This window comes from Acipenser ruthenus, chromosome 23, assembly GCF_902713425.1.
Source record: "Acipenser ruthenus chromosome 23, fAciRut3.2 maternal haplotype, whole genome shotgun sequence".
Classification (NCBI taxonomy): Eukaryota; Metazoa; Chordata; class Actinopteri; order Acipenseriformes; family Acipenseridae; genus Acipenser; species Acipenser ruthenus.
In genome coordinates, this window is record NC_081211.1 from 3,009,468 (window position 1) to 3,081,214 (window position 71,747).

At 36.4% G+C, this 71,747-nt stretch overlaps 5 protein-coding genes across 9 annotated transcripts; all 5 read right to left on the minus strand.

Moving 5' to 3' along the window:
* Positions 1 to 2,503: 2,503 nt before the first annotated feature.
* lsm10 (LSM10, U7 small nuclear RNA associated) lies at positions 2,504 to 4,160 on the minus strand. 2 transcript variants are annotated; one of them, XM_058997473.1, is made up of 2 exons: positions 4,010 to 4,160; positions 2,504 to 3,050 (listed from the first exon to the last, which is right to left on the minus strand). In XM_058997473.1, exon 2 carries the CDS (start codon positions 3,012 to 3,014, stop codon positions 2,646 to 2,648), a length of 369 nt encoding a protein of 122 aa, XP_058853456.1. In that variant the 5' UTR covers positions 3,015 to 3,050; positions 4,010 to 4,160; the 3' UTR covers positions 2,504 to 2,645. The 2 variants fall into 2 exon arrangements, with proteins under 2 accessions (XP_058853456.1, XP_058853455.1); XM_058997472.1 differs by having other exon boundaries at positions 2,504 to 3,037; positions 4,010 to 4,157.
* A 172-nt stretch (positions 4,161 to 4,332) lies between these two features.
* On the minus strand, positions 4,333 to 12,407 carry LOC131696633 (protein OSCP1-like). 2 transcript variants are annotated; one of them, XM_058997474.1, is made up of 11 exons: positions 11,667 to 12,407; positions 11,118 to 11,147; positions 9,405 to 9,559; positions 8,631 to 8,798; positions 8,406 to 8,486; positions 8,004 to 8,107; positions 7,508 to 7,636; positions 7,251 to 7,320; positions 6,908 to 7,047; positions 6,697 to 6,760; positions 4,333 to 6,348 (listed from the first exon to the last, which is right to left on the minus strand). In XM_058997474.1, exons 1-11 carry the CDS (start codon positions 11,776 to 11,778, stop codon positions 6,229 to 6,231), a joined length of 1,173 nt encoding a protein of 390 aa, XP_058853457.1. In that variant the 5' UTR covers positions 11,779 to 12,407; the 3' UTR covers positions 4,333 to 6,228. The 2 variants fall into 2 exon arrangements, with proteins under 2 accessions (XP_058853457.1, XP_058853458.1); XM_058997475.1 differs by lacking the exon at positions 11,118 to 11,147.
* A 149-nt stretch (positions 12,408 to 12,556) lies between these two features.
* Positions 12,557 to 16,389, minus strand: LOC117412748 (cornifelin-like). The gene is made up of 4 exons (XM_034021307.3): positions 15,553 to 16,389; positions 14,258 to 14,382; positions 13,073 to 13,209; positions 12,557 to 12,781 (listed from the first exon to the last, which is right to left on the minus strand). Exons 2-4 carry the CDS (start codon positions 14,367 to 14,369, stop codon positions 12,680 to 12,682), a joined length of 351 nt encoding a protein of 116 aa, XP_033877198.1. The 5' UTR covers positions 14,370 to 14,382; positions 15,553 to 16,389; the 3' UTR covers positions 12,557 to 12,679.
* A 147-nt stretch (positions 16,390 to 16,536) lies between these two features.
* LOC117412747 (small ribosomal subunit protein uS15m-like) lies at positions 16,537 to 21,229 on the minus strand. Its single transcript, XM_034021306.3, has 8 exons — positions 20,877 to 21,229; positions 18,719 to 18,781; positions 18,478 to 18,553; positions 18,008 to 18,056; positions 17,788 to 17,872; positions 17,552 to 17,610; positions 16,911 to 17,102; positions 16,537 to 16,730 (listed from the first exon to the last, which is right to left on the minus strand). The coding sequence occupies exons 1-8, from the start codon at positions 21,052 to 21,054 to the stop codon at positions 16,626 to 16,628; spliced, it is 807 nt and encodes a 268-aa protein (XP_033877197.3). The 5' UTR covers positions 21,055 to 21,229; the 3' UTR covers positions 16,537 to 16,625.
* Positions 21,230 to 21,692: 463 nt separating this feature from the next.
* On the minus strand, positions 21,693 to 45,081 carry LOC117412732 (granulocyte colony-stimulating factor receptor-like). 3 transcript variants are annotated; one of them, XM_058997479.1, is made up of 18 exons: positions 44,890 to 45,081; positions 36,497 to 36,553; positions 35,146 to 35,201; positions 32,724 to 32,801; positions 32,035 to 32,334; positions 31,597 to 31,726; positions 31,042 to 31,220; positions 30,534 to 30,688; positions 30,230 to 30,377; positions 29,885 to 29,967; positions 29,356 to 29,563; positions 28,050 to 28,238; positions 27,417 to 27,518; positions 26,463 to 26,606; positions 25,907 to 26,050; positions 25,138 to 25,234; positions 24,525 to 24,606; positions 21,693 to 24,205 (listed from the first exon to the last, which is right to left on the minus strand). In XM_058997479.1, the coding sequence occupies exons 4-18, from the start codon at positions 32,779 to 32,781 to the stop codon at positions 23,687 to 23,689; spliced, it is 2,538 nt and encodes an 845-aa protein (XP_058853462.1). In that variant the 5' UTR covers positions 32,782 to 32,801; positions 35,146 to 35,201; positions 36,497 to 36,553; positions 44,890 to 45,081; the 3' UTR covers positions 21,693 to 23,686. The 3 variants fall into 3 exon arrangements, with proteins under 3 accessions (XP_058853462.1, XP_058853459.1, XP_058853461.1); XM_058997476.1 differs by lacking the exon at positions 36,497 to 36,553; XM_058997478.1 differs by lacking the exons at positions 36,497 to 36,553; positions 44,890 to 45,081 and adding an exon at positions 35,326 to 35,479.
* Positions 45,082 to 71,747: the final 26,666 nt, after the last annotated feature.

Below are 71,747 nucleotides of genomic sequence, written 5' to 3' on the forward strand. Positions count from 1 at the left end.
ATTTAAATATAACTGACTTCTTAATCAATATCAATCCTCCTTGTGTTTTCCCCAGGGGTGGTTTATCGATCCCCTTATGAACATAACTAAATACCGTGGAGAGAAGGCATGTTTTTTTTACATATTCTAACCCAGCATGCGAAAGTTAATTATTGTAAGACCTACCTAATGTAGGCACAATCATAATCAGAGATTTTTGAACAACAGATATGGCCACATAATAGCAATAATGCACAGCACATCAGAAATTATATTTTTGGAGAATAATTCCAAGCCGTTGACCAAAAACCAGTAACGTAATTTGTATTATTGATTAAACAATCAAGCAAGAACTCATTCTGAATACTCAACGATTGCCACGCAGAGAACCCTGCCCCTCCAGTCTTTGGTGAAGAGATCTGTGAAGATACGCCTCAGCAAACCCCGCTCCCCCGATCCCATTTTCACATGCATGTGTGATGTCTCAGCATGTTTTGAGTGTGTGCTATGCAATCTCTTCTGTGGTTTGGCGTGTACTCATGGAGTGACTCAGACTCAGAAGTCCTGGTTTCTCTTTTAGTAAACTGCAGGCTGCACTCAAATAACCCAGGTACCCGTCTGGAGTAGTCATGGAAACATAACATTAATTACAGGCATTTTACTGCTCTGAGTGGGTGGGAAAGCGCCCCAGCCTAACTTGGTTTGGCGTTGGTGAGCACCTAGGAACCTCATATTAATCTAGACTTTTCTGCTTTTTATAAGGTAGTAAACCCCTGGGTGGAATATCCTTTGTGCCAGTTTTAGAAGCCCTTTTGTGCTGTGTGTGTGTTTGGCTTTCCTTGCAGCTTTGCCTGTGGAAAGGCACTAAAGGATGTATTAAATACATTCCAAGGGGAACATTTTTCTGTGCTTATTCTTTTTAGCTATTTTCAAGTTTTATGTAAATCGTTTTTTTGTTTTTTTTTCAGGGCTTTCGCTTTTTATATACTGTATGAAATGATTGTTTTCAGTTACTTTCCAAAATTCTCGGGCTTTTTCTTCTGTCACAATATGTATGAACTCGGCAGTCCTTCAATTGTACCTTCTTTCCTTTGCTGTCTTCCACAATGAAATCCTTATGGTCACGGCCATATTCTTCTGGGGTTTCTGTGTGTTTAGGCATTTTTTGTCATATTTCAACACACATGTAATTCAGTTTTAAATTCCACGAGCGTGTAAATACTCCCTATGATGGAACAGTAATATATCTTTAAATCTCGCGAGCAAGAACAATCCTCTGCTTCTAGTAATTGTAATCTCGTTTAAAATCTTGCACATGTGTTACAATCCTCCAATAGAAACGTATGAATGTGCTCCACTCAACATTTTTTTTGTAGGTTACTGTATTTTATTTATTTTTTTTGTGGGGAAAAGGGTAAAGTCAACGAAGTGAGTAACCATTTCCTGTTTTTCTGGTGTTTATTGGGTATCCACCTCTTTCTTTTTTTGTACCAGGGGTGTTTTATTGGTTAAAACCAAAAATCAGAAGCCCTAAATATAAGTCTAGTCTTTTAATTTGTACTTTTAATATATACACCAGTGCCCAAAAGTATTGACACCCTCCTATCTTTTCAAAGCAAAATTATATCATGAGTACTAAGGGCATATGGACATCTGTGTACTATATGAAAATCTGTCTCACCGCTTATAGTTTTCAATGATTTACTATTGTGTAAAGCACCTGTATCTTACAGCCTTATTGTTTTTTTGAAGCATGGTTTTATAGCTCTTACCAATATTAGACAAGAAAGGAAAGAAGATAGCTTAGAACAATTTGTAGAAATATATAAATAAGTGTTAAGAAGAATTTCTATATAGTACATTGAGTACATAGCCACATGTCCTAAGTGGCAATTCTATACTATTTCTCATTGAGACACCACCATATCATTGATGTGATAAATTTATTTCTAATCACCCTGTATATTCAGAGTGGCACAGTATGCAATGTTTCTCTTGAGAGACAGACAGTGGATTTTTAATTTTTTTTTGGTAACTCTAGACACCTTAATGCCGACACGCTTCCAGTTTCTGGGAATTTAAAAGGCTTATATACATGCCTCTGAATATCCTATATGTTTGGGGCTGTAGGATTTACTGTAAATGTAAAAAAGATTAAAAAAAAAAAATCCAGTAGCTGTGGGTGTTCCACATACACCCACCTGCTCTCTGATACACTTCTGGGTTTTGGTTTTACTAAGCAAAATCCAAGTACTGATCTAAGCAGAGACAACCGACGCTTCAGTGAGTGGGTGAGGAGAAACAGCGTGGGAGTAGGACAGGACAACATGACAAAATACATTACCAGATCTTTAACAGCATGCAAGCTGGTTTCTCTAGTAAGAGTGTATCAAAGCAACAAATGCTTATTTCTGACAGCTTTCACAGTTTATTTGAAACCCAGCTTAACAGAAATAACCGGCACATCAGCGGGGCTTTCATCTGTTTCTCTGAAATCCAAACTTAGCGAACACACACACATAAGCTGTCTTACCTATTTATTAAGGTTTACACCAGGTGTCTGTTCTGTAGTAGCAACATAGCAGTGTTTTGTCATGACTTGGGAAGTCTTTATACAGCAACACACTGGAGGACGATCTTTCTTGTGGGCAGAGGCGTAATAAATGTCACTTTTTATACTTGAGGTATTCCTTTCTCCCTTGCCCTTCTCCTCCAAAGTTCCTCACTCTGTGGATCTTCTGCAGCTGGCTCTCAATGGTCTTGATGATGTTCACTTCATCAGGGATGTGAACATACCTTACATTCCTACCAGTGACAAAGAAGTCAGCCAAATGGGTGGCTCTACCATACCGGTCCGTGTACACAACCTCGGCCAGGCGGATGTTCATGAAGGCATCCACATTGACAATGCGACCCTTGGCCATGCTTTCATCCCGCAGGTCCACCGTGGTGACGTGGCCGTGAATGCCTTGGAGCAACACCACCAGGCTGTTTTCAGTGATGGTTCGCTCTCTGATTGAGTGAGTCACTTCCATGGTGGAGTCAACAGTTTCTGCAACTGGAAATGAAACCTTTAACATTAAGATCACTTTAAACATGTGAAAGAAAAGTTGCTCTGTACAGTTTTTTTTTTTTTTATAATAATGTAATACTGTGTGGACTGATTTAAAATATGCCAAAAACATAATACCAGAAAAGGAGACTAGCATAGCAGCCTTTCACCTTTGGAGGTCTGTTGCACTTTGAATCCAGCATCAGGAATGGAAATAAGACTCCTATTGTACAGCAGTTTGTACATCCATTCCTGGTTTTACTACAAGTTTAATAAGACAGAACTGAGCTTGTTACCAATAAACTGTGGCTAATCAAGCTCCTACTAAAACTTGGAATGGGGGAAACTGCTATGCAACAGGAGTCTTACTTCCATGCAGTACAGGCCACAAGTGAAATACGGTTTGTGGTCTCAACTTGGCCCTTGATAGCAATGTAGTAGCACCATTATTCATGGCTGGTTTAGAGAACTGTGATTTAACAGACTTTAAAAGGATTTTATGATCCAAGTAAACACATAACATATATTACTGAATGTAATTTTAACTCCTTGGGGCGATCAGGAAAATAAAAAAACCCTGTTGTTCTCACGTGTGACTGATTGTACTCTTATTTACGGCGCAATACGAAACATTGAACAAAAACATGCAAACTGCTCCCAGTCTTGCATATTTCATGATATAATAATATAACTAAACATATTCAAGAAAAATAAGTTAATTAAACAGCGAGATTATAGCTGTCTGACTACATCTGATGTATATAATTCTGAATTACAGGGTTTAAAAATGCAACGATTTGTTTTATGTACTGCAAATTACTGTTCAATCGTTTTGAAAGTTATGTGTACGTAACTATTCATATTAATTCGTGTGCTGGCACCAAAAACACAACCCCCCTGTAAATTGTCAGCTCAAATTTAAATGATTAAGTTCCGAAATGTGACACCATTGGTTTGAACACTTCTATTGGTGCCTACCTTACTGTCACTCTTGTATACGCTCTGCAGTCTTCTCAATTATAATCAAATTTTGTACTTTAAAGACGTTTCCTTAATTTATTTCTTGCCGCTTCGCAGACTGATGACGCCACAATACAAAGTCGCTAACTGAAAACGCACGTCACATAAAATATTCTTTTGAGCTGACAGCACCGCCTAGTGGCAATCATTTCTGCCAATTATTTTTATAATTGCTGCATCGACGTTTGAATATACAGTTGTTCAGTTGCATTTTGCCTTATTTCGCCAGTTTCTGTGTTTTCCATCTTGTTTGGAAAGGTTTTCATTTATCTAAATACATACAAATGTCATAGATTATTATGTTTTGTTTTATTATATTACATCAAGGGTGCTTTTGTATATGGATGTATATTCACAACAAATTGAAAGCATTTTATTTTATTAAAACATAGTTTCTTACAAAAGCAAATCTACATAATCACAAACTACTATACATTTTGTAAATTCATATATCCATTTTTCATTGTATCCATGTAGTATCAGCGGTGGTGGGATTCACGCCCCAAGTGTTAACATGTATGCCAGCGTTCAGGTGATCTTTGCTGTAGCATCACAATCAAATATACAATTATTATTGTCTTTTAGTGGGCTTGCTTCGTTCTTTCACCACTTGCAAATCACTGTATTTTAGTTTACAGCTCCAGCAACATCATGAAACAAGGAGGCAAAGGGAGTTTAAAATATTGCATTTACAGCTGTACATAACTTTATACAAACTAATATCCTGAGGATATTGCATGGCAGTCCGTGGTACCATTTGTTTTGTAGACCAGTGAGGTCCAAAGGCAGGCATTAGTGTGTGTTAAGAATAAATCATTTTTTTCCACTCTAGGAACAAGTGGCTATGCTACAAAGATCATCTGTGAATAAAGTGGTAGTACAGAGGTACAATCAAAAACATCTTTATTCCCCAAAACACTGTACAGATTGTTAACGGTTATCTGCTAACTACTGTTTCAAAATACTGTAAAACATAACGTATGTGTTTAAAACTGGCACCAAATAAAGTACCAGTTATACATACAAACTGGTTTACTTGGGTAAACCAGTTTGGGGTTATCCTGCACAAGTCTGTCTTTGTCTCTGCCACTGATTAAAGAATACAAATTAAAACAACTGTGCTCTCTCCCGTTAATCTGCAGTGCCCCATATCAGATTCAATTTTACACAAAAATAGAATCCCTTGATTTTTGTCTACATTATTCTTCAATAGTTGAACCTTTTGTTTGACAATAATAATAATAATAATAATAATAATAATAATAATAATAATAATAATAATAATAATGTAAAAAAAAAAAAAAAACAGTATTACTTGATAACCTAGCTTGTCTGTAGGGACAATTAGCTTCATACCCTTTTTACTAAACAGGCACCCAAATAGGGTGTTTTTACAGGATTCACATATAGAACAGTATGAGACTCTACACCATTAAAAGCCAGACATTCACATCACAAAACATTCAAACTGATAACATATAGGCGGTCCTCTCTCTTTTTGATAACCCACCCCTCCCCCAAAATAAAAAAACCTAGCAGCATGTCTGTGGCAGGCTGGCTCGCAGTGGTGAGGTGTGGTGATGTCACAGACCAGGAAGTAACTGAATCACAACAATGGATGGGCGGGTGAAGCTGAATGCTACAGCACTCAGCGTGTTTAATAAATAAATAAACTAAACAAAAGACTTAAACAAAACAACAAAACCAAAGGGCACGAGGGCCAAACGAATCAGACAGACAAACAAGTAAGTGTCATGCTGGCTAATCCAGCACGTTTTAGCAATTATTAAATTCTGTCTCCTCTCTATCTCCCCGTGCCTCCTCTCTGTACACCCAACCCCGCAGCACAGACAGCTGCAGGTTCTTATACTCTGGCCAAGGGGTTAACTAGTTGTTAATTATCTTATTACCCCTCGGCCACAGTTTGCACGCGTTTGGTAAGGATGCATGACTGTCAGCTAGTTAAATAATCAGTAGCTGATCAGTCATGCATCCTCACAGGGTTTTTAAATATAAATATAAATATAAAAAACAATAACAAAAGACGCGGCACTTTTATCCGCGCCGCAAACAAATACAAATAATAACAAATAGGGGCGGGACACTCCGCCACAATGTCATTTTGCAAAGTGAAGCAATAAAATGTGTATGGATGACAAGGTCTCTTGTTCACAACATTACAGTCCATCCATCATGGCAAGAAGATCATCTCCCTTGCTGCAGGGGCTCTGGCTGACCGAATCTTCTTCTTTAAACTCCCCCATGATTCGAGCGAGCTCTTCATTTGATTGTTGGTCCTGCCATTGAAATAATTTATGAGCACAAGGAATCTACAGTGCCTTTGGTGCATACATTTACTGGGAACAATTCAGACCCACAGTTAGGGGAAAAAAACCCTATATGAATAGGACAGTGCAGTGGGTTACATCAGACTATTTGTCTAACTGCTTATCAACTGCTTTACCATAATGTTATTTATTATGTTCTTAAAAAAACACATTCCACATTGAAGATAAGAGAAAAGCTCAGTTGAAGTGTTAAAGAAAATCGGAAATATATATATATTTTTTTCTTGTCCTCTAATTTTAGCAAACAGCAGAAATCTATGGGTGTGAGAAACGATGAGATTATTTATAAATGCTTACCTGTGTAGCCTGTATGTTGATGAACTGGTAAGAAAATTCTGAAGGTCTTAATATTGCAGCCTCCCTGGGAGAAAACAATTATAATTTTGCAGCTTATTAAATGCACACACGTAAACTATACTCCATCAAAACTTAAAACAAACAAACAAAAAGTAATGTTGTGTTTTTAAATACCCCACAGCTCACACTGCCCACACAGTTACAAACTTACTCTTCTTCCTCATCCGTTGAGAAAAGGTTTACCCGGAAACCTGACTCTGATCCAGTAGTCTTCTTCACTTCTAGACGCCCCATAAGTCTTGCCAACAGGTTCAATTCTTCTTTAGCAAGCGGGTTTGGGGCAGCATTCTCCTGATGTTTGGAAACAAGTTTGAAAGATTCATATGCAGCTTGAAAAACAATGCAGAATCATTATTATTATTATTATTATTATTATTATTATTATTATTATTATTATTAAATAGGGCACGAGAGTGCCGAAACAATGTTTAATTTTTGGACTAGAGGGCATCATTTATTTACATTCAGACAAAATTAATAGAAAAAATGTTAACCTTAGCGTGTGATGCAGAACTCTTGGATGTTCCCGACATGTGAGTCTCAACAGGACGGCTGACACTGTACCTACAAGAAATAATACAGCAAAACATGTATTTCAAGAAATGTTACCAAACACTTTGCTAGACGTTGTATTATTTGGGTTGTTTTGTCATGGTTTTCTCAAATAAGAGTCGAAAGCATCCCTGCTGAACCAGTGTTCTGCCCTTTTTAATTGTTTTAAATGTTTCATAGAAAAAACAGCGACACTTACATGTTTGTTCCAAGTTTTAGGACTCTGCCTCCATACAGATCAAACGATCCTTCCTGAAGAGGACTGGTGTAGTTTCCACCATTTGGGAACTCTGATTTTTTCACTTCATCACCATTGCAATTAAACATTCTATAAGGACAGGACACAAGCAAATTAGGAAGTCAAAAGCTGAAAGAAGAACATTTTAAACTATTGCATATCAAACATGGAAAAATAAATACTGTAGATGAATATAATGAATACACATTTGAAAGTGTGCAATAAGTCATAACTGTCTACATAGGCATAACTTGTACATGCATATAGATTGTATGGTTTAATTAATATTATTATGTTCAACAGCAAATTATTACACTTGTGTTGATCTTATTTGACCTCCAACAGTGAGAAGTCCGTCATCCAACCAGGTTGACAGTATAATCCTTTCCTAATTAAAGTCCAATGCTAAACAAGGTCTCTAAAGTCACATTTAAATGGAGGCTACATTCTCAGCTACCTGATAAGTCCTGGGATCTGAGTTCCATATGGAACGGGCCCTGAGGTTGGCAACACAAAGCGACCATTGGAATTCTGTACTTTATCTTTCAGAAAAATTGACACCTGCAAAGACATGAAACATGTGAAGAATACTTTAAAAAAATACCAACAATAATGTTTTGACAATCAATGCTATGCAATAAATCTAAATAGATAGGATGGCTTTTGTTTGTCCTAATAACAGGTTTCATATCTTGGTAGTTGTAATACAGTATATGCAAATCCTATAAACGCAGTCTTTGTTAGGCAGTTAGCTGTGATGCTAGGTAAAAATATGAGCAGTAAAAAAAAATTCATATTTTAATGACCAAAAGCAGAAAACAATAAAAGGCCAACAATTCAGAAATGTACATTGACTTACTCTGATGTGCATGTCCTGAAAGAAGATGAGCAGTGTCTGTCTGATGAGCTGAAACTCACCAGCGGGGAGACTGCCGTACATCTACATAACAGAAAAGGAGATTAGGAATTACAAAATAAGTTTGAAAGGTCTGAGAATTCAGGGTTCCCAGCAGCCAAGGCATTGGGCAACGCAGTAAACTAAACATTTCAGTCCCAGATATAAAAATGTTGACTCATACTGTACCTCTATGAGCTGACGAAAGATCTCATCCACCTGGTTAAAAATGCTAGGCGAGTCCCGGATAAAATCTTTGATTGCATCCATGTGATTGAATGAGACTAATAAAATGTCTTTAGGCCTTGGGCATAGCAGTACCTGGTATTTAAAAGCCATTGTCATGAGATCATAGAGCTGCAGACAAATAAGAATACAAATTAAATTTCATATTAGTAGGCTGATTCATACACAGATGCATACCCAGTACGTTATCTGTACATTAACACTCCCAAGCAATAATTGACCAAGGAATTAGATGTGCATAGTTAAGTGACAATGCAGGAGGAGAAACCAGCTACAACTCTCAAGACGTTGGGAAGCAAGGATAGCTCTGATTTGATTTAAGATTTGGGCTTGAAATCTAAAAGTCATCATTTCTGAAACTGTTCCTCAAACCCTAATAATCTGTACAGTTTTGGATATTGAATCACTTGCCAACCAAGCACCTTTGATCACTTCTCTATTAAATTTTGTCAGATCTACTATGTTTTTTTTTACTTTTTTTTTTATCATGACTGATAAGCGACAGAGGTATGCAGCTTTTATATTAGAAGCATGGGTTGCTGTTGACATAACTAAGCTGGCCCATTAAAACAAAAATGTGTTCTGTATTTGACAGGTGTTTCTAATTTTACAAACTTCTGTACTAAAGTTATGTGTGGAAGAGGCTATAAATCATACATACAGACATACACATTTGTGGACAAATATTCACTAGGTTTTTTGTTGTTATTTTTTTACCTTATCCATACTAGCCTGGTTTAGCCTCATAATAGAGGCATGGGCTAGTCGATCAAACACAGTCCTCAGTGCCTTCTTTGAGTAGAGCTCTTGAGGTTTGAACAGTTCTTCCATGAATGTCTTATTGAACATTGTAGTGATGATGTCATTCATAACTAGTAAAAAATAAAAAAAAATAAAGTTTTAGATTATTGGTAAACAGGAAACCCAGAATATATTGCTAAGTCTGTAAATATTGGTTACTTGGTACAATGCTATTCCATAAGAATTATGATTGTTTACATTTATTTATTTTTATTGCAAAAGTAGATTACCATCATGGTCAGTTTTTGCTTATTTCAATAATAGCATGTTTCTTTTTTTTAAATACAAGTTTAAAAAAATACCCAAGGTTTGTTTATAAAACCAAAATGTTAGTTCTGTGCCAAATTCAGAAAGTCTTTTGTAATATTTGTTTTCATTATTCTTGCTTGGAGCTGTGACCTGGGAGATAGCTTATCTTGGCATAAGATACTTGACTGATGCTGATAAGTCATTGCAAGCTTGCAACTAGCAACGGAAAAGGGTAATAACGGATGGCAAACACATTTTACTGCAAAGCAATGTGATGAAAGCTTCACAAAGAAATGGTAAGCTGAGCTGATTGAAAAGCAAGGAATGTGCATGTCATCTATTAGAACTGTGTCACTGTCATGATCTTTTATGGGACAAATATTTTATATGACATTCGTTGAGTGAAGATATCGGTATAGAAACTGTGCAAGGTACAATACAGATGAAAACACTGACATGTGGGCTGTTTATAATAATAACAACAACAACAATATCTGCACTCAATCATTCACCTGGAGAGGACGCTATTTAAAAAAACTTCAGGTTGAAAAGGCTGAATGATAAGTGTGTTAATAATTTACCATCTACATTAGCTCATTGCACTGCACATTTATACACATATTATACTTGTCATAAGAAAAGGGTTGCATCATTGAGATAACATAAAGTCATTTTACTTTTTCACAGGGGGACACAACCTCTCGACGTTTTCTTCAAATCTTTTAGCAATGTTTTTTTTTTTTCACATAGCTGAAATGCAAAGTGGCCAGCTGACTTGATAGTCAATTTTGTTTCTTGGCTATACACTGTCCTAATGCAGACACATTCTGAGAGATTTCACACTGAAATAATCTATTCTGGAAAGCATCTTGCTGGGCTGATTTATATTTAGAAGCAAACTCCCAACACCTTAACTGGTAGCAAAGAGGTTCTACTAAAAAACAGAAACTCAGAGGAAGTATTAAACATACTGTTTCACCTAACATGCTGTAGTATTCTGGATAATTATGAAGTACTATATACGTTGTAAAACATAAACTCAGAAATTAGGTATCTGTATGATGCCACTGTGCTATTTTGTCCCTGTATTTTCATTTTACTCATAAAATAGGTGTATGAATACATAGACAAAGCTTTTCAGACTTTAATTGGCATAAACTGGTCAAGTGGTCAGACTAAGAGCATCAAGTTGCAACCAGGAACCTCTGGAGAACAAGCAATCTGTTTTAATAGAGCCTCTCAAAGCAATCTGCCATTGTTGATGCACATCTGCTGTACTTGGCTAAGCCTACTGCAGTACTAGTTAGATATCAAGGAAAGGGTTATTCATTTTCCAGTAACCTATGGCATTATACATGATTTCACAAGTAATTACAATACCTCTTCTCCTGTCTCCAGCTGTCCAATCAGCTACATGGAGCATTTTCAAATAAAAGACGTATTTACAAATAAATATTAAGAAACCATCCTGTCAGATGTTTTGATGATAAAGGTATTTTTATTATGATGATTATTTTTTACCGCCACAAAAAATGACCATAGAAGAGCAATACTACATGAGTGGTTGCAGAAGTGCTGGAAAAATCATGGTTTGTATCCAGCACATGATTATTTATGGTGTGAATGAAATGCAGTATTACTTTTTTTTTATTAAACTGAATCCTTGGTTAAACAACTTACAAAATAAGTCTGAAATAAACAATTCACACACAATAAAAAATGATGTTTGGTGTTATTGACATGTTTGGGCAACATATTATAATGAAGGACGTGCTACCCTATTTTGACATTGCATTCTTAATAATTTCGTAAAACATATATGGGACATTTACGTCACAAAACAACACGGGTGAAATGAAGACGACAGGCTTGACTGTCTGCAGATACAATAGTATTAACCTTATAACTTTTACTGTATTCACATTTTACCTTTCCTGGCTTTATCTGCCGGTATATTTTGTGCTCGTAGTCGCTGATCCAGTATATACAGCATCTCCCCGCCGAGATTAATAAAGAGCAGTGGCAACGTCCGCATCGACATGTTTATCTTAACCTATTATCAAACTGAATCTATACTTTACAGAAGAAGAGAGCAAGCTAAGTTTTTTACTTTGTAATTATTATTATTATTTTTTTCCCACAACGTCCTCCCTGGTGGTATCCGGATGAACGCGTCTGTGTGCTGCTGTTTGGTTGCCAGGTCACGGGAAAAATGAACCAATCAGCACTGGTTTTACTGACAGTCTGTCTTAAAGGGGCATAGCTAGCAAATAAAAAGGAGACAAGATTAAGAGAGAGAGATAGATAGATAGATAGATAGATAGATAGATATTTATTTCATCTCCCTCTGTCATAACAGTATATTTTATTGGGTTCTGCAATTGCCTTGGTTCAAAAAACAAACATTTAAAACATATCTATCACCACAATTACATGCGAGTAATACTAGTCCAGTTCTGAATTGGCGTATTCCATGCCATGATGTAAACAGGGTATTCTTATTAGTTTATTTAGCAGACACCTTTATCCAAGGCGACTTACAGATAGATACTAGGGTGTGTGAGCTATGCATAAGCTGCAGAGTCACTTACAATTACGTCTCACCCGAAAGACGGAGCACAAGTGACTCGCTCAGGGTCACACAATGAGTCAGTGGCTGAGGTGGGATTTGAACCGGGGACCTCCTGGTTACAAACCCTTTTCTTTAACCACTGGGCCACACAGATGTATTCTGAATACATCTGGCCGTATTCACTGCTCGGGGATCACCATCAAAATAACTGAACCATCTCAACAAAACAACCGAGAACTACATTACACCAGTGGAGAAAGTGTTTTTTATTTGTTTGGTTTTTAATTTGAAAGAAGAAGAAAAAAGGAACACACATGTAAAGTAAAATATCAGACCTAGGCATTACATGTTTTGATTTTTTTTGTAGGGGTTATGAAACGTCTCCGTTGCGAATACGGACTTCTCGGGCCATTCTGCAAGTCTCACAGAAACCACAGAAGAACGTCATGAGTGCGTCATTACAGACCGTCCCCTGGAAGTGAAAAATTAGGAGATTGTTTTAACTTTGGCCAGGAAAAAAAGTTTAACACTGGTTACAAAAATGGAATCATGCAGTGACCCACACAATGCAGGTGGACCAGTCTGAGCATGTGGATAGCTAATAAATAAAACCGCTTACTGGTCTCAGAAAGCAAGGGCGAATTATACTGCTTTAAAAATGATGGCTGAAAAGTCCATATTAAACAGTTGGCACAATTGCAATATTACTGCCTATCATTCAGTTTCACCAGCATTTTTTTTTTTTTTCTGATAAGGAACATACCTGAATGCCATAGGTCATCCTCATGTGAGTTCTTAAAGCAGTCATGCCCCCTGGCACACAGCCCAAACAGCAGTTTTCCCCATAAATGTTAGCAGTGTAGCATCCCAGTGCCATCGGGCAGCACAGACCACAAATACCTACATGTTAAACAAAATCACAGCGGAGAATGTATTGTTAAAGGCAAATAATTCCATTAACCTTACCAGTCGCAATTGTAGGTGTGCAGTTTTGAACCAAAAAAAAAAAAAAAAAAAAAACTTTTTTTACCTAATGATACCTGGTACCATACTAGGTTAACAGTTGTCAGTTTCTGTACTTTACTTTCAGGCTATTCTTTCCTAGGTCATTTCATCTCTGCAATGATTTCAAGATCAAAGCCTATTAGTCATAGGGGAGGCATTTGGTTAATTAATGACTGTTATGTGCAGAGAATTTCACTCAGCAGAGACATTTGTGTAGTAATGAATTGCTGGTGAGATCAGTATACCTTTTTAAATCTAATATCCCTTTATTATTATCAAAACCTGTTACTTTACAGAGTATATATTACCAAAGCATTTGTAAACACTTTAAACCTGTTAACGGTTAATCAGCAAAAAGTACTGCAAGGAATAATTGTTATCCTTGAAGCCATCAGTAAACAAATTATGATTTTGATGATCTCGGCACACCCGCAATCTTCCTGTTGGTGGTGTCTTCTTCAGCATAATTTTTCTTAACAGAATGCTACATGCACCATTAAAGAGCTTAGTATTTTAAATACATTCATTAGAGAACATTCAGATATAACATTTTTAAGTATCCATTTTTTTTTTTTGCAGTCATCCTGACAGTTATATTAAATGCATGTTATCCACCTTTTCCCTTATTACTTGCTAGACCATTGACCATGGTGACAATCTGGTGTCCCAAACGAATTACTTGCAAGTAATGAACACTGTGTAGGATATTAATTGCTTTATAAAACTAACACGTTTTTGTGTATGATTTCAAACGTGTTTTTAGATTACATTTGGTTCGCTGGGGCTTCATGTTAGCTTTAGAGGGAATCTACCATGGCAAAAGGGCTACTTGGAATGTGATTGGCACAGAGATTTAGTGATGTTTCATCATATTAATATGCACACAAGAAGGATGGGTGGCATTTTGCCCTGGACAGAAAAACAAAAGTCTTCCCATACTTACAGACAAGGCAATCTTTAAAACAGGAGCAAAGTCCGGTGCTCCATTCACCAGTCTGAACATTTGTGCCATAAGAGCCTGCGGCCGGCTGTTGGGTCACCACAGGGTTCGACATTTACACTTGTATGCTAGGATGGTGATTTAAAAAAATAAATGCAATAAAACATTAATCGGACAGTGTACAATGATCGTACATACAGAATTGCATGTACGGTGTAGGGTGTGTTTTTCTGACTTTTCCCTGACTTGGTGAAACTCACTGTCTTTTTCAGAAGAGTCCAAATAAACTAACAAACAATTTAGATAAGAAACAACTTTAACAAGAGTTCTGTCCTCTCCATATTAATGGATTAATTTAGCACAATTTAAACCTGCAACACATTTGTTCATGCTAACTGCCAAAAGGAAGCTTCAAGGCGACAAAATCACCCACAACATGTAGCAACTCAGTAACTGTTTACTAACACATTTCCTTCCTTGCTGAGAAAGATCTTTTTTATTTCTCTTTAATATGAAGGACTGCTATCCTTCTGCTGTCAGTGGTTATGTCTCCTGATTTTCAGTTTCAGAACATTTTAGCTGTTAATACTAAGTGGTATTTAAGACCAAATTCATAAAAGAATTAACATGGCAGAAAAAAAGAACATGCAGGACATTAAAAAGGTGAACCTCACAAACACAGCTTTAACTCATCATTTTTAAAACTTTTTTTTTTTTTTTTTTTTTTAAAGAAATAAAGTATGATATTCATGAATCTTTTGTAGTGTTGTTGAAAGCTACAACTACAGCTGTGGCCAAAAGTTTTGCATCACCTAGAATTTTAGGATTGAGACCATTTCTTTTTAAAACTATATGAACACAATTGAGATCTTCTATTTAACATCTAGTAACCAATGTTATAACCGGGAGTCATAATGGTAGTACAGTAGTTCGTTAGATTTCGAAATGTCACATTTTTAAACTTGTCAGTTTTTCGTTAAGTACATGAAAAACTACAAAGTGGAACGTAATTCAATATGTTATTCAGCAGGTTTCATTCGACTATATCAAGCAAAATTAGTTCATTCTAGAGGGCGATGCAACTGGGGTCTGAATAACCAGACCTTTAAAGTCCATCAATGTTGCAACAGTGAAACAATACAAGTTTTAAAACACTTAGCTGTTCAAATAATTTACTTTTTGTGCTGAGAATAGAATTGTTTTCTAAAACATGTCAAATTACCATTATACTAAACAATTATTTTTAACTATTAATACTTTATTCTTATATAAAACAGTTTAAAAGCCAGCATACATACCACAACCAGCATAAAAAAAGCATTCTTCGCTCTGCTAAAATGACTGAACAGGAAACAATGACACTACTACACAGGAGGCGTTGCTCCATTTACCAGAACTCTGAACAGGGTTTGAAATTTAGCATGCTAGAATGGTGATTTCATAGACTAGAACAAATAAACACAGTAAACATTTGCAGATGGTGCACAGTGACAGTACATACATAATTGCATGTCCAATAGTGTGTAACATGTCCAGGGCAGTTTTTCCAACTTTTTCTATAATTAAACATCAGGTCCTAAAGCCTCTTGCTTTATAGGCCCAGAATGCTTAATTTAGTTTAAAACTACTCCACTGACGGAAATACCACTTACCTCCTTACCCCTAATTACAGAAATACAATTAGAGGTTTTAATATTTTTTGTTAGAGTGGAGAATGCATACTTGCTAACATTTTGCTACTTTATGACTACTTTAACTAACACCACAATTCCTGTGATAAGAAGCCCACCCCTGCATGAATCACACCTTCCGAATAACTGTTTCAGCGCTACAAAACCACAGAATTAATTTCTCACATAGCACACAGACGATTAGATCTTTTTTTACAGCATGATAAACTGAGGCTTAAACCTTTTTTTTTTTGTATTTTAACTATTTACATTTTAAATAAAATGAACACGCCACGTTCTCTATTACCTGGACCCTGGGAGGTTTAGGTTTATGGCATTGGAGTTACTATACTTTATAATGTCTATGGCACCTCCATAACTGTGCTTTAATCCAGACCCAGGTCAAATAGTAAGTTACCCATCCAGGATTTCATTCTAAATAGTTCTAATTAAATCTTCAATTACAAGAATGGTTATCATAATGAAACTGAAATCTTGCACCAATTAAACTTCTTCCACTAGGTAGTGGATGTTGGGCTTGTAAATGTGAGATGTTAATAACCTTTAAAAAGACAATTGCATACATTTTCAAACCAGACCGGTAAAACTAACAGTGTTTCAAAGAAGGCTTTATTAGTTCTCCTTGCCACATAATGAAGTACGAGTTAAACACTGAATGCGCTACTAAGAATTTGTCTAATTCACACTGGGCTTTCTTCTTTTGCTGCAGACTCCTGCTTCACTGCTTCAGCCTCTTTCTGTTTCAGTCTCTCTGCAAGACGTTGTTTCCTCACCTCATTGAAAACCTAGGATGAAAAGTTGCGATCGTTATTTTTTGGCTATTGCAAAACTATTCAGGCTAACAGATGTCGTCATGTTAATTTTATCTAAGCGTTCGTTAAAATTACAGTGCATTTACCATAATGTCACCATAGGAAGTCCAATTACTGTGTCAGTACTTGTTGGATGGTTACACAGTTTCTTACCTTGATGCACAGAGCTTTCTTTGCTGCCCATCGTCTTGTAGCTTTCCTGTAGTACTCTAGGGGGAATGTGTAGGTAATTCCCAACTGCTTGCAGACATTTTCAAACAGATCGTAGCGAGTGCGGCGTAGGTACTTCAGGAGCTTCTTTCTCCTGTCAATCGCCATGAGCATACGCCGTTTATTTGATTTGTCCTGCAAAAAGTCAAGACACGCAAACTTAAATGCATTGCAGGGAGATAAATTATTTCTCTGAGGTATGTGCCAAGCATTTCACAGAAAGTATATTGGTATAAACCTGTCGATCACTGCGTATAATGGAATAATCAACTGCCTTAGGACCTGGCTGGAGGTTTAATTGATTCAACGAAATAGATGGTTGCCCAACCCTAATCTAAAACCTGCATTTACAGAACAGATATCCAACTAGTGTCTTAACTAGATCAATGATGATAATAATAATAATAATAATAATAATAATAATAATAATAAAATAGGGTATGTACAGAAAGTGACGATATGTAATATGTTTGATTTTCATAACCTTTAGCCCTAATAATGATAGAAACTGTGGTAGTATTTAGTCAGGCCACTGTTAAGGTCTAACGAATAGACCCCATGATGTGCTAATCCATTTTCATTACCTTTGGGTGTTTGTGGAGGTGTTCCTGTAAGTTACGAATGTTTACAGTCAAGGTGGCAACTAAAAAAAAAAACAGAAAATAGTATCTTACAAATATATTACACAGCTAACATGTTGTACAGAAAGTCCAGCACCGGAGAAGCAAACAATGTGACCAATTGTCCTTCTTCACTGTGTTCATCTGCAATACATCACATCAGTACCTTTTACACAGTATATTTAAGCAAGAATATTTACCCTGCACTTCCGTGGATCCGTTGTCAGTCGGGTTTCTCCTGACCATGTCTATCATCTGCTCGGTTTTGATTTTTAGTTTCTCTTTCTAAAAATTCAACAGGACGAAAAACCAGAATAGTTATTCACTCTTTACTACTTCAAGATAAGACAAAAAAAATGCAAGTTGGATTATAGCAACTGTTTTTAAAACCGATGAAAAAACAAACACACACACACTTACATGGCTTGCAAGTTCCAGTGTGAGGAGTTTCTTAACCAGATCATCAGTCCTGTGAAATAAATGGAATATTTTGATATTTGTTTTAAAGAAAAATAAATCCACAGTATTCACTCTCATTGATGATCCTTCTCTGACGGAGACACACACATACATTAAAGGAATTGCATTCAAGAACAGGCTAGTGTATTACTGTTAGAACCAGCTGCATACCAGACAGGCTCAGCCAAACAACTTCAACAGACATCAAATGAAAATGACAAATCTGTAACCGTGCTTATAGGACACCTGTAACGGAATACCTTAATTTCTACCTTAATAAATGATTTAAAAAAATATATATATTTTTTTACTGTATTATGAATGTTTCTTTTATTCCACAGCAAACTCCCTTTCTACAATTTTGAAAAAAAGCCACTCCTCTTGCAAAGCTGCTCTTCATATGTTAAGGCTAATATGGAAAACCAACGTACTGGTTTGCACACTGGATACCAGCATACTCTTTCTTTAACAACGAGGGAGGCAGGTCTGCCAGCTGGCTGGGGAAATCTGAGGGAAACAAGATACTTTTAGTACTCTTTTAAAGTCACAAAACACAATAAATCTCAATACAAGTGGCAGAATGTTGCCTCTAAAAAGGGTGGTATTTAAATAAATTAGCTGTAACGCTAAATAATGAAAAGATGTTAAAAGGTAAAGTGACTGCGCACATACCTTGCTTCTTTCTGATAGGTCGTGCGTAGCACCTCACAGCCTGTACAGTCAAACCCTTATTACCTATAAAGTTAAGACATAAACATGGCTATTAAAAATGCCAAGCAACAACACAGAGATTTGCATGAATTGGTTAACAGAATGCATTTACAGTGACCTAGTTTTTTCATAGTGCTGGCACCTGATTGACTGTGCTTTTGAAGGATATTAATAGTGCATAGGTAACCAGCTCAGGTGTGTCTTAAGGTAATTTCAATTGCTATGCAATGGGAGTCTCATATCTATCCCCGTTCTGTTATGAAAGGCCTGTGTTTTCTACTTTTTCAAGAAACTTATTAGGTTTCAAAAAGCTTTTGATTATATATGTATTACATTTATTTCTACAAATTCTAAATCGCTGATTAAATCATTTTGCTTGTTTTTATGTTTTTACATTAAGCATCCTTCTGAGGATGTGGCTTGTTCATGTTGAGTGTGGTTCTTTCAGGAAGGAGGGTGGAGGGACAAGCATAGCAAATAAGAGGTGGTGTCCCACATCCTGACCAGCTGTTTTGATAAAGCAACAGTTTGTCCGAAGTAGATTTTCAGCATATGACTTTATCCAATCAATGAAGAAGCTATAACAGCTCACCTTGACTTCTAACCGATGTTGTGGTTTGTAACGCTTCATATATAATCATGCTGACTCTACATCACACTTTAGCACATAGTTATATTGACCTTGTAGTTGCTAATTTAGTTTATTTTTAGTTTAGCAAGGGTGAAGTCTTTGTTTTATGAAACAGTTAGTGTAGCTACAACTTCCAAACAGCAAGGGTAACGCGATCATCACTGTGGTTTTAGGAATGTATAGGTAAAAAAAAAAAAAAAAATAGTTGAGCTTATTTTGTCAGAATAAAATTTTTCCATGATTCAATTAAGAAACTGTTTAATGACGCCAATTACAACATTAATGCCAGGCGGAGCGCTCAGAAATATAATCAGAAACCCTAAATATCCGTTCTGGGGTATTTAGAAGCATCTGACTTTTGCATTAGAAGGATGTGGGATACTTCATGGTTTATTTCAGACAGTGCCTGATTGACACTTGTAGTTGAGTTGAGGGTTGTGTTGAATTCATAGGGCTGTGGTTTGCAAGAAGCCCCGCAGCTGACCAATCACATTAATATAAATCAAATGAATATTCATGAGTATTTGGAACACAGCCTAGCAAAGTAGAAAAGCTCCAGCTACAACCCTCTTAACTAAACTCACCCCCGTCTAATCAACCCGCTTTAAGGTCATTTTATTGCTGAATGCGATTGTATAATTAATATCACACAAAACGTTATGTATGCAAGAACTCTTGTCTTCTCGGCATTTGGATAATGACATCACTGTTAACATTCAAATTTGACAGATTAGGATTTACTACTTCTACAACAGATACGATGGCTTTGCTACATTTCTCATTTTCTTTTATAATGAATTTTAACGTTACAAAGAAAAAGCTACTTATCTGCACTTTACAAAACCACACAGGCTCTGTAAATGTAGACCCTCAGGTACTCAAAATTCCATAAAAAAAAAAAAACCTTTAACTAAAATTTTGCATTTAAATACACAACATATAATAATGTCCTCATATCTTTTTTCTACCGTTATAAAAAAACATATAAGTTAACTATTCCAAAAAAGAGAGACGTTTTTGGGGGGGTTAGAATTTAATTCTCGCTCTTGGAATTCTTGAATTTGTAGAATAGTAAACATTTATTTTGCTAATTAAAAAGAAAAAAGTGATGCTTCCAACTTGATGTTTTGCATGTAGACAAAACATGTCCTCTCCCAGTCGGTATTTCCTGGTGACGTATTACTTAAAAAATAAAAATAAAAAAAATGCACGTGAAGGGTTCCTCTCATAAGTGCACCTAATTGTACGGTAATGAACATGGTGCCCCATCACCAAAAACACAAGTGAAATGTGTGAATTATAAATATGTGCAACATATACGTTATGATCATAACATAAAACATTCTCCACTGTGTGCAGCTCATTCTATAATATAATCTCTATAGTCGCTTAGTAACTTACATTTTTAAAGTCATCGCTGTGTGCTCTAGAAATGTCACCTTTGTAATATACATTGTGCAATGCGTTCAGTGTATGCACATCACTTACGTTTCTCTTCTTCTTTGCTGTTCGAGCGGTAATGGCAGAAACCTGATAAAGGTCGAGCTATCACAGAACCGCTCCCGTGTTTTGTTGCGAGTACTGAGCTGTTTCTCTTAAAACTCGATATTGCTGTGCTCCATTCTCCCAAGCACAACGCAGAACTGAACGCCCTCCTTAAAATCATTCTCTATAGTACATGAAACAAAGGAAACACAAAACAGTATCACTCTGCAAGCTGTCCTAGCGTGGTTTTGTCCATGTACATGGAAGCAGCCATCTTCTTCAGACCTCACTAGTATTGCCCGAGCTTGCGTCGCTTCCAAGCAACACTAATCGATCTCAGAGCATTCCTGAGCAGCTGTGCTGTTCTTGAAGTCGTATCAAAGCAATTGAATACAGAGTTAAAAGGTGCCTTAAAAATATTTATGACGTTTAAGATATAAAAATAAGTAAACCTATATATGCTTTGCTGCTATTGCAGTTTAGTTAATTGCTGATAAATTATATTTATTTGTATTTATCTTGCTCTTAATTGTATTATTACTTGTACTGTGCTACTTTGAAATGTATTTGCTTACGATTGTAAGTCGCCCTGGATAAGGGCGTCTGCTAAGAAATAAATAATAATAATAATAATAATAATAATAATAATAATAATAATAATAATAATAATAATAATAATAAAATTACTGTACTTCACTTCTCAACGAACTGCTCAAATCTACGAGATTTTTGCTGCCACCTACAGGATTTAATCGTTTTTGCAGCCTTCATAAAAATAACTTGATATATCGGTATTTGAAAAGAAACAATTACACCAGATTGTATTTTGATGCAAAGACATTGTATTTTATTATCATTTTGAAATGATTATAGATATACAAGGGGGGTACACACATTAATTTCAAAACATAATTTTATTCAGTAAATCCATAAAACACACACACACACACACACACACACACACACACACATGCATGTAACCTAAACACAGTATGCAAAACAAATTCAAATACAACAATATATAAAACAGCATGTGTGAACGACCTAAGAGACACGTGAAGCACATTTGGACCCCTTCAGTAATGGTCACATATCATTGGTATCAAGGAATGTCAAATATACCACTCTAAAACAGTCTTTAAAATAAACATTCCTTAAAATAATAATTCCTTAAAGTAACAGTCCTGAAAGTTTTGTGAATAGAGCTTGCATTCTCTAGAATGAGCTTATCATAAAGTACAGTACAATGCATTTTAATGGCAGTGTCTCCTGGAAATCTTAAAGGCTGTTGATTTAAAGGCATAGTAACAAGTTTGGACATCATGCTTGCCTGTCATCATACTTAGTCCTCACAGGAAATCTGAACATTTCAGTCTAATTTCAACAATAATAAGAATCCACATCATTTACTGATGTATCTCTGTGTTCTGTAAAATTAAAAGAGGTATTTTAATAAGGTAATGCTGTATATGAGGTACTGTGAACAATGAAGCAATTCTAGCAACCCCCAATTTATTACACCTGAATTCATAAGGAGTAAACTTATACATTCCAAGCTTTTTCATATTAAACCCCAAACCCTTACCGTGAATGAGCAGACACCGCATTATCATGAACCTCCGCTAGAAGAACTGAATGTATCTTTAATTACTACTTCAAATGACTACATTATGAATTAAAGGCGTTAAAAATAAAAATGAGCATGCCAAAAACAAACAAACAAACAAAAAAATCGATACTGCATAATATAAAGAAAAAAGTGAAAAACTAGCTTTGTGTTGTTGGTGTTTTAGGTGAAGTAAAATGTGTGAGGTTGGGAGACTCACAGAAGGAGGGAATCTATTGGACAAGCAGTGTTTGGAATACAGTGATACAATATTGCACTATCCAATCATGGAAGAGCTGATAAACAAACACGCATGGCTTTATCACAAAGCTAACACACAGAAGTGATTTTCATGAAACTGCATTTCTAACAGTCAAGAAATTGACATGTGCTAATGGTATCCTTAAATTAAAAAACAAATAAACTGTGCCACAAGAGTCTTTGTGCCCTGTTTTCCTTTGTTGCTGTAATCATCAGTTTCAATAGAACATTTAAAAACAAAACATTTAAGTGTTTGCCGGAATCTTTGATGTAATAACCACCAAAATTGAGCAGAAAACTTGTGAAAAATTAGATATATAGTTTCCTTTGAGAGACACAGAATTCTTTGCAAGTTTAACTGATTTCTACCCCAGAAAATCCTGGGGTTCACAAAAACAATTTTTATTTTTTACTAGTTTTCAGCTGAAATTTGGACTTAAAAATACAAATTTGTACCAAGAAATCTATGTTACATTTATGTACTAATTAATAAATCTGTTTTAGTTCAATATGAGTGTCTGTATAATGTACTGTAGTACTGATACAGGCTAACTTCACCAGCTGTACACAGTCACTCAGACATAAATTACATTGTTTAAAAAAACACCAAAAACACTTTGGTGACACACAAACTCATGACAATATAAACATATACAATTATATAGAGAAATGCAATAAATTCAAAAGATCTTTAAAAAAAACAATTTCATAACAAAAGACTCACATAAGAATATGATTTTTTCTTCAAATCTAGCTGTTATATTCAGTCATGCAAAGTCCAGTTACTATTGATGTCTGCAGAATGTATTTTTTACTGGTTGAATATCTTTTTGAAAATGACACTTCTCCTTTCATTATAAAGGTGATGTGCAAAAGATTTGCAAAGAGGAAGATAACCCCAAACTCAAACTTGTAGGTGGGAGGGTTAATGCCTGTTTCCACATGTTCAAGGAGCACTGTCTTTCTCGGCCTCCTCATTAATCATCAGGCCTCTCAACAGTGGGAAGTCATCCCAGGATGTGATACGCACTTTCTCCCCAGGCTCCTCGTCTTGACAGGCCTTGGAGACCTCTTCTTTGGCTGCTTGGAACCAGATGTTTTCACACTGATCTGGGCTTGGGGACAGATCATGGAGAAGGGGTTGAGTAGAGTCAGACCTCAAGTACTTGTGCTTGGGGTTCTGCTGGCCTTTGTAGCTGTTGCAAATGACCGAGGAATACTCTACCCTAGGGGTGTTCTGGTAGGCCCTGGGTCTCATGTCGTCACTGCTGCTGTAAAAGACTGAATCCTGGATTGACTCTCCAAGCCCGCTGCTGTTTCCTCGGGATCGACTACCTGCCTCTTCAGCTTTACCTATCTGCTTCTGGTCTTTTTCTTCAGGCATCTTCGCAGAAACATCCAGGACGCTAACCTTAGAGAAGTTTGAGGTGGAAAGGTCTTTAATATCCGGTAGACGAGGAATCATCTGAAAAGAAAAAAAAAGAAAAATGCAATGATTGTTGATAATGGTGGAGACAGTGTTACAATTTGTTTTAGAAACTGATTTAAATGTTATGTTTATTTTTTAACATCTTAAAACTAGTTGAAACTATCAATCTTGCAAGTTAAGGGTTTAAATCAAGCTTGTGTTAAACGTCCCCTTTATATATATATGGACCAGAGGATTCACTTTAAGCTGATTAAATCCAATTGCATGAATTAGTTTGAAATAACAAGAGATCACAAATATACAAACACAATTCTTTGTATTCCAAGCTGTGAAGTTTTAGTGTACTTGGTTTTACCTTCTGTGTTGAAGGTGGCGTCCATTTACAAATGCTGCTGTTAGCAGGGTCTGGCACCATGGGCCAAATATTCAGCTTTAAACTGAAACAACAAGCCAGTCAAAATAATAAATAAGGTACCTTTTAAAATCCCTACAATTCACATCAATAAATACATAACATATATATTTTCCTTAGAATTTAAGACTTTTTAAACCATTTTTCTCTTCTCAAAAATATCCTGCATCTTAAATTCGAGTACAGTATAGTGATGCGTGTATTACAAATCAACAGCAAAAGACGTGACTACTTAAGCAATGCCACAGTTCACAAACTGGGAGAAAAACAAGTGTGAGTAATCGCAACTGGAAATGAGAAGCAGCTCATAACTGTGATGCTCTGTGTAATAGCAGACAGCCGAAACTGCCTCCATATGCGTAATCAAGGTTGTATCTTTGTAAATGCATATTTATTTGATGTTTTTTTTTTCCTCAAATTGAGGGTGGGAAATGTGGGCAGCGTCTTAAATTCGAAGGAATATCGTATATCTGAAAATAGTACCACATTATTGACGCAGCCAGTAGTTATTAATGTTACATTTCAGAACCTGAAAAAGCAATAACAGTGAACTTACTTGTCATGTTTTATGAAGCAGGCTGATGCAGTAATTAGTAAGAACAAAGTTAGGCCGATACAGGCTGGCAAAATGGTGGATATAAAACTCCAGTGATCTGAAAAGTAAGAAGACTGTCAGTCAAGCCTTACCTATCTATATAACAAACTATAAGTTTTATCGCAGATGATAAATCACTTGATACATTTTGTTATATACATTGCTTAACCATAATAGTTTGACAGAGGTGTCTACAGCATCTCACTATATGCAATATAATTTAAAAGGAAATATCATTTTAATTTTGTTGCAGGCTTTGCAATTATATCGTTTTGTGGCTTTGACTTATAAATCTGGAAATAGGCAAACAAAAAAAAGCATTTAATCAAATGAACAAGAGAACATAGAACAGTCAGTCAGTGGTCCTGAAAATGAGAGCATTATACATTTTTTTTCTCTTCACAGTTAAATAACGACTTTTTTTGGTTCAAAATGTTAAATAAAACAGTAAAATTCAGATTTATTAAATGGCTCAACAGCCATTGAGGGCACAGCGCTCGGGTCTCACTTTGAGGTCCACTGGTATAGAAGGACATTGTCAATGGAAAGGGACTTGCTGAAGGGATATCATTCAAGCTTGTGTTTATTAGATTGCAAGTACCTGCAAATCATGAAGACAGAATGCTTTATAAATATGACCTGATGCATCTCTTTAGCTGACAGATCAGGATACCTTTGACCATTCTTCATATTATGCATGTAAAAATAATAGATTGAAATATATATTTACCCAATATGGTAGTACTTAGGGTCAAGACTGTTCCATTTAAGCTCCCTGCATCAGTGCTCACCATTATGAATGCTTTGTACTCAGAGGACGGTTTCAGATTTTCCAGAGTCACTCTCATTTCAGGGGCATCTACCACTCTCATACCTAAAATTGTCATGTAAGATTCTGTTTCAGTTAAGAAAGCAATGCAGGCATGAATATTAGCTCAGGGAACCAGAAAATCAGCTGTATAATAAACTCTTAGTTTCCTAGAGCAGTAACACACCTGTTAAAAAACTGTCTTGAACCGAACAATTGCCGGTAACAAATGCAATTCACGGACTCTCAAGTCGTTTGTAACATTAACATGAATTTTCCCACAGACTGGAGTAAATGCTTTTAAAATATAATCCATTGAAGTCCATAAAGATTCAATTGTTTGGCAGTGACAGGCTGTGTTAATCTTACAGCAGAGACTGGCTTTTAATGATCTGCCTAATTCAGAGTGAAAGTATTGAAGTGCATTTTTAAAATACATGCTTGTAGCGTCATATACATCATTGTTGTCTTGACTTACCTGTTTTCCCTTCCTTGTCACTGTAGAAAATGGTATAGCGTCTGATGAAACCATTTCTCTCATCGACTGGTACTGAATCCCAGGCTAACTCTGCATATGAACCTCCAATGTCCTCTACTTTCAATTTGGGAACTTTTAATGGAGCTGTAATAGGGAGATACTGTGGTTGCAAGATATCAGTTTGAATTGGCATTAAGTATATCATTTCTATATGTTTTAGTTCAGTAGCCCTGATTTTATGCAACTTTTAGAAATTTAGAGGACCAAAACAGGGTCTACCGAAGCATGTAAAAAATATCTGGATTTCAAGTTGCGACCAAATACATTGCTTTTCAGGATTAGATACATTGGCAGAAAGGAGACCACCTTTGTTGAGTTAGAGCCAGTAAAAGTCATGTGCAATTTGTTTTACATCCACTAGAGGGCATAGACGTTGTGTAGGTCGAGGTGACAAAATCCTGGTCGTGACTTGAACCCAGTAAACAGGAACAAACTTATGCAGACAGGATACTTCTTACACACTGGTCTAGATGTAAAAACAACACCACTCTATGGAAGGTGCACCATTAACATAGACACTGTTGTGAATTATAGGAACGAATGCAAAGAACACGCCAACACCAGTAATACACTCTGATATTTCAAGTAGTGTAGAGCGACATAGATACAGTGAAATCATTTATTGAAGAGAAAAAGAACAATGGTTTTAAAAAACTGGTAGGGTTCTTGCCAGAAGATAATCAGCCTTGACTAAAGGGTTAAAGAGTTGATAAATGATATATTCTTGTCCTGGTCTCATGTACACTCAATAAAAGGAGTTCCTTTTTTAATTATATAACTTAATTCCAACAAAAATAAAAGGGTTATATAGGTAAGAAACCAAATATCAGGCAAATAATGTTGGATATCCTTTTAATACTACGGTCAATGGAGCTGTTTATGGTTCACACCTACCACTTTGTTTGGAGTATGCTTCCACAGACACAGGGAGCCCAAACCCATCTTTGTATTTTGGATACACTGATATCTTATAACACTTAAAGGGCTCAATGTTTTCTATGGAAAAAGACACAAAAAAGACACTGTGTGAATTGGGCCCAATGTGCTAAATCTGGAATCATGGGTAGCTCAGGTGACAACCAAGCAGGTCAGAATGACGTGTCTATGTTTTTTGTAGGTAACATTATTTTTAGGGTCCTCATTCTAAAAACTGGAACCCTTATGAGCTAACTGTGTCTGTCCGTCCGTCTGCCTGTGCGTATGTCTGTCTGTGCGTTTGTCTGTCTGTCTGACTCACTAAAACGATGAACACTATAACAGTCTTCTCTAAACTTTTATCATAAACTCCTAGCCTCCTTATAGACGTTTTCACAATTTCCATTACAAATATTTATTTTTCCTTTCAGGTACTGTGGTACTGTGATTACGAGGAGCCTCTATACATATGTGCACTGGCTATATAAAAGTTAGTTCCAGAAGTAGCATTCTTAGGTTTAAAGGCTTTTTGATTATGTAAAAACAAATAGCATTTTCTTGCTTAGGGTTGTCGTCACTATTTTGCTATTTGAATTCGCAGCTGGTACTTACCAGTAATTAGAGTTTTAATACAATTGTGCTGCACTAACGTAAAAGAGATACGGCAGGGGAGAGTTTCAGACACCACACACCATTCAATCACATAGCCGGTAACAGGCAGCGACTTGGGGGCTTCCCATTGGATCCAGAGGCTGTGGTCATCAGATAATGAAGTACTGATGCTTACTGGTGACTCCAGAGCTGTGACAAATGAAAGAAACACTATTATATTAGGGCAGAATGTTTTTTCTACAAATACGAATTCAAATAAATATTCAATAAGATAATTTCCCACATTAAAGGGATACCTAAATGAATATTGGTAACAGGGCCAGTATTATTATTTTTTTAACACTGTATTTTGAAAACACATGTTTTGTGGACCCTTAGTTACTCTGGCCACTCCTCCTTCAGCAACAGACACTTTAATGAAAATATTAAGTGCAGCCATTACACTGTGGTTACAAAGGAATGATATGAGGCTGATATATGTTTAAACAAAAGCATATTGACCTATTTTTGGTTAAATTGCATGTGCAACTGCTACCAACAGTTCTGTCAAACCAACAAAAGGTTCGCTTTCCTTGCAGGCTAATTCTCTGGGGCTCGAGGAGCTTCACTTAAAATTTGTCACTTGCTATTTGTCACACTTCCAGCTGTATGCATTCATAAGGGTGCGGCTTTCACACATGCTGATGTCCTTTATTATTTTTGCCAACGTTTGTGTTTTCATTTCTTTTCAGCACAGTATTGAAACCAGTGTTATTCCTGCAACCATTGTTCTGAGCTTCAAAGCAATAGAAAATAACCTTTTGATTTTATAACCAGGCTGCTGTTTCTCATCTGAATTAATAATTCATTTGGATGTGGATAAATGATCATGCTACTTACGTAGAATATGTACAGTATAGTCCTGTCATTTTACTGTGCATCAGCAGCACAAATCCAATACAAACCATGTAAATACACCTTCAACCATACAGTTATACAACAGCCCTGGGTGACAACTTCGTTCAGTTCAAACACACAGCACAGCAAGCTTTTGTAATTAATGTTCCATACCACTTCCTTCAACCTGAGCTCAAAACCTCTCTCCTGTTCCGTAAAGGAAATACTTGAATCAGGATCAACTGGTAACCTAGAGAATTATTACACCTTGCCAGCTCAAACACAATTCCACATGTGAACATTTAATAGAATAGAGGATACTCCCTGAGAGCTTCAGGTTTCTGATACTCATAGAAAAAAGTCTCTCAAAGATTCTTAATCTTTCAGTGCCTAAAAATACAGAATCTTCAAACAGATAAAGCGTAAATACCTCTTTTTTTATAAAGACAGACTTCAGTAGGGACTGACTCCCCGGCAGTGTTAGAAGCTGTAATGTACACACGGTTTACATGTTCTGGCTGAAGGAAAGCGCAATGCAATTCAGACGTGCTGCAGAGAGGATTTCTGATTCCTGTCGACGTTTGAAAGAACACTGTGTATAACAGATTTTTACCATTTGCTCTAAACTGGTTTGCAGGCTGGAAGAAAACACAAAGGATAGAATAAAGAAAGACAGTGAATAAAATGGATGACCAAAGTCATGATCAAAGTTCAGGGTTCTAAAAACTAAAAAAAAAATATATATTGTTCTGTAATAGCAATAATACCCTCTGTGTTATTAATAACTTGATAACTGTGCTTAATTATCTGGTCATACCACAAGCTTCTTATTACACCTCCAGTGACATTTACATTGCATCCCAGGACTCTTTTTTTATGTGTTAATGCTTTATCACGCCATCACTGTTACCAGGCTCTAGATATGCTTTATTGTGAAATCTATGCAACTTCAATGTTACCTTCCAAAAAAGCTGCACTTGAGTGCTTCTCTCAGATTCCCCAGCCCTCACCTTCCACCACACATCTAGCTTTCCAGAGGGAGCTGCCAGTGTAAAATAAGTAAAGTTACCACCTTTTTCCCAGTTTCACACAGGCTTGCTTTTTCGGTATAATGAAAGTGCCCATCCCCTGGCCAGGATGGGTATTTTCCAATTGAAGGACTGAAAGGTTGATTATGGGGTTGGAATAATTACTGTAATGTTCATAGAGAAAGTCTATGCCATATAATTGTATTTACATACATTCAATTAGAGAAGAATACACACAAACTGATTTATTATCAAATCAGTTGCGTGTGCACATACCGCTTTCATGAGTGCACCCAGTTTTCTCAACGCTCCACTCACTCCAGTGTCCTGCTCCGAATGTAACTTGCACTTGGAATTGATATTCGGTACCATGAAGGAGGCCACACTGTCTCAGAGTTCCTCCACCCATTTTTTGTGGTTGTTCCTAAAGCAATACCATATATATATATCAGCACTTAAAAACAATGGTCAATGGTCCGACAAACCTACATTAAGTACAGGTCCTAATTAAGTGACCAGGCAGTGTATATATGGGATTATATTTTTAAATAGGGAAACATGAAATATACTATTGTCTTACCACTGTCCATTGTAGATCACCAGCTTGCTTATAGCGAAGTTTAGCTGAACATTTATTTGCTGGTAGCCATTCAGGTTTTCGCATTTCCATTTCAATTTTCAAGCACTTATCCTGACTGGCTTCTACAGATACAATAATTGGCGGGTCCAGTTTTACTAAACAAAAGGAAAAGTACAGTTAGTATTACTGCAAAAGGATCGTAAATCTTTTTGCTGAGTGTTAGTACTAACAATATCACTGCTGGTCCCTTTTTTTCTGTTTAAAAATGTTATTTTATACTTCAGCATCTTATGTATAGAGTTGAATTTGAAATATAAATACACACTCATTTATGCCACTAGACATAGCTAGACATAGCTAGATTAACCAGATTATCGTGCAATTATTGGCCAATAACATACAGCAGGCAGGTACAGGGTGTGTGTTAAATATTATGAATCCATCAGGTTTTGGCTTCATTTTACTGTTAATAAAAAGACAGATTAAAGAGAAAAGGAAGATTATTTACCAACATCCATTGAATCCAGACAAATAGCTTCTGAAGTGTTATTCCCTAAAGCATTGTGGGCTGTTACTGAAATTTCCATTTCATGATACAGATGAAAATCCTTACGTAGTATCGTACAAGAATGTCCTTCCTTACATGGAATTGAGACAGTCCCAAACGATTTTGTACAACTGAGCCAACTGAAAAAAAATACATACATATATATATATAATTTTTTTTTTTTTTTTTTACATTTTAGAGCATACCATTTTCCAGTTAGCATTTTGCTATCTTATTTTTCTTCTAGAATTCAAATGATTTCATAAGCTCTCCTGCAGCCGTATATTCAAAGCTATCGTTTTGTGAAATGTAATGCAAAAAAGATTGCTACATGTATGTTTGAGTATTATAGGTAATGACATGTTCTTAAATTGTGCTGCCTCATTAGTAGCAGTTTGTGGGCTGAACGCTTCACAGCTGGTTTCACAGACCCTGATTAGCACTAGTCTTGGATTACCTTACCTGAAACCCAACCATGTACTGTAAAAGAACGTATTAAACAGTTTACTGAATCACCTGTCTTTCTTGTGCAGAGTGAATTGTGTTGGGAGGTTAGTTTCCCTCCCTGGGTTCCATGTGCAGGAAAAAGTCACGGGTTCAGTGAGATTGGTTTTGCAGTTTAAATCGCTTGGTTTTGAAGGTGGGTCTGCATAGCAATGCAACAACAGAAAACAAAAAGGAAAATTTAAATTTTGTGAAAAAAAATAACAATGAAACACAAATGAATACCATACATTTAAATTATTTTAAAAGTTCTTAAGAGTATCCTGCTTAGTTTATTCATTTATTTAGCTGTTTTTTTCTAAAATATGAAGCACAGATTTGCAAGAAAAAGTCAACTTCAGCGGTGTGCTGTTGAATTTTGTAAGCTACTTCTTTGAAAGCTATCTAGTCTTATCCCACCGCTGCCACCAGATCTGTAGCCTGGAACAGAGACACGTGGTTGGTACTTACACCCGGCTGTGATCTGAATAACATCGATAAGTTGAGCCTGTCCGTGAAGAACGACAAAGCAGGACAGATATCCCTGTGTTGTGTTAAAACATGGGATGGTTAAATTGGACTTTCGGCTGCTTTGGTTTGTGTGTTGACTCTTTGGAATAAGATCATCGTTGAGGCGCCATTCTATCTGAATATCCTGTCCATCAAAGAAAGTACAATTGTCTCCAATTTCACAGGAGGCGGTCACTGAGGAACCCAGCACTACCACAGGTGACTCGATTGATACCTCCCCACACTGAGACGTGGCAATTCCTGTGATTAAAGAAAAGACGTCTTACCAGCCACAACACACTGGTAAATAACAGCCTAACACAAGCAATGGACATTTGATATAGAAAACGGACACTGGCTCAAACACCATGTCTAAACTGTTTTGTTAAACACTTAATGAATACCTAGGGTGCTACCATGGTCCATTAATTGTTACTGTTTCTACATTGAGGAACACTGTTCAAACAGAAACTCATGACATATAACCACAGACCTACTTCCCATTTTGGCAGGTTTTTGTTTTTATGACAAAGAGCTAGTACCAGCTGAACTGAACTAGTTATTCTTTAATAAAGTTACTGGTAGAACTAACTAGGTTGATCACAGTACAGCAAAGCTCAATGCATTTTTAAGGCTGTTTGAGTCTTTACCCTTTGCAGTATTCAGAAGCACTGCCATTAGAACCAACATCTTCCAATTCTGGCCCATCTTCCAGCACCTTGGACTACCTTATTATAAACCAAAAAATAAAAATAAATAAATTCCTGCCATATGTTTCATTTTATTTAAGATATATTTATAGTGTAGTAACCCTAAACAGATATATTTAACATATCAGAAAAAAAAAGTTTAACAGAAAAGATAATGCATATTTCAAAACTACACATGTGAGAACTTAAATGCAAAACAGGTAAGATTTACTGGCATTATTGTGTTCTATGTACTTTAAAGTAATTGTACTTAACAAAATTCCACAAATCTTACCTTTTGTGCAGTTACATTAGCTATACAGGTGCCACGTGTGTTGTTTTGAAAGAAACACATGTTAGAGCAACATTTTAAAAAATGACCTCTGTTGCTACTTTAGGTTAAAGGAAGTTTCACTTTTATCTGCCTTTTTCAAAGAAAATAGCTAAGATCTATGGAATTATTGTGTTAGCTATACCAGGGATCCTGTTACAAGACAATCAGTCACCATATCTATCAGTCAGACTAATAACAACAACATGGGCAACGCTTATCTGGAAATTGCAAATCATCTTTCTCACCGTCTTGCAAATGAATCTAACTTCAGAGGTTTGCTTTCTTCCAGCAAGATAACGTGATGTTTCTGATAATATCTCTGAGAACCTCGTTGTGGCACACATCAAATTATCTTTCAGGTGACACATTTTAAACTCAAACAGTATTATTGCAGCAGTTTTTTTAAGGTTGTTCTAGTGCTTATTGGCACAGAGGTGTCATTCTCTCGAATGTATCGTGCATTAAGGAGAATCTGTGCCCCCAGAACTCAATAATCAACACTAGTTCATTACCATGTGTTTGAGGGAAAAAAAAGGTTGCTCAGAAAGTGATGTTAATACAAGTTAACACATGGTATGGATGAAGAGCCTGGTATCTCTGTATTCGTCCTTTTCAGATTTTGCACAGTTTTGGATGGTTGTGTGGATTAAATTGATTGATCCAGTGACAGATAACCAAATGCAGAACATAATTTTATTGGCTTCAAAGTGAAAATATTATACACACTTTTAACCACAGTGAGATGTAACATGGAAGCATTTGGCAGCAACTGTAATGCATTCCTGCAATAAAGTGTATTTGGCAAATAAATGGGTATTTGCCTATAAAATACTTTTTTTTTTAAATAAAATGGCATGGACGTTTTGTGCATCCTGATTGGTTGCAAACCTTTTAATGCCACATGGTTAAATGAGGTCTAAATAATGAGTAATTTTGTAAGCTCAATCGAACGCCTCTATCGGATACAACCCATGCCTTCTGGTGTGTTATTCCTTTCTTCTACAGAGAGTAAATTAGATTACCTTAACTGTAGTACAAAACCATTGTTTTTTTGTAAAAGTTCCTCTCTATCTTAAAGAAAGGTCTTTTCACCTCTTCTAGCTTCCTCTTTTACCATGTTTGAATGTTTGAGAAAGTATAGAAAAACAGGAAACAATGAATATATGATTTAGCCTTCTCATAAATCAACCACAGATGCAGTGTAAATGTGTCCTTCTATTAGGTTTCTCAACATCCCAGTGCTGTGCATTTTTTATTGTATGATGCAAGCCTCTCTCAACCATCATATGGAGTTTCACAAGAGGTCGTGCATAGTTTCAGTACTTTATGACACTGGAATATAAATTAGCACTGATTAAACCTGACAGGCCCAGGCATTGATACCCACACTATATCTGAACTCAAGGCAGTGTATTATGAACGAATGCAAGTATGGCTCTAGATCAGTTTGGAAACAAAAGCAAACATAGTTTGTTTGTTTGTTTTTAGCAGACTCCTTTATCCAAGGCGACTTACAGAGACTAAGGTGTGTGAACTATGCATCAGCTGCAGAGTCACTTACAATTACGTCTCACCCGAAAGACGGAGCACACAGAGGTTAAGTGACTTGCTCAGGGTCACACAATGAGTCAGTGGCTGAGGTGGGATTTGAACCGGGGACCTCCTGGTTACAAGCCCTTTTCTTTAACCACTGGACCACACAGCCTCCACAGTGCATTGTTTAGTTTTCCAGAGTTCATAATCATTTACAGAATAGGCAATGGTATTAGCCATTGATAAAATGGTGCCAGTGATAACATTTTGCAAATTTAGAATGATGTAAACAAATACACACTGGTAATCCATTGCTGTGCGTTACTAGCTCCAAAACCACTAAATTGCCATTGCTGGTTATGCTAGAGGGCAATACACCGGTATTATAATGGTATCTTGAACCTTTGTATTTCAGGCTACAGTTTAATATTGATTACAGGTATAGTTCATCTAGATATACCATGCAGTTGTTAATCTTATATTTTTTTCTTTTTGGTGGTTGTTGTTATAAATTACCTCTATGGGGAAGTTTTCACTGCTGTGATGTTCCGGCAGGCAATAGCGCTTGACGCCTACAATATAAGGAAACAAAAAGTCTTGTAAGTAAAGTAATACAGACAATGTCTTTCAACATGGCATTTTTTTTTTATTTTCATGAAAAACCGAGATGCCTTGTCAGATAATCCAAATCAATACCCTTTCCTCCTGCTGCTGCTATCAGTGTCGCTGCATATGTCTGCCGGCTTCTATATCTCCCTCGCGAGGTAGTGAAATGCTACTGATAACAAGTGGACGGTAAACCACATAGTTGAGAAACCTCCTGTCTTCACTCATGTTCCTGCTATGTGCATGTGCCTACAAGTACAATTTTTCTTGTTGTTGTGGTGATCACTTTTTTTTTTTTTTTATCAGTGGACATTATGATCCGTTGTGAACTTTGCATCCTGTGTGTTGACACATCCTAACACCGGCCTGTTGCTACCGTATGATTAACTTCCGAATGTTAAAGATGCAGTACCACAGATATTACCTCACAAGTCTGTTGTTGAAAAAGCTTGCTTTATAGGTGTACAATAACACAGGTCCCTTTTGCATTTTTTTGCTTTGTTTTTCCAAGCTAAAAAATCTGTTAAATACGTTATTAACGCCACCTGCTGCTGCAAGTAGTCTCAGTAGGATGACTGTTTGTTTCACAGACGGTCACACCCAAGCAGACCCTGGGGGCCCCTGGCACTGTGCATTTCCACTTTTTGCCGAGCTGCACCAGAACCAAGTGATGAAACTTTGGCACAACAAGGCTAATGTTAATGGTGACTGTGCAATCGAGGTCTGACAGTGGGGGTTGTCCATTTCCAGGTTGAGTTGGCTTGCCGAACTACCATTGTGGCTGATTTTCTTTCGTATTATTAAAGCACGCATATGACATTTTCTTTATTGTTTTTCTTTAAGCTTTACTGTATTCACCGAAAGTGTTGTTAAACTGAACACAAGACCACAGTCTGTAATCGTAAAAGATTCACGATAAACACACAACAAAACCTGGCTGTTTGTTTGGCTGTGCTCTCCTTCTTAATTCCTTTTTATTTGTAATGAGCCGATGGTTAAATGTATTTGTTACCTCCAGTTTCTTAAAAACAAAACACAATACGATCCCACAACCCCCAGTGGCCTTTGACTCATGGCAAGAATTTCCGAGGTTGGTCAGCTGTGGAAAAAAGCACTGATTTTGGCGGCTAGTCGTGGCCAGCAGAAGCCTGTAGTGCAAACTTTATTTAAAGGATGCTGAGATTTCTTTCACAGGATGTTACTGTTTCAAACCAAATTGTGGCTAGTGAAAGCGACTGTGTACATATATGGAAAGTGGTACCTTGTGTGGGATTTATTTGAGATTGAAGTGTGATTTGCAGTGACGATTCATATATTCCTAAAAAAAGAAACAATGCATTATTAATGTAGCTTATGCTATATTTCCAGGCTATAAAATACATACTTTTATGCCTATTTTATATTTCAAAATGCTCAGATTTACAATGAAATATTAATTTGTAATAAATGTCAGGTGATACAAGTCTTGGCCAACATATTGACTGACTAAAAATGGACAATAGCACCTCCTACTTCAGGTGCTAAACCTATATGGGCCAACTGTCTCCACTGCTGGTCCTTTGCTCTGATAATCACCTCCAGGTCTCTGTTAGGAGTATGGAAACACGTTGCCTAGCAACTCAGTAGTCTCCCCGGAACCTCCCACTGTCAGTTGGGAATCCCCAAAGGTCTACACAGATCTTTCCTCTTTGATTCTTTTATTGAATAATTCTGTTTTTTTTTTTGGCCTTGTGCTCACTCCTCCCTTTGAACATCAAGTCCTTCGCTGCTCTTTTATATTGTTGGTGTCATTATTTCTGGTGCTTTTATAAAGGTGCATTTCCTTGCATGGTGTGGGTAGCAAAAGCAAAAGTGGTGTTTAAAGACAAGCAAGTATTTAAAAAAAAAAAAAAAAAAAAAAAAAAAACACTGCATTCAACTGTGGATACACAATACTTTACAGTATGTATGTCTGCTGCTAAGAGAATGTGTCTGTGGTATTACAGCTCATGTTGGAGCAAAGGGTATCAAATTAACCGGATACTTTCTGACTTCCATGCCAAAATCTATAATTAACTTTTTGTGGTTTACAGGACCTGGAAGAATATGTAAATAGTCTGCATAACTGCATACAATATATTCAAATCTTATTGAAACGTGTTTTTCAAAAGATTCATTTTCATGCAGGTTGATTTGTTAAGCAAATCTAATGTTATGCCCAAAGCAATGTATTCCACGCAAGGATCAGACACAGATCTCAAACTTGAAAATAATGGCACAGAACAAATAGGAAAAATATAAGCTATGCCTTGTCTGCTCTCAATCATCCACAATCGGGAGGGTTTGGTAGTTCCTGGTCTTCGTCACACCTTTTTGTTTAGTATGCTTCATCAATACAAACTGTGTGATCACATAACCACGTGCAGACTTTTAGTCTTCTATCAATATTGTTACCTCTTCCAATGCTATTCATTGGTCAAATGGTCAAATGTTACTCTGTAGTATATCTGTTACTGTTACAAGATATATTAAATACAATAAAATAAAATAACACATTTGGAGTGCTTTTCAAGACCTTGAAAAATCTGGCTCATGGTGAACAATTAACACATTACGACTCCACGATGAAAACACTCTGTTTCCAATGCAATTTGCGGAATGAGTAAAGGCTTGTTATTTTTACTCACATGCTTGAGTCTCACTAGAAAAGAACAGCTGAAGAGGTAAACACAGGCAGTCACCGAGAAGATATATTGTAATAAATTATAAACATACACTTCTTCTATTAAACGTGTGCTGGTTTAAAGCAACTGTATTACATATATAATTTTCTCATTTTTAAATTTTTTTTTTTTATTATGTTATATGATATTAGCCTATTTATTTATTATACTTATTATTATAAGATTTCAACTTTAAAAATCAGATTTAAAAAAACTCAAAGTTCTACCCACACCATGCAACTTCATCAACGTCACTTGAGACCTTAGACCCAACACAGTGGTAGAGGTCCCATTATAAAGAACTTAGTTTCAAATAAAAAACATGTACCTTTTATTCCTTTTAGTTTTCAAATCTGTCTTTTAAATGTCAAAGCCTGCTGGTGTTTGCCTTTTCACTGTGCTTTTGATGTTGTACATTTTTTCATTCCCTGTCCTTTGCTCCTAAATTTGTTTTTTAGATCCTCCAAACAACATTATTCACAGGATGCAAATTACAAAACAACAGTGAAAACAGTAAATATCAACCACTCTAGAGCTAAGTAATCCCACCCCCAGACAAGAAAGAGATCAGATTAAGATCGCTATTGCTGATCATTGCAACAAGAAACAAAAGGAGATCTTGAAATGCACGCTTTTTGGATAGGATGTCCTGTTAGGTTCTATGGACATGCATACAACAAAGCACTTTATATATGAGATACTGGGAAAACACCAATAATACTCCCAGAAGTTAACTGCTATTGTGAAGAATCCATTAAAAGTATTTGTCCTTCGTGCCAAAAGAAATGTTCTCATGTTGTGGGCAAATTCCCTGTCTACCCTCCAGCATACAAATAATGAGTCTATACTCACCAGAAATTGTTGAAAACAGTTCAGTAATCTCTTTTTTTTTAAAATTCTCTTAACTTCAAAAACGCTCACTGTGAGATTAGAAGATCAAACTGTACATTCACAGTAACCACAGCGTTTGTCTACTTTTGTTTACCTTTCTCAGCAGAGCAAGTACAAAAAAAAAAAAAAAACATGATCAAGTTCCTTTGAGACCGGCGTGATTAAAAGATAAAATGTATTAGTCTTTTTTGTATGGTGGTTGAACCATACATCCAAAATACTGCAGGTTTTGATGAGTGTCATACAGCCTGAACCTCAATCCATTCCAACTGATTACAAACATTCTTATTTAGTACCTCTGAATTTGTCCTTTTTTATATAATGTGCATTAAAACGAGCTCATCTTTATACACAGAATGCACGCATGTGCATACTGAAGGTCTCTCCAGTTCAAATCTCTTGTGAAGGCACTAACCAGGGGTGAAACATTTCTGGGGAAATTGTCACTTTAGTACCATAACTGACTCCCTACAGTACAGTAAATCAGACCACAGCAATAGAATGCAGATCCTATTAATCAATCAGGTTCACTTTTTAACCTCTAGTGTGACTCTGAAAAGCCCACACCCCCTTGAGATAATTGCAGCTTATTTCTCTTGTTTCTCACCCCTTGCCAATCACAAGAGTAGTACATTGAATCTATTGATATGTTATGCCTTTTGCAACTGAGGTACCATCATTATATCTCTAATGTATATTACAGCAATGGCAACAGCTTATCACCTCTGAAATGGTTTAAAATAGAATATGCATTCTGGAAGTCTTACAAGGTTGAGGGAAACAACGCTGACAATAGTACAGTATTTGTGTACGGTTCAGTATTGACCTCCCCCCCCACCCCCACCCCACTTCCAACTGTAAAACCACAGAATCTGAATGCAATGGCCTTGTTTTTATTTTATTTTACTGTGTTGAGGTGCTTTCTCCTGAGTTGAGGGGCTACTCTTCAGATCTAGCTGCCATTCTGCCGTGTTTATGTAGACGTGAGAGCCAGCATTATCTCATCATCAGCTACTTTGGATAAAGTTTGCTTCTGTATAGTTGGCAACACACAACTGTACACCAGATGGCGCTGGTGCTTGCTAATATAAAGGCTTCTGATCTTGGCTGATCTATCCAAACATATGTCTATGGCAGGCAACTACCTTACAGTTCCTGAATTCAGGTACAAGCAGTCCTTAATGGTATTATCAGTGTTTCCTTTTTAAACAGAAAAATGTGTTTAATTGATAGTGGAAAAAAAATGTGTCACCTGAGTTCTTATTATTTTGTTTAATCATTCTATATTACATATACTGTATCAATCACAATATCAAAGCTGTGCTCGATCTCTGAATGATATATCAAAAGCTCTGAAATATATCTAAAACAAAACATTTATTTTCCATGTGGGTGGCGGACGGTTTTCTAAATTGTCAGAATAGAAGCATGGCTGTCCTGGCTGCTTGATTAATTCTGTGCAATTATCAAGTGGGCCCTGCTGTTAGGACTGATGGTACAGCTTTGTGATTTTCCACTCGTCTGAAATCAGCTCTTTCTTATCTAGATATCTGTCTTCGCTGGAAACTGGTAGCCTCCGGCACACTGCTGATGAAGTATTAGGATAAGCAAATAACAACTGCTCCTGTTTATATGTACAAGCATAGCTGGGTTTCAGTTGTTAGTGCTGCATGCAAGGGTACAACAGCAGTGTCCCCCCTGCGTGGGGGACACTACTGTTGTACCCTTGAGCAAGGTACTTTACCTAGATTGCTCCAGTAAAAACCCAACTGTATAAATGGGTAATTGTATGTAAAAATAATGTGATATCTGTATAATGTGAAATAATGTATAATGTGATATCTTGTAACAATTGTAAGTCGCCCTGGATAAGGGCGTCTGCTAAGAAATAAATAAATAATAATAATAATAATAATGGAATCGTGTTCTCCTACAGAAGCCAGAATTCATTTTATACACACATTGAACTATATTGTACAGAAAGTAGATGCCTGGCACCAAGCTTAGTCATTCTGTCCTGTGTAAACCTTTTCAAATTAGAAATTACATTAACACAATGTAATCAGACAGTAATCTCAACCTTTTCTCACTATTAGATTTTTAACCACAGTGATTACAACACATGCTTGGTTTGGAAATCTGTTTTACTGCAATACAGTGTCTCGGAAAACTGCCCTCTTGAGTTTCGCTACTTCCACTTCTTGCTTTTACAAATTTCTGTCCTTTCGTTATGAGATGAAAAGGATGGTTAGTCAGTTTGCCCTAAGGTTTGAACTCATTCCTCAAGACATTAAGAAAGACTGTTCAAATCATACAATTTCTTTAAGTATGGCTGCAATTCTAACGGAAATAAACACACACATTTCCCTGTATCAAATTGTGTTCAATCTAGAACAATCTTTGATAAAATATATTATTATTATTATTATTATTATTATTATTATTTATTTCTTAGCAGACGCCCTTATCCAGGGCGACTTACAATCGCAAGCAAATACAAATACATTCAAGTGTTACAATATAAGTCATACAATAAGAACAAGAAATACAATAATTCTCAAGTGTGACAAACCACAATTCAATAATACAGCAGATAATAGTGAAAGTTACATCAGGATATGATTAAGTAGTGATAGTTACATCAGGATATGATTAAGTACAAAATACTACAGATTAAACACTTGGGAGATTACAATATTCTGAGGTACAGGATTAAATGCAGTAAAATAGGGGGCAGATAAGAGCAAAATAAAGCATATTTAAATGAAGGGTGATAGTGTCCCAGGATACAACAGAGGAGTTCTACAGGTGCTTTACTTCGACACCAAGTCCAAAACACGACTAAATTCTTTCAAGTTTGTGTTCACTGATCCTGTTGGAGTGTCCAGCTATGAACTACTCCCTTTTTACCAAAAAGCACGGTCCTTCAAGGACAGGTCTGAGTTAAGCCTGCTAGGAGAGCCCTGCTTGTGCTATCATAGCCTTCCATGTAGGACCCCAAAATCTATATATATATATATATATATATATATATATATATATATATATATATATATATATATGAGAAAACCATACTGTTGGCAGCAAGCTAATAACTAGCCATCTTTGCGTCCTGTTTGCCTGTTTACAAAAGACTAAGGATTGGCTGCCACCCATGGGTCGTGGAACTCTGATTGGCTCAACAGACACTTGAAATACAGCATACAGTGTGGGTAGAGGACTTTGGTTCTCTATTCTCTCAGTTCAGACAATCCACCACCTTCAATGGTAGACAAAATTAATCACATTATTTTCATTTTTTTTTAAAATTTAAATTGTGTTGGAATTATTGCTAGACAGTTTTAAGCCACCTGGTAGGAAATAAATCATACACATTTTCCGATAGACAAAACATGGTCAGGAAGCCTAAGTCTGATGCCAGCGTATTATTACTGTCACTCTGAAGAAGAAAGTGGAAAATAAGCCTCAAAGGCCTCCCTGATGAAATATTGATGCCTGCTTTACAAACTTACGACTTATGGTAAAGGAAACTAAAGTATACTTCTATTATTCTACTCGTGGTTTTCAACACTAGTCCTTTTTTTTCATTTAGTACCTCCTGTCGAGTTTTTCAACCAGCTTTTGGTTTCTACCAGCTCTCTTTTTTGTAATTGAACCTCAATAACTGCACACTATTTAGAGTCTTGGTTGCTGTCTATAAGTGCATTAGAAAACAATACATTGTGTAAAACTAATATTTCGTCGAAATGAAGTCCTGTACATAAAACTTGACCGTAGCTCCACACCAGATACTTATGTAGCTAGCATCTTGCATGGTCTTGATTCAAAGGCTATAGTCATTTAGTCATTGAGCTGTAAATGACACAAGTACAGTACCGTGCATTAATCCCTATTGTACAATTCAATTGAGAACACCATGGTTTATACAACTGAGAATTATAAGCAACCCCAGAACACATTCTAGAGTACTTTATTGTAAGCTTCAGTCACATTTTCGTTTAAGTCCATCAATACGCCTCTAGTAAAAGTGCTCATGATCATTAGCATGGTATATTCATTTTTTTTTTTACAATACATGTTTACTCAGTACTTGTAAATAGCTTTATCTCATGTTATAAAATAATCATAAGGTTTCCTGTAATGGCTTTTTATTATAATATCATGTTATTACAATGAATCATAATCCAAATTGGTTTGTAACACACTTTATAAGTCTCCATGTTATGAAACGTTTTATTTCTTTGCTTATTAATGAAATTTTGACTTTTTGGGGGTATTTTCTGGTTTTCATTTTTCAATTAAGTTTGTTTTGGTTTGTGTTTTATGCAACAGCTGTTAAGAGATCTTTCCAAACATCTGGTAATGTTAAAATGTTTTTTTTTCTAATGCCAGTAATTTCAGTATTTATGGTAATGTAGAGAATTTCTCCAGAAAGTGTTTTAGTGTTTATGAAATACTATGCCGGAGGAATTGATTATTCAGCTATGTACCATCGTTCTCCAATTAATTGGATATATGACATTAAACAAGATGACCAAACAAAGATAAAAAAAGAATAAATACTTATGTTTATTACTGATGAGGGGGATTATTTATTTTTGGTAAACTTTACTTCAAGTGCGATTAATTACAAGGTATTGTGTTAGTTACGATGTGAAAGTCCATCCGTTCTTTGATTTAATTGTAATTGCTCATTGTGTTGTTCTTAAAATAAGTAGCCACATTTACTGAAAATGGGATGGAACACAAACACATGAGCAGGATGCTGGAACTCCGTTGTAATGTCAGTAACAGAGAGGGCTGTACTTCTTGGTCTGTATTGTTTTGCAATCCCTCTTGGGAAAGAGGAGGAAAGAACACCCCACCCCCACACACATTTTCTGTAAAACAGAAGTTGATTTCATGTTCCTTTCCGGTAACCAAGTCAGTTTCCAAACAGCCTTCTTTGGAATAACTTCTGCTCACACGAAGACATGTTTTTTAAAGAAAGAACTTGCTAGCCCCTTTTATCCTTTGCAATCAATTCCCATTTCTCCATTTAGCTTTAGTATCACTCTTTCTGTAATTGTTTGGAAGATTTGTTATCATTATTACTTTTATACACCGGCAAGGTTGTTTCACCCATTTAGAACATGGATACCCATGCATGTGTTACACAGCAACAGCACAAATCCAGCTCAGCAATACATTTGACAACATAGATGTACCATGGCTCAGTTCAAAAGCAGGTTTTAGAAAAGCATTCAGTGAAACAGAAGCATGAATCTGCTACTGTAAGTAACTTCCAGTTTGTATACTGTGAGTGTTGGGCCTCTGAGAGTCACAGTGAGGTTACCACCAAGTAACAGGTTGCTTTGATGCTCAATTAAGGCTCAAAAAAGGCTGCAGCATGATTGATTGAAATCGTGATGTAAGTAGTCATTATTATAACATGTTTAACACCATACTGACTAATTACAAGACCAAGGTAAAAAGTGTCAACTTGAGGAACTGTCAAATTAAAAATGACTGCTACTCAAGCTGGATATAATCAGACAACTAATGTAGTCTCGCAATTTACGCTAGAATGTGTGTGTGTGTGTGTGTGTTTTTTTTTTTTTAATATGCTGGAATAGAGATGTTCATAATTAGTAATTCCTAAGTGGAATTGTTCAACTCTTCTAAATAGATATCCTTTTAATTATGATTGATACCCCCCCCCCCCCCCCCCACCACCACACACATTATATCAATGCAGGCAAACAAACTTTAGTAACTTTTTTACAATTTCTTTTGAAGGAATGGCTGTATAATTAGAATTTTACAGGATTTTACTTTTCATTATATTTATCAGATATTTATAACTTGTTTCATTTATAGACAGCACCAATAATGAGCTATTCATGGGCTATCAGGGTCACAATTTGTGTTTGTGAAGCTAGGAAAACAACCCAGAAAAAACAATTGAGAAAACTTGTGTCTACCTTCTTTCTATTGAGTGTTTTAAAAAGGAATGATTTATAAGGGTTTCATCCCAGCAGGCTATATAAAATAAAATAAACTCAAAGCATGTGACACTTACCCAGCAAAGCCAGCGCTGTGGCTCAGAGTTCTTGGGCTGTTTCTTTGCCAGTTCCACAGCTGTAAGACTTTCTAACAATCTCAAAGTCAAAAGGAAAGCGCAGTTCAATTCATTTAAATACAGTGATGTTCCCCCTGGTAGAAGTGTTCTTAGTTCCCCAGCACTGAGTCTTGTGTGTTTACTACACTGTCCACTCCAGCTGACTTAGATAAGTGCTGCACTGGGAAGCGTTGCCAAAAAAAAAATTAACTGTTTCAGTTACAGGCATTAAAAAGGGTGTTCACTTAAATGGATTTTTCTTTTCTTTTTTGTTTCTGAAAAAAAAGTACAGTACAGGATATCTTTGATTACATTCATAATTGATAATGTTGGGAATAAAAACTTTTTTTTTTTTTAATTTCTTGAACTGTTATTTAAGGATCCTGACAATATAAACTATACATGCTAACACATGTTTCGTCTTTTTACATACATTGTTTAAATTCTAAATTAATTTTCCTTTTCGCTGTTAAGAATAGGTCACAATGCTTTTTTCATACAAAAACAGATTGTCGGTAACACTTTCTTTGTATTGTATAAATGATTAAATAAATAGCCATTAAGGGCGCTTGTGAATGTATACAACATTAGATTTATTTTGTGCTCATATTTCATATGTATGTGTGATAGAGATGGCTGCAGGGGTGACGTCAGAACAGCTTACAGAATCCAAAACGTACCGGGGGGGTGAAACTCGCTACAACGCTCAGCGTTTTATTAAACAAACAAAAATAAATGTTTTAACAAAACAAAACACTTAAAACAAAAGGGCACCCTGGCCAAACAAACAAACGGAACAAAACAAGAAATTGCATATCAACCAAATACTGATAAATGGTACGTAATAAAGTATTAGCTCATCTTTTATAGGATTGGTACAGAACATTGCAAGGGAACCAGAAAAAAAAATTATAATTTATAATCTAGCACGCTCCGAACTCCCTTCCTTTGTTCAGTGAAGTGCATCCTTTGACCTTTTCCCAGAGACATATTTTGGTTATTGCTGATAACATTGCAGTTTTACAGTTACTGTCAGCCGGGAAAGCAGACTATAGAATTGTGTAATACCATCAGGATCCATTTATATTTTATGAGCATCGCTACCCTGGAGAGTGGGTGGAGTATACTGTTATGATTATTTGTTTGAGTGAGCCACTGTTTTGAATATGGCACACACCAATTGTTCATTGTAACAACCACTACTCAATTGTAAATAACTATAAACTATAAAACTCCTTTTTTTTTTTTGCTGATCCATCATATTTTTTACATCTGGGGTATATGAATTTCTTTAGGGAAGTTGAAGTGGAAATGTACTATCTTACTGAATGGAAGACTGTTCCAGTTGGAACGTCAGCATGAGGGTTCCATTAATCTAGTGCCTCTGAAGTATTACATATTCTTTAAAAACAGAAACACATTAAAGATTACCATGCACTGTTAGATTATTTTAATAACCTTACACAAAGGACCTCATTTCAATTTTCAAAAAATGTTACTTATTTTAACCAGTTGCTATTCGATTAATTTAATTCATAAGACTGGTACTTTGGTAGCCAAAAATGAATAAGATATTGCTCTGACAATTTTGATTGAATGTGGTATTAATGTCTGTTGATCATGCATTATTTAGGTAGTGGGAATTGAGTATGATGATAATCTAGAAAGCTGTTGTTTCTTATCCAAAGGGGCCAGATACTGATGTTTCACAAGGACCAGACAATTCTCTAGTGTGTTCTCTTGAACACAGTAACACAGTACTAACACAAGGTGGCGAGCAGCACCCACAAAATACAGTGTTATGACGCCAATACATTCAAATACAATACAAATCTACCTCCCTTTGCTTCCCTCTGTGTGTGCGGGTGCTTTGTGACAGTGCTTTCTTTAACACTGTCCGGTACATAAAAGTATTTTCATGTCACGAAGCATTTGGCACTGCAGCTGAGCAGTGCGTTGATAAATTAATATAAGTTTATAAAAAGTGCATCCCTTTTGAAGAACTGGGATATAAAACTTAACAAGTGATAATTAGAGTGCAAAGCAATGAACTGAGCGCTCACTAGCCACCAATTAAAATCCATTAACAATGTCTAATCTCAATACATTTGAGTGTATTGCATGCATGCAGTCAGCTGGAATTAGTTGTGCTAATAAATTGAAAGTTTTCATTAAGATGACACGAGTAAAGGCAGTTGAACCTGATCATTCATTTATACAGTATTTTATCTTCATCTTTTATCCCATTGTCTTGGGATCAGAACATAATTAGAATAATTGAGACAGTCAGTTTGATTCCAGGAATCGTTTTCACATTTTTTATATATTAAATAATCAAACAATCACCATTTAAGATTAAAATCTCACTTCAGATGTCATGCCGTGGGTTAGACATGGCACAATTCTAAATAAAAAAAAAAAACACCTTTTTGTGTTTAATAGTCATTCCTGAGAACAATCTTTGTTACTGTGATTTACAATAAGTGAATACAATGGGCCTCATTGACGAAAGGGCAGGTTGTTTTAAATTATAATGCCTTGTTTGTTCATGTTTTATGAACCACTCTATAATGCGTACCTACGTAATGAACTATAAAATAAAATCTAGGACGTTATAACATTCATTCACGTTTATTCACGCTAAATACAACCTGTTATTTAAGGGTAATTTTCAGTGCTCTATATGAAAACTTTAATGCAAGTAATGCCTCCATGATGCCATGTAGATTTCAGCCCAGAAAAACAGGTTTAAATATTGCGCCTATCAGTGTTTAAAGCCTGGTTTCCAAACTAATTATCGCTCACTTTAAGGTGCACACTACTCGCCCTTCAGTAAACATGGTGTGAATATAGCTCATCTCATTATTCAGAGTGGGGTGCCTCATTTAAATACACTATCGTGCATTACAATACAAATCATTCTGATTACCATAGTGTGGCACAATAAAATCAGTGTGCACCATAATATGCCCACTATTTCACACAATAATGAGTACAATTGCAACAGTAAATATGGAAATCATGAACGCGCTGCACACTAATTGCAATTATGTGCACCATAATGTTTAGTGCCCTTTCGTAAATGAGGCCTATTGTGTGTTGTGTCTCTTATTATAAGCTTTGCAACTGGCTCTTCAGTCACTGTGTGCACAATTGCACCATGTTAAGTTTCCTATCTATATATCTATTTTATAATGCATGCATGTTTCCAAAGTTATGGCAGGTCAGCTTCTCAAACTCCATAGAGTTCACACAAAAATTTCAAAAAATTAAAACATTAGTGACCAAAGGGGACATTTAGGAAAGGTGTTGCCTCATAAAGTCCATGCTGAAATACCATGTACTGTATACAGGACCTGCCTGTAAAACATTATCAGTGGGACAGTAGGAAACAGCAGGAAAACAGACTTAATGCGCCCGATAGCTGTCTGTGAAAAAGACAACCTCAGCGGGCAGACTCTGCTCCCTTACAACCACCCAATCCACTTTCATCTCGTAGCTGTCAGACTCAGCCAGTGAAATGGAATTGACTATTGATTTTCCTCTTACTGCCAGCCAGAGGAGCTTGTGTGAGAACCAGAGGGGAAAGAAGGAAAGGAAAGGAAAGGAAAAAAAAAAAAAACAGAGCTCATTAGCCCCAGTGCCACTCTCTGATACACGTGTTATTAGAGAGGGAATGAGCCACAGTTCGGTACACAAAGTGGGTTTGAGCTGAAATAATATGAACAGGAACACAGTGTGGAATTGTTTCAGGAGGGTCTACCAGCACGAAATAGAGGGAATAAGAAAGGACAGCATGAGAGACCATTGCTTAACGCAAAAGCTGCAGGGCATTGAGAAGGTCTGGAATTAGGGCAGTGATATGATAAAGCTGATGACTGTGTGGTTTGAGGAAAGCATTGCTCTTTATTTGAGATTTTATAATGCCTCACCCTGTTTCATGGAAATACTGAACTTCTTTGGAATTAGACATACAATTTATTGATTGAGTGAGTTCAAGACCTACTAAACAAATATGTTTCCGGTGACACGTAACAAGACTGCCTTGTTAGCAAATATTAACACAAGCGTGTGGTTGTTATGTCCTGGTTTTTTTTTTTTGTGACGTAGGACTTTTGACACTTCTGTCCCTGTTTCTCACATTTTTGTTCAGTTAGTCATTCAGATGTATGTCTTGGATTGCGTACATCAAAATGCTGTAAATTTATTCTTAATAAAATCATTCAAAGTAATGCCAAAATAATTCTGAGCTCTTTATTCTTCTCCAATGCCCTTCATACTCTATATTGCATGCATAGAGATCTGCCAACATTATTGATTAACTCATATTTATTCAGCTATTAAGTATGAATTGAGAAATGACCACTAGGGGTGTGCAGCTGTAATTTGTGTCCCCTCCGTACACATGATTGTATAACTCAGTGTTCTGGGATACAATCCCTTAATGGATTCTGCCCCATTTCGGTGAGATGAGATGAGGTTAAAAGCTCTATAAACACAAATGCAGATGAACCAGACAAGGGGGGAAGACTGTAACGGGCAGTGTGGTGTGATGAGCTGCTGTTACGGATTCCGTCCGCAGTGAGATGAGATGAGGCTAAAAGCTCTAAAGCCCAGCTCTTTTGCATTGTGGTTCTGACACACCCTTGTGGTGTGCAGGTCATCGGGTCAAGCCCACCCTGTTACTCACACAAATTACAGTTACCTGGAGGTAAGTTCTAAAACTGCCTCACTTCATAAATGCATCTCTAATTAGTCAGGTGAGTTAATAAACCTGGTAAAATATTCTGAATCATACTGTAAATAGAGAACGATACAAAATACACACAGACGGTCATTTAACGGGTAAGAAAGGAATTATTTTGAAAATATATCAGACAATTAGGAGAGGTTAATTCATTTATGTGGATTTGCTGGAGATACATTTTCAGGATTACATTTGTTAATTCCTATCTGGGGCAAATCTGGACCTGCACCCAATAATACTGTCTCTCACTGTTGATCCTTACAGTGTTGAGACACCGTACACAATACACAAGAACCGTTCCCAGTCTTAACAGGTTGTTACTGTGTGATGAAATACATCTACGGTACTAAAATAGTGCAATTATGGAGGTGATCCCATGATCTCTTCCTTCTCCGGGAGGTTGAACGCAATGGAAGTGGTTTGCATGCCGTTTTGTTCTGTCTTTATTTTTTTTCTCATCAAAGCAAAGTGGCTGTGACTCTGAGATGCTGTACTGCCTGTGTCACTTTGTGATTTCATGACAACCCCAGCTGCTATTTCAGTGACAGCACCTTTACTGCTGAGAGATCCAGTACCTATGTGAACTGTGACATTCGCGCTCTCTACACATTGAGATAGTGAGTATGCTGTCAGACCGTGAGGAAAAGCAGACCTGACAGTGCACCTCTAAACCGAAATGTAGAACCCTTCCCTGAACTTTGTTTTATCTAGAGTAGTCGACTGCAGTGCACACGGTGTATATCAAAGCAAGAAAAAAGTAGACTGAATGCTTAGATTGTTTTTTCTTTTACGGTGAAACTGCGTTTTATATATTCACACTGCCGTTACAGGTGCCTCATTCTAATAGTACGAATACTAATACAACAAGAAATGGCGACCATATACTAATAAGTAAATTATACCCTGTAAATGCAATTGAAATTAAGCAGGAACACAACGAAAATAAAGCATTTTATTGTGAAATAAGACATCTCTACACATCTCTACAATAATAATCTGGGAGAGTTCAACAGTGTTTTTATTTAGGAATTACTTTTTTTGTTCACTTGAAAAGACACCCCAGGCAACTACAATATAGTGTAGAATTTCATCTAATAGTGCTAGTGTGGTATTAAAATTACATGGAGTCTTTAACTGTGACAGCTGGCTTTAGTAATATAGGTGTGTAGTTTGAAGGCAGTAACTTAGCCGGGATAAATGTGGTGTATCAAAATTCCAACCATGCTTTCATAATGTGGTGCCATATAGCAACAAAATAGTATCCTTACAATCTGTAGCCAGCACAATGCTTCTTACAAAGCTAAATTATTAGTTTTTGCAATAGTATGTTGTAGCATTAAGTGTATCTAATTACTGCGTATTTACATATTAAGTACTTAGTAAATACATGTGTACTTACATATAATTACAATGTTATTATGCATCATTACAATGTAGTTAACGTGTAAGTACACAGTTATATCAGAAATGGGTAACTATGCATAATAACATTGTAATTATGTGTAAGTACACAAGCATTTACTAAGTAACTACTGTGTAAGCACACAATAATTTTAGACAATATATGTAAAGTGTTACCGTTTTTGAATTATGAATAGTATGAACGGGATTCGCATCTTATAGTAAACCTCCTTGAAACAATGACTTGGTGTTGCACATATTCATGAGACACATAATGTACAACGCATCCTCTTGTTTCAAAGCCACAGTTAATTGTATTGCTTTGTACTGTCACTTACTCTCTCATTTACAGTACTTGCTATTCATATCTACTGTCTCTTCTGCGAAGATTGATTTATGGACCGCTCTTCACACCGAATCATTTTTTGAAACAAATGAAAGCCAAGAATGGCAATAGAAGTGACATGTGAGAGTCTTATCTGCAGCTCAGAAGCTGCGAATGAAAGCTCCCTTTAATTAATCATCTCCTACCCAACAAACGGCAAAAATCCTTTGACTGCTACTGCAGCTTTTCATAAGGAGAACAAGAAAGGACATGCATCTGATTTTTGTGTTGTGCAAACTGAAAAAAAGAAGAAAGTTTGAACATTAACAATTGGGCTTTTGATGGAGAAGAAAAACATGAAAGTTTCTTGTTTTTCCATATTAAACATCATTAAGATCTACTTTAATGATCCAAACAGATGCCCTGAATTTATAAACGCTCTCTTTCACAGATCTCATTCTTCTATATGTTTATTTTAATTATTGATGTTAGTAATAGGTAAATCAACCCCAGCTGGAAAATACCAGCAGACATTATAGAGTTAAATATCCCTTGACAAAGGTATGTTAAAGATACCAAATCCAAAACCTTTGACCATTGTTCCAACACTTTCTGTGTTCTTGTGCATAGTTTAGCATTTTAGTCTTGTTCCCCTTTATTAACAGAGGTATTCTTACTGCAACACATCCTTTAAGTCCTGATTTACACACACACACACACACACACACACACACACACACACGCACACACACACACAAGGAGCTTTAAGTTTTAATATATTTGGCACATTTCTAAAGACAATTAAAGCAAGCTGGGAGCTGCACTGTAATTTCATTTTAACCAAGTTGAGATTTTATTAAGAGATCTTCTACCCACAGATAAAAAAAAAAAAAAAACAGCACTGGGTTAATAACTTCTTATAAGATTTCCTTTCTAAAGTATCATCCACTAGCCCTACTTGTCAGATACACTGCATGCTGGGTGAAAGAATCCAGAGTAATCATGATTACAGTGGAAGAAATGTGTTTTAGAACCTGACCCTTTACAACTCCCTATCAGTTCCATAGCAAGGCTGTTATACACACTTTAATTGCATGAGGCAGTGCTATACACCAGTGGACGCTGATCCATGGCTATATGCTTTAATCAAAGTGCCATTCAGAAAGTTTGCAGAGACCTACCCAGCAGCAGCTTCTTAATATATTATCACCACGGTGATATTCAATTACACATTTTGGCACTTTTATTAATGTTTACTTTGAAAATTGTAATCACTGTTTCTATTAAGTATATATTTTATCTCAGTTAAAGCACCTTTAAAAATGGGTAGCAATTACAGTTATAATAACACATCTATAAATCTTCTAACCATTTTAAATGCCCAAATCAATTTGTTTTCTTCTTTTAAATGCTTTAAAATTTTGCAGACATTACATCATTATTTCAAATATTATCCTTTTAAGGAGCGGATTATAATCCATGTGTTGGGAGTGCAACGACATTAGTTTCATTTTGGGTGGCACTTCATTCAAGCTGCTCAGCACACAAGAAGCCACCCAGAATACAGAGACGTTCCTGGGGAATACCCCCCCCCCCCATATTAGACACGCTAACAGTTTAAAGGATTAGGTTTTGGGGGGTTAGGGTTAGGTTTAATTACACATTAAGTACATTGTAAGTATGCATAATAACATTGTAAATACACAGTAATAAGAGGCTGACCTGTAAAATCACACTAACTGGCTCCTTCCCACACTGCCCTGGCCCTCAGACCCAATTAAATCCCCCCAAAACAGCACAAGTACCCATAATCTGTGATCTTTATGCATTCAAAAAATGTTTTAAAGTAACATTAAAACATTAAAACCTTTGTCTGAAATGCACGCACACATAAATGCATACATACTAAGACAACAGTAAATATCTACATTTCATGAGCTAAAAACAGCTGAATACACAAGTACTTATAATTTAATAAAAACAAAAGTAACAATATATGCTTTGCCTATGTTTGAAAGATAAGCTGTTAAAATGTACATTGCTATAAATGGAAAGCAGCCACTTTAACTAATCTTGACATTTGCCTTAATTTAACATCTCTTGCTGGTCTAATCTAGTGGATATTAATCATTTGCAAAATTAAATAGTTCCAGCCATGAGCAGCTCATTATCTGAAATGTCTAAATGTGTTCATTATCATATGTAAAATGTGCAAGACAAGGGCGGTTCATGATACTACTGACTGGAAAGTGATGAAACAAAATGCCCATGTTTAAACAGATGGATTGTTAAAAATTGAGAAATACTTTGTAGTGCATAGTTCACCAATTAATACTTGCTAAGAGTCTCAAGTAAACTTGCTAAGAGAGTGTTGGCTTCCAACCAAAGCACACCACTTAAACACTGGCACTGCTTCAATGTTGACCCAGACGAAATGCCTTTTTAAACTCTCCATATCAACTAAAACTGGTGCAGTAATAGCAGAAAAGTCTGTACAAATTAAGTTACACATTAAGTATTATTAGTACTGTTGTTAAGAGTTTGGCCCTAATTGAAAGCAAGCAACCTTGGTGAGGTTTTCAAGAACAATACATCAAACAAGTGTAAAAACATAAAAGGTTTACTGACTGTTTGTTCCATTACTTGTAATTACAAATTTTGATATTAGCACATGCAATGAATGTAACTCGTTACAAATGTGAAATGAAGTTGTCTAGCTTAATGTGTTCAGCACAGAGTACATTTTTTGTTTGTTGTCGTTGAAGGAAAGCAACTGGCTAATAGGCTTAAGCTAATTGCTTTTCCCATTAGCTAATACAACACATTAAAGGCACTAATATGAAATGATTTTTGCTTGTTTATGTGCATTGGATAACATTTTTTACCAGCAGAGTATAACATTCAAAAGTTTGACTGGTGCAAATTTAACACTGTAAGACCTATTTGTAACCATGGTAGCAAAAGTCAGTTAAACCAACCAAAACCAACAGCAATTATAGTAAATATACAATCCAGGGGGCTGGATAAAATCAAAACAATGGCGTTGCCATAGAGCGCAGCTACCACGGTGCCATGAACTTTGATTTATTTTAGACAAGAGACTTACATAGCCTGATTACATTTGAGAACTTAATTGTTCATTTCACAGCCGTTTATTTATCATACTTTACAAATTATTGAATAATTATTAAAATGATCTAAATAAATAAATAAAAAACAGTGTAATGATCTGTCTCTACTGGCGTTAAATATAAAGGGCCGGCCTTCGAATATTCCCTTTAATATTCCTGTAGTAAAAGGCATTTCATAATTCATCCACATTATTTCTGTCAGATTTGACAAGTTAAAGTGCAGCTTGATTTAATTCTGTCATTGCACAATCACCTTTACCCTGCCCCTTACACTGATAATTAATAGGGCTTTCCATAATTCGCAACAGAAGCCATTGTAATGGGACTCAGAATGAAAGTGATGAAAGCTGGGAATCTTATGCTGGAATTGGTGAAGGCGTTCACCTTTTAACGAAGGCTCTTGCTGTTGTAAAGGGCTGGGTCACAGCAGGTGGTAGGCACTGTACCGTTCCTAAAACTCTAAACGAGCAGAGGAGGAAACAGTTAAGAAGGTTGATTTAGTGCAGTTTCGACACTGTATGTGAGAAAAAGGAATCAGTTAAGGTGTGTGTTATCTTTAAGTGCCTCACAGTTTCCCCAGAGAACAGCCAGACACTGTAATGTAATAAAGCCTATAATGTATTGCAGTTACCCCTTTGAGAGTAACTTAACTCAATGCCTATTATATACCACTGTCCGGTGACAGCAAAGGGGTATAGAAGCTCTGTATAGTTAGATAATGAGCAGCACCAGGAGAGTAGACCTGACCATGTCCAGATACTTTTACCTTCTTGCATCTTGCAAATAAACCTGTGTATTTAGAGAATTCACGATGTCAGACATTAAAACATTTGAAATTGCGAACGGATTAACACAGATCTTGATATTTACAGTAATGTGTGTGGCTTTCTCCTAGCTTTTGTATCCCCTTATACTGCTTCTCTGGATGCGACAGCGAGCAAAGCTGAATAAATAAATCTCTACAAAGTCCCTATCCACTCAGCAGTTCAGTGTGCCCTCATCAGAGCCAGGTGCTCACAAATTACTCATTACCACTTTCAGCAGAGGTGACTGGAATTTAAAACCCAGGCTCTTGTGTTTCTTTCATGTGATTCTCATATGTGCGGCAGACTCGATAGTTTGCCCAGCTCTTTGCAGAGGACAGTTTTGCATGACAGGTGCATAGGGGCTCTACTTGAGAAGAGTATGCAGTTTATATAGTAGACTATATTACTACACTGTCACAGTACATGTCATTTCTCACTTTAAGTCAAATATTAGTGCAGATTGCAATGCACCCCTGACTGTGCTGCTCCGTACATAGAAATGTTACATATACAGTAAATGTCAACGTGTCTTTGGTTGTGTGATCTACCAGTATAAAACCACCAGTACATTATTTATAATCTTTTAGGTTTGGTAACTTGTCACTTTGGTTTGTAAATTCATGTACAATATCTTATTGGTACATTTGACATAATCTACCTTGTGTGTAGTGTGTGGAGGAGGTTATCAAAATCTTAACAGTGCCTAGCCACACATTACAAAAAAATTGCAAGGACTCCATTTGACAGTTAAAGCTAATCCAGGGCTAATTAAACTCTTGATATAGCAGAACTATTTCCTAATGATCCGAGTTAACATTAGTTTCACTTCAAGAGGCTGCGTTATCATCAACATCATCATCATCGCCATCAGGGGCTCTGAGTGGCAGCATCTAGCTGCTACTATAATTAACCGAAGAGATGCATTTGATGAACTGCTTGAGATGAACATGATTGCTATCAGTATGAACAGGGGACAGCTGCAGACTGCTGGAATCAGTAATTCCAGGAACCCCGTGAAGAAGGGTGAAGATATATTGCAGGGACCACAGTGGCAGTTTCATGTGCTCATCAGCACTAGTGACGACTATAAGATGAATGGGGAAAAAGCACTTAAATGTCATGGCTCTGGTACACAGCCCAGCAACTACTGCCTCCACTGTTTTTTTCACTTTTCCTATGTGGGGAATTATCAAAACCATACAATGAACTTGTCATGTCGCTTTCCTTTCCAAAGGAGAGAGGAGTCCCATTAACCATGTCCCACTTATCAATGATGTCTGATGTGGTCAGGCAACAACCAGTTGTGACAACCCGTTAACCAAGCCTGTAATTATGACCCTGGACAAAAAAGCGGTCTGTGCTTTAATGCAGCTGCACACAGTTGTTATTTCCAAGATAGGGCTTGTATTGTTGCTGCAGTTCACAAGGGGGGAAAGGGTAATGACAGTACTGGGGAAAGCAGCATTTGGTGGAGGGATCGCAAACCAGTGAAGGGCAACTGTGACACATTCACGCAACTTTTGCAATGTGGTTTAGTTTCCAAATCTAAACCAAAGCCTCTTTTAACCAGGAGCCCTGGTAAGACATGAGAAACAGACAGCAACAAACTCATTACGGTAACACTTTACTTTAGGTATCAGTTCTAGTGATTATAAACAATAGCATAAATAAATAAATACATAACTGTATTGCAAAAGCAAAGCAGCCCCATACAGTTGGTGAGACAGACATATAAAGATAGACAGAGAGGAATAACAAGACAAACAGACCTGAAAAGACAGGCAGACAAATTATATCTGTCGTAACTGACCATAGCGAACAAAATAACAATGCCAAAAGTGTTTAATAATAGTCTTATTATTTCTAATCTAATTCTATAATTGCTAATAGCATAATTAATGACATGTTTATAGATTTTTTATAATCACTTATAACATATACGTAAAATAAAGTGTTACCCACTTCATTTGTACATACTTTATTAACACTGTGTAGATGCTAATTCTGATTGACAATTACACAGATGTGTAAATATTTCAGTATGAAAAGGTCTCAAAAGTTTTTTGTATTCGTACAGTATCTTGATCATTTATAAGCGTAACAACAAATAAGAATTGATGTCCAGTATAAACAAACAACCTGTAGTGTGTTATTATAATATATTAACAGTAGAAATGGCATTTGCAAACGCCTTAGAAATGTTTGTACTAACCTATAAGAAATGTATTGAACTAACACCCAGAGAGGTCACTACTGACTAAAGGTACTGTATTTTTATTGTGGATCTTTGGCTTCTCCAACACTAAACAAAAAAGCAAACACACAATCATATTACAATTCACAATACACACACAAACAAGAACACCAAAGAAGACATACAAAAGTGAAAACTCCCTAAAATTCGATACTGACAAAGTAAATTATTAAGCTGAAAACCATGAACCAAATAAATAAAAGGGTGGAGTATTGTGTCTGTTCCCCACGCTGTCACAGGTTTTTCAAATACCCTTTAAAGACAAGACCTGTCAGAGCAGATAAAGATTGTCCTGCAGTCCCTCACTAGCACTGCTCAGTGGAGTAAGAGACACAGCAGACCTCCATATGCTTAGCCTTAGGGGGCTTATACTGCTGGCAGTGCTCATATCCTTTGCAGGTCCCTTAAACTTTACATGGCATGTGAACAATTGTGAACCATACAATTTGATATATAGCACACACATACGAATAACACCCGGAACACTTCTGTCATATTTTTTATAAGGCAAGGTGAATTCTAATACCCAATTTTTATATAAGACACATTCCTGCATTAACACGTCATTCATTTCTGCAGTCCATTATTTGTATGTAGTAATATAGCCCATACCACCCCAAACAATGTCAATGAAACCATAGTCTGAAAGGGTACACCAGGGAAATGTCGCACAACTGACTGCCATGCAATTAACTGAACTGGCAGAATTTGGAGCACATACCCTAAATTCTGTGGTAATAAAAGAGTTAATTGGCTGATCTAGAAGGTCATTTGCTTGTTTGCTTGCTTGTATTTGCATTTTGCATACATTTACTGCATTTAGAATATTCAAGTTATGAAAAGCGCCACCACAACATCTGCCAGTGAAATGATTAATTGTCACCGGCTCCACTATGCACTGTAGCATTGCATTGTTCTTCTGAGCTGCTTCATCAGATGAAGCACAGCACATACAGCGCTGACAAGCCAGCAGACATCTCTTACAAAGATAAGGGATTTCATTTGCTACATATTATCAGAGGCAGTCACACATAACCTTGGCTGCTTTTAGTTTTTTTATGGAAAGCCAGAGTTGGTGGTGGTCCAATTGCACACAAGCAGGTGGTTCAAGGCAAAAAGGACTTGATTATAAAAGCTTCATAACTTGGCACTGTTTTGAGTACCAGGAAACATTGCAAATGCTTCTTATTCCTGGTTAACTCTGATTACAGGTATACAGTAAAAACTGTGCAATCAAAAGCAAAACGCCCCCGGTTTGAACGATCACCAACTTTTAACTGAAAGTAAAACTTTCACCATTGATTTCCTGTTTTTAATAACCATGCGCAATTAATGGCCAAGGGGAAATATCGCGGCTCACGTGAATAGAAAATAAAACTGTATGAAATAGTTGCTCTGTGCATTGAATGATTCAGGGCTATGGCTCGGCTTATCTTCGGTTCGGCTCGGCCCAGATGATACAGACTCTGCTGTCTGATTGATTACACTCTGGCTTGACTTGTAACGTGGGTGGTTTGTTTTCATTTGATGATAAGGTGTCAGTTGAAGCCTTGAGTTAATATGCGGAGGCTGTACCATTGGAATGAGATCCAGTAGATTGCAGTGTTGTTCTAGTCTCACTAACAGAAAAAAAAAAAAAGTTTGTGATATTTTAACTTCACTAGCCTACAGATGCCTTGACCAGACTGCACCCAGCTACCTCCAGACCCTCATCTCTCCTTACACCCCCACTCGACCTCTCCGCTCCTCCTGCACTAGAAGACTGGCTCTACCTCCTCTACACTCCCCTGCCTCCAGAGCCCGCTCCTTCTCCACCCTCACCACGCAGTGGTGGAATGACCTTCCTACAGATGTCAGGACTGCCCAGTCCCTGACCACATTCCGGCGCCTCCTCAAGACTCACCTCTTCAGAAAGCACCTGTAGAACTCCTCTGTTTTTCCCCTGCTACACTTATCACCCTTCCTTAAATGCGCTTTACTTGCTCTTGTCTGCCCCCTATTTTGCTGCATTTAATCCTGTACTTCAGAGTACTGTAATCTGCCAAGTGTTTAATCTGCAGTATTTTGTATTTAATCATATTCTGATGTAACTATCACTGACACTATTATCTGCTGTATTATTGAATCGTATTTTGTCACACTTGTACTTGCTTGAACCAAAGTCATTGTATTTATCTTGCTCTTAATTTTATTATTACTTGTACTGTGATTCTTGAAATGTATTTTTGTTTACGACTGTAAGTCACCCTGGATAAGGGCGGTTGCTAAGAAATAAATAATAATAATAATAATAATAATAATAATAATAATAATAATAATAATAATAATAATAATAATAATAATAATAAAGAGATTGCTGTTTGATTGTGTCAAGAATATATTAATGCTAAAAAGTTCTGCATCAGGCTTTTAAAATATCTTTCCATTGCAAAATGGGCTTGACTTGACCTGAAGTAAAAGGAACAAATATGACCTGCTTTGCAGCTCCTGTAATTTAAGGGTATTTGAACAGTTTTGTGACAGTAAGGTGGTCTAATAGATGGAAGTTCCCTCATTGCAGTGACTCCCTACAGCATCTCAGGAGACCAGAAGGGTGTTCTCCAGAGCCAATGCTTCCAGAAAGCAAACCTGCACTCCCCTGACTGTATGACTCACCCTGCATACTACACAGCCATGCCTTTACCAGATAAGCCACATAATCCATAATAGAAGTATTCTGTTGGGTAACCCCTGGGTCTCAAGTCTGGACATTAATGTTGGAGAATAAAGACCTTCATAATCAATAAATAATAGGTATTAACACAGTGTTCTTTTCAGACTATTTTGGTATAGTTTTTGGATTTAAGGACATTTAAGGAAAATGATTTACGAAACCATCCCTTTGAGTGCTTAAGATATCTTGAATTATATTTATTTTGCTGTTTGGATTTAGTTTCATGACATGCCCCATTGTATTTTAACAGAAATATTATGTACATTTTACACACAACAAATCTGGAAGGGAAAGAAAGTTTAAGAGTAAACCTTTCAGCTGTGTAGTATTTTTTAAAACTGAAAATGGAAAAAAAAAACATAGCCACCTTAAACTAAATATTCATCTGGCGTCCAAGGACAGCTACTGTATATTGACATATTTATTTTGTTCTGCCTGCCTGACTGTCTAGTTATCAGTCAATAAGGGAAATCCAGATGGGGATTTTCTAGCAGAGCCTGAAAAAAAATGGTTTGCTTTTATTTTTCTTTATTTCCTTAAACAGTAATGCTAGAAAATGTTAGCTTTTTTTACAATATGGAAGAATGCTTCACATGAGAGAGAGAGAGAGAGAGAGAGACAGAGAGAGAGGGAGAGAGAGAGAGAGAGAGAGAGAGAGAGAGAGAGAGAGAGAGAGAGAGAGAGAGAGAGAGAGAGAGAGAGAATGTCATATATATAGTGCTATTACCAGACAAATTCTATGCACAATCATAGGCACCAAGATTGTAGGATTATCACCACAGGTCAACTACATCCATTCAACAGACAAGGACTAATGTAACAGCAATAAATGCTTAATATAGGAACCATTTGCAGCACCATTTTCACAGGGATCTGCAACACGTCTGGATGTAGTATGACTTTACAATCACCCTGTGCTCATAAATGCTTTACTCAGTCTCAGGTGGTAGAACAGCAATCTGTAATGAGCAATACCTTTCAAAGAAGAAATGCTCAAATAAGTTTGTATTCAATCTGTATCTGTTGTTATATCGAGTGGATCTTGCGATGATGTAGGTATTCAATCCATGGCTAGCAACCACTCAATAGAGGGAAATCTATAAATACTAAAATAAACTTTGTAAACTCAATGAGAAATGGTTTGACCAAACATCTTTCTCAATGGGTCAGGTTATCAAAGCTATTTAGTTCAAATCATCATTAGCATATTTTTTTAGTTTGTAAAAACACACCCAATAAAGTCACCAAACCAGAGATAAACAACTCAGGCAATTAATGTCGGGACTTGTGAGTAGTTTCTTAATGTTTTATTTTTCATTTCAAATTGGGCTCATGATGCTTTGGAGTAAATAGGTTTAAGAATCTAGAAGAACACGTTATTCAGTTCTGACATACAGTCCTTGACACGTCCGGCTTCACAAATATTCCTCCAGGGGAGGAACTGAAACACCTTATCAGGAAGTTGAAGACTGGAAACCTGCTGTATGCACACGTGGCTCTCATCCGTTACCTGCCAGCACGTTCCCAGCAGTGGCCCAGCCCTACATCGGTAACTAATCGCTTTTTAACACTGCCAGCTGCATCAGTAAGGTAGGGAGCTGGCACACATTCTGCTGTCATTAATAATCTGATAACACCCCACTGATTGCATTAGGCGGATAATAACAAGGTTTTGGATTCTCCGCACAAACACCAGCCCTCAGAATAGGAAAAGTGAACGCAATCCCCTGGGAGGTTTTTCTGTCTCTGGGACAAAAAACTATGTGATGCCACTCATTCAGTGTACAGATATTCATGGGCTATTTCTGGTAGGTGCAGTGAACCGCTAAATTAAACTAGCACTTTCATTGCTGCTGAATTAGGATACGTCATAGGTATATTAAAAGAGCCCAGGAATCTGGAATGTGTGTATTTACTGTCAAAAACCAAACAGAGCGTGTAGCTGCATCGTTTTTATAATCCATATTGGAACAATGCTACCGCATACAACAGATGATGACAATTGTTTTTAGTTCGGGGCAAGGGCTGAGAAACAAGCATTGGAACAGGTCAAATTAGTTTCTTTTTGAAAGAAAGGAGAACATAAATTGCTAAAGCAGTATATACAGTAGAAGTGAAATCTTTTCACCTTCACACAATATCGGTAGAAAAGGCTTTTTCACAGAAATAAAGTACTTTTTTTATCTTTTGAAGGCATGTTTTTTTTTAAATCTGTAAGATAAAATATATTGCCAGACTTCAGCCTTTTTCTCTTTTCTGTGTCCTTTCAATTCACTGATATTGGTTTCTGTGGGCAAGCAACAAGAAGAAGCTTGGGTATTTTCATCAGTTAGATTGTTAACCCTTTCCTTCACAGAATGGTTATAGTAGATTTTAATGGGCTCTATATTTCATTTTCTGCACCTCTTCTTCAAGTTCACCATTCGACTGTTCCAGACATATTTTACATTGTATGTAAAGTTGACTCATTCAGAGTAATTCATTTACACATTAAAACATGTCTTAGATCAAAGCTGTGCTTTCATTAAGTCACTTCGAAAGGGATGTGATGAGTACATTGAAAAATTCCCATGGCAGCCCATCACTGTTGATGGCTTGTGCCCTGGAAGGATTCACACACTGAGGTCTCCTTGAAAATAGACTGGCAAACAATAATACACCAGCAATGTAAATGTCCTGCTGAGAAGAGAACAAATCAAATTTGTTTCCCTACTGAAGCCTCTTAATCAGTCTCATCCTAACCCTTTTTTATTTATTTTTTAAGCTTTCTAGAATATAATATTAATTTGGTTTTGATCATAAATTTGTATTAATTTATTTCAATATGCAAGCCTTGTGGAATTTAAAGTTTAAGAAATCCCAGATGCATGCAATTTATACAATAATATAAGCCAATATTATATATGGGCAGGTGTTCGTAGAATTTGTGTGAACGTGTGCTTGGTGTTTAAAGTTGAATTCGTCTGTTTTACAGTATAACGCAGTTGGGATTTTAGGGGTGTTAGAGGGAAGATGAAGGAACCAATGCTGATTGTCGAGCTTCATTTGAGCCAGTTATTAGAAAAAGCCATGTGCACTGCCAGCCAGTGTGAGTATGTGGGTAAATACAGTCTGCAGATTGGTGCAGAGCATTTCCCAGTCAGATGATGGGCATGGCTCAGCAGTTACACCTGGAATTCTTGCCTGGACGAGTAGGGTTCATAAGCCAAGAGGCTTTGGTCTCCACTGACGTGGACAGGAACATTTAATAGCAACAGAATCATGAGAAAAGAACTTTAAATATACTGTATAGAAACCCTGCTAAAATTGCTTTATTATTACTACATATACTATAGTACTACTACAGTATACTATAGTACTTTTTTGGCAGGGAATATACACCACTGCCATCTGCTGGGCATTTAAGAGCTAACTAAATTCAGTGGAAAATATCCACAGATAGTAGCATCCAGTAATCAGAAGATACCTGAAATCGAAAGAATGAAAGAATATTTGTATTATTCTTTTGATGGTATAGATAAAAAAGATTTCTAGCCATAACCTAAACTAAAAGTATTCAAATGCTAAGAGACCATATAATCAATAATATATATAGTTTTGAGAGATCTAGCTTTGAATAACTTTTTTGACTCTGCTGAGTGGATATTTTGATCTTGCATTCATTAAAAACAAATTACCGCTGCAAAGCTTGATCTAAAGTAATTCTCTGAATATGTCAGTTTAATTTAGTCTTATACCTTTCTTAGGGTGAAGTCTGGAACATTATGGTTAAAAAGTTACCCGAGAAAATTGTATTATATTTTAAAGCACACCGAACAGTGCACACTGCATTCAAAATATCTCTGTTTAAAGTCAGAATGAGCCATTAAACATACCCCTAGGCAATGAAAAGGCAATACAAAAAAAAAAAAAGATATGCCTCATTTGCAAATGCAGACATATAGAGCCAGAAGGATCATAACTTACAAGTTTTAAATGCCCTGTGGGATTCCATCATACATCAGGAAGACTAACTAAGGCAGGTTGGAAATATGACAACATCTGCACAAATGCAGTTTAGCTTTTTCTTCCCAATGCAAACATCTGCTACTGTTGTAAATTGGCAGAGAATTGATAGCCCACACCTGTGCAGCAAAGAAAGCTTTTCCACAATGCATAACCGAGATTGTTGACTCTAAATTAGAGTACAGAAGTTGTATTGTAAATCAGAGTCAACAATGTCCTCATAAACTAATTTCTGTCAAAAAGTTTCGCAACAGGGAGGCTGGGTGATGGAGTGTGCTGACTTAGATAACTTGTATTGCTTTTGGAGGCTTTGAATGTTGTTCAGGTCAAAGGAGTTTGGACTTTTTTTTTAAATCCCAGATTTATTTCAAATAACCAAACCACCACACAGTGCGACCCAATTGGCAAACCCACTTCTAACCCACATAATTCTAAATAATTACAGGTGAAACTACTTCAAACAAGGCCTTTAACTGTTAAACAGACATTTAAGGTGGAGGTACACTTTCTGGAGTGGATATGCCGTCATGTTTTTGATGAGTGTTTAAAGAGGTCTCCCTCCTGTTCCAGACGCTGAACTCTGGCAGATGTTTCTTAATCAAACAGATCATTATTTTAATTGCAATCAGTTGAATGAGAACATCATCTCTAACCTGTTCATGACAGAAGCGCTGCCAATTGATACAGTGCTATTTATCATCCTGACTGACACTCAAGGGCCTGCCCAGGAGCATTTCTCTTTGTGTCTAATGCTAAGCGTGATAGGTAGGCCTAACTGAAGCCGCGGTGAAATCTGACACTTATTACAAGTAGACGTCATCAATTTTAAAGGGTAAAGTGACTTAAGCCCCATTTGACGTGGTTCAAAAAGCAAGCACAGTTCATGCATTGCAAATGACTGAATTAGTTTTAATTTAAGCAGCTTTCCAGAACGTGTCTTAATTTCCTAAAGTGGAATGTTAGACTGCTGTGATAAACAATTACAGTCTGAGAAAACAATTTGAGTATAAAAAACGCAGTACTGCAAACTACACAGATTACATCAGCCATCATGTTCCAAGCATCAGCCCACAGATCAAACCTTTCAAACTCAGTGCAAGACAGCAGAAACATGCTGTGATCCAGAAAAAGCACAACATTTTGAGTCTCCAATATTGTTGCCATGGTAATTTGCACTGTATTTGGCTGTGAGCTCTTTTTTTCACTCATTGTTCATCTACCGAATAGGTAATACCGAAGTGCTGCATTAGATATTAATGAGAATTGTATAATTGCTTTTAATCCTCAATGTTGATGTTGGGTGAAACGCTAAAGAAACTATGTTGTTGTGATTGGGTTACTCTGTGTGGGTCCCTACTTTAGTCTAGCAAAATGAATACCTTAACCTTCTTGAGCCTCTTCACATGCCATGCTCCAATGACATGGTATAAAATAAACTGATATTATGGTATAAGCTCTTCTGTAAAACATCCACATGATAACTGGAGGGATTATGGGTTAGTGTTATTTCACAAGATCTGCTATGATTTATGAGGGGAATTCAATACATGTGTGTCCACATGTACATTATACAGCCACTGATATAGCTAGAAGATAGCAGAAGTATTAAGAAGCAACATGATTTAACATTGCATGCTGGCCAGCTGAGCACGATCCATAGCTGGCTGTTGTAAATTAAAACACAGTTTAATTTATGTGCTAAAATATGCAGTTTTAATTAATTACACATTTATTTACACGAAATAGGTAAATTACCACAAAATAGTATTTCATTTTTTTCAATCAACATACAGCGCCACCGGATGGCTGACTAATCATTAAAGGGAAATCATATGTTCTGCAAACCTATGAGCATATGGGAGATTCTTTCTTGAACTTTTCGTGCTGTTTTCTGCTTTAAATAAGTTTGCTGTCTGGATATTTACCACCCATCGTGTTTCTAAAGTTTTGCTTCTGACGTCTGGAATGAAAGATGAGAAACACCCAAGGCACAATTGTAATTTTGCTTCTTTCTTTCTCATTTTGAATATCTGATGTTCAAACCTGTTTTTTTTTTTTAATATATTTCAGCCGCACACATACAGTAGAAGATGTATTCAAAATCCATATCACTGGCTCATCACTGGAAAGAGAAATCTTCAATGGCCTGTTTATGACCCATGCTCTTAAACAGTTGATCTGGTTCTAGATGTGGTTGTTACCAAAGATGTCTTAGCTGGGATAGTTGTATGAAAATGAGAGCAACGTGGAAGCTGAAATATTTCTCTCAACAATGTTGTTACATTTGGATATACATACGCTGTAAGAGTTTGACAAAAACAATCTAAGGTTTATAATTAGCGTTTCTGGTTGTAGATTTTAACTGAAAAACATTTACATATGGGATTATTATTATTATTATTAAATGTTCAATTAAGAGTCCTGTCTACAAAAAGCCAAAAGGTTTTGATAAATAAAAAAAATGGAAATGAATCAACACAGACAAACAAAAGCCCTTTCAAATGTGACCAAGTTGAAGTATCTATAAATACGCTTTGCAAGTAGAATGAATTTATAAAATGAGCCGGATTACTGTACACTGTGAAAGACTGCTTTGAATTTGTTTTGACATTGTAGCTTGTCAGCTTTTCTGTTTGTGTCTGCCATCCTGTTTTTAGATATCGCTCAGAGGTGTAATAGCTTGCTTGGATCTGACATCTATCTCTCCCATGGGAGGTGAAACGCTTCCATCATGAGCAATGCTCAAATATTAGTTAGCTCTCGTTTGTGTCTCATTGAGAAACAGATGAGCCTGTACCAAAGTACTTCAAGACGTGCCATAATTTTCAACATATAACACGCACTCTGTATAATAACACACCATATATAATGTGCACCTCTTATTAGCCTAGTAAAAACTCGATATACAGTATGCTATGTTGAATACTACATATACTACAGGCCGTGTAGGTAACACATAACCTGTATGTAACATGCTGAAATGACCCTAATATTTATTAGTTATACTCTAAGATTTACGGTAACCTGTAATTTTAATATTGTTGGGGAATCAGCTCTTGTTAACGTGTAGAGTCACAGTGCAAAACAACTTAAGGTCCGTCTTGTGTCTCCATGGTTTGGTGTGCACTCTGAGTCATGTCCTGAACTGCCCAGTCAGAGAACCTCAGATAACTACCTTTAGTGCACTTGCCTAGGTTTCTACTCCCATCGCTATCAAACATTAATTATCTGAAAGTGGAAAGAATATGTGTGAACTGTGACCATAATCTCACACAGGCTTCCCAGCAAGCCTTAAGATACTAATGGCTTCCAGGAGCTGCTCTCCAGGCTTCATTTTAGACTAGACCATAGTACTGTTATGTGATGTTAAAATGTAGCTATGAGGAGTCTTTTCAGAAGCAGTCCACATGGTTAATAAAGAAAATGAGTTAGAAAGCCTGGTAAACAATAATCTAAGCAGAAGCTCCAACAGAGGGTTTTATAAAACACACATAAGACATTAAACACATAAGAGACACACTATTCAGAAAATGATAACCGGCACACAACTGTGTGAATAGGATAATTATTGTGTCCGCTTGGAGCTTTGCATAGAATAATAGAAAGCATATGATTTAAATGACTTGTTAGTACATTTATTAATATTAACACATGTCTTGTCATTTATTTGTAAGAATAATACTTTCACAAGTATAATAATGCTTTCATTTCCAGTAGAAGCTGTGTACCCAGGCGCCATGGAGTTTTAGGAAAGGAAACACAAACAGAAGAAAGCTACCTCAAGCAATGCCATTGATTTGGTATGCAAATCACTAGCTTAAGTCATAAGTGAATTGATTTACAGGGCTTAGAAGGCTAACCATGAAAAACGTGTCTGGCACATTATAGTAATTAACTTAGAGACATTAATTACCTTTTCAATATACATAATTAGACAATAATTCCACATTATTAGTGTACAAATTCAAATTAGGAAGTGCGTCATGATATCTGAACAGGCGTTGTTATTAAACAATTTGCTCGTCCCAGCAGTTTATACATGTGGCAGGAGGCAGGCATCTGCACTGCCATTCAATTGATCGATTGGTCAGAACCTTCCTAAACCTGCATTTGATTGCAAGTGCCATTTTACTTAAGAAACCTAGATGATGAACAATAAAGAAACATACAGTGGGATACAGAATTATGAAACTGACCAGCACTCAGTTATCTTTTGTCAGATCATCCCCAAAATCTGATCAGCCCACCTTTATATTTGAAATGAATCCTGGCATGGAAAAAAACTTTCTAGATGCTCTCCAGACAGCCATATTAGATACAGAGGTCATAGTCAGGGTCACTCAAATTCCCCATTGATGGTGGTTTTTTGGAGCCAAGTTTCAATTCCATGCAGTAGATATAGTCCCCGATATATAGAGACAAACAATACTGTACATTAATCATATATCAAAAACAGTTTGACTGCTCCCCTGGAAGCCTGTCTCCTCTTTCTTCATGTATTGGTTTTTGTTTTCCTATTTTTGCCTCTTGAGTATATATATATATATATATATATATATATATATATATATATATATATATATATATAACTGGGCCTGTCTATTTACAGCTCTTTCAATGGACTAATCTAAAACCTGTGGTTAATCTAGGACCACTCCACCAAAACAAAACCACGACAACAACAAAACACTTACAAGTATCCTGGTGTGAGAAGTCAAAATGTTGCCTTCCTACTGGGATGAACAGAATTAAAAACAGAAACAAGCTTTTTTGCAAAGTTCCAAAAGTCGTGCACAATAGGTTCTTCCATTTGTCAGGGCTTTGTTTAGTTAAGAGAGCGTTTAAACAATACACAAAATGTCAAGCCTTTTATTAAGAGAGGAGCAAACAGCAAACTCATTTACAGTCAGATTCAGATTCAAGGGTACTCTGTCTTGTTTTGTATTAAAAGCCCAGACAACATTGTACATTATGTACTTGTGCACTTTCACAGCTTCTAAAGTCAAGAGATAAGTGATTGGCTACACCAGTACATAAGTAGGTCATTTCAGTGAGGTACCAGGGAGTAATATTCATCATGACACAGGCACGTTATCCGAGTACAAATTTCCAACAAGCCACCACAAAGCAGTGTCACCCAGCTGTTGAACTTGAGCTGACTTGCTTGAAACAGGAATTTTCTATGCAACACAAGTACCAGCCTTCAGCCAAGACCAGATTTAGAAAACCAGCCCACAATGTAGTGACTATATGTCATTGAGACGCGTCATATCCATCAAGGCATTCGGTGAGGTTTCATCCCAACAGGTAGAACGAGTCCAAATGAAATGAAAGAGATAGGGAGGGTATTAAGAAACTATTAAGAAAGATCTTGGAATCTAACATTTCCTCAGCTAATGGCTTATTTCAGTGTAGCTGCAGATATGTAATAATTACATGCTGCTGTCCAGTTATTAACTTAAGTGTCCTTTGGTCCGTGGACTTGTCCTGAAAGGTGGTGCATTCATAGCAGCATTGACACTGTTAACACTCGTCATGACTTGTGATATGGGCTTCAACAGCGCCTCTTCTGGATACTGTTTTTATTGTTTCATTGTGTTGCCCATACACTCGCTTGTCCTGTGTCAGTATCAACAGTATCAGCAACAGCATTATTTTAGTTCCCAGTATACATGAATAATGGTAATAAACCAGTATTCGCTAAAAAGCAATGCATACGCAATACATTCTGAATGACAGATGGAGAGTCAAGTTTTACACAAACTAATCATTCATGTTACTACTGTATAATATCGTTCTTAGCGGTTTTATACTAAATATGTTCACTGCAGCTCTGTTTTTTTCTTGTAAACTGAAAGCCCCAGTATATGTAGTCGCAATCACAAACATGCTTTTTCTGTGCTCATGCCTGGCAAAGCCTACAAGCCAATTTGTTTTTGGCTGGGAGGTAATTGGGTGCAAATACAGACCCTGCGCATGTCTTTGAAATGGGCATGACCAGTTATATAATGCACCATTTACTGTGTACATTACATACCTTAATATTTTACATGTAGTTAAGTTTCTGTGGAAGCCTTGGAAAAGACTCTTGCTGAAGCAATATCATGCATAATAAAATCTGGAATTATTATTTGTTTATTTAGCAGATGCCTTTATGAATAACATGCGTTTTTAAATTTTCACAATGAAAAGTTTCTTAGTTTGAATTTTTCAGACTTAATTTTCACTTCAAAGTTTTCCCAGTTTCATGGGAGACAGAGATTCAAATATATATATATATATATTTTTTTTACGTGCCGCTCAGGCTCAGATGGGACTCTATTACCTGTAACACAGGAAATACAATTGTACTGTTGTGGCAGGAACGTGAGTCAAAGTGAAAATAAAATGTGGAAAATAAAACAATAAGGAACGTGAGAAAGGTGCTATCCTAAGAAGAGATAAGACATATATTTTTTTAACTCGCTTTGTTTAAAGAGTAAGTAGTTTAAAATGTAGTTTTATTGCTTTTTAGAATTCCTTTTTTATTTTGAGTGGTTCTAGGTTCAGTTACTTCAATAATGGGTTATTTTAATGTCACCTGTATTTGAGCAAGAATCCTAAGTGCCTACATTAAACACCCCTCCTATTTCCATTCAAATCATGTGATCTTTCAACTCCGCATCTTCTCTCTCTCTCTCTCTCTATATATATATATAGAGTAGGTAGGACTGGCAACGCTGAAAAGTCATGTGGTAACATGATTTGAATGGAAAATGGAGGGCTGTTTTTTGTCAATGTCAATTCTTCATCTCAAAGCAGGATCAGAGACAAATGGTAATATTGGAGTAACCCCCCCAAAAAAAACAATAGTAACAAAGAACAAAAAGTACATTTGTCTTATTTGCAGTATATTCTCTTTAACTTGAAAAAGCTTCTAAAACCAGATGGATCAATATATGTACTCATTTGTAACTGCAAATCTGGGATTGACAGACAACAAGGAAATCCTTTACACCGGGATATAATACATGCTGAAGCTTAAACTTCAATTATATTTCCAAAGGAGACGTATCTGGTTCTTATATATATAATCTAGGAAACATTTCAGAGAAGAAAAATGTGCAATTATACGGGCTGTCTGAAAATGAAACAGCAACAAAATGTTTTTCACTGTGTGTGTAAATCATACCGTTCCTCCTTAAATATTGTGATTTTATTCCCAGCATGCATGTCGGTTTAAAGATGGTGGGTCAGCATATGTGAGGGTTGCGTTATAAATTGTGTGCATAGACCTACAGTTACATATATTAAAGTTGAATTTAATTTAATATGAATTTAATTTAATATTTTTGTCAGTTTTTCATTGAGTATATGGCTAACTACAAAAGCAGTATGTAATTCAATATGTTAATGTAACATTATTTCAGCCAGTTTCATTCAACTTATATAGGAAAA

Coding starts and splice junctions, on each gene's coding strand:
- lsm10 (XM_058997473.1), bottom strand. CDS start 3,014: ATGGAAGTGACTCACTCAATCAGAGAGCGAACCATCACTGAAAACAGC.
- LOC131696633 (XM_058997474.1), bottom strand. CDS start 11,778: ATGTCGATGCGGACGTTGCCACTGCTCTTTATTAATCTCGGCGGGGAG. Junction 8,487..8,630: donor TCTTTCGTCAGCTCATAGAG/GTACAGTATGAG, acceptor TCTGTTATGTAG/ATGTACGGCAGTCTCCCCGC. Junction 6,761..6,907: donor TCAACGGATGAGGAAGAAGA/GTAAGTTTGTAA, acceptor GTTTTCTCCCAG/GGAGGCTGCAATATTAAGAC.
- LOC117412748 (XM_034021307.3), bottom strand. CDS start 14,369: ATGTCGAACCCTGTGGTGACCCAACAGCCGGCCGCAGGCTCTTATGGC. Junction 13,210..14,257: donor TTTTAAAGATTGCCTTGTCT/GTAAGTATGGGA, acceptor TTTAACATGTAG/GTATTTGTGGTCTGTGCTGC. Junction 12,782..13,072: donor GGATGACCTATGGCATTCAG/GTATGTTCCTTA, acceptor TTTCACTTCCAG/GGGACGGTCTGTAATGACGC.
- LOC117412747 (XM_034021306.3), bottom strand. CDS start 21,054: ATGATTTTAAGGAGGGCGTTCAGTTCTGCGTTGTGCTTGGGAGAATGG. Junction 17,611..17,787: donor CGGATCCACGGAAGTGCAGG/GTAAATATTCTT, acceptor TTTTTTTTTTAG/TTGCCACCTTGACTGTAAAC. Junction 17,103..17,551: donor ACCTCCACAAACACCCAAAG/GTAATGAAAATG, acceptor GACTTTTTGCAG/GACAAATCAAATAAACGGCG.
- LOC117412732 (XM_058997476.1), bottom strand. CDS start 32,781: ATGGGCCAGAATTGGAAGATGTTGGTTCTAATGGCAGTGCTTCTGAAT. Junction 30,378..30,533: donor GTGATCTACAATGGACAGTG/GTAAGACAATAG, acceptor GTATTGCTTTAG/GAACAACCACAAAAAATGGG. Junction 24,206..24,524: donor CGCCACCTTCAACACAGAAG/GTAAAACCAAGT, acceptor TTTTCTTTTCAG/ATGATTCCTCGTCTACCGGA.